At 49.8% G+C, this 65,185-nt stretch overlaps 4 protein-coding genes across 7 annotated transcripts; 2 read left to right on the top strand and 2 right to left on the bottom strand.

The window, feature by feature from the left end:
• Window positions 1-17,379: 17,379 nt before the first annotated feature.
• On the bottom strand, window positions 17,380-20,397 carry LOC103564003 (protein S100-A9). 2 transcript variants are annotated; one of them, XM_008539514.2, is made up of 3 exons: window positions 20,242-20,397; window positions 19,702-19,863; window positions 17,380-17,774 (listed from the first exon to the last, which is right to left on the bottom strand). In XM_008539514.2, exons 2-3 carry the CDS (start codon window positions 19,846-19,848, stop codon window positions 17,475-17,477), a joined length of 447 nt encoding a protein of 148 aa, XP_008537736.2. In that variant the 5' UTR covers window positions 19,849-19,863; window positions 20,242-20,397; the 3' UTR covers window positions 17,380-17,474. The 2 variants fall into 2 exon arrangements, with proteins under 2 accessions (XP_008537736.2, XP_008537735.2); XM_008539513.2 differs by having other exon boundaries at window positions 19,702-19,859; window positions 20,242-20,365.
• Window positions 20,398-37,494: 17,097 nt separating this feature from the next.
• On the top strand, window positions 37,495-38,648 carry LOC103543958 (protein S100-A8-like). The gene is made up of 3 exons (XM_008510808.2): window positions 37,495-37,638; window positions 38,135-38,297; window positions 38,448-38,648. The coding sequence occupies exons 2-3, from the start codon at window positions 38,157-38,159 to the stop codon at window positions 38,574-38,576; spliced, it is 270 nt and encodes an 89-aa protein (XP_008509030.2). The 5' UTR covers window positions 37,495-37,638; window positions 38,135-38,156; the 3' UTR covers window positions 38,577-38,648.
• A 12,075-nt stretch (window positions 38,649-50,723) lies between these two features.
• LOC139081450 (protein S100-A9-like) lies at window positions 50,724-53,807 on the bottom strand. Of its 3 annotated transcripts, none has more exons than XM_070607218.1 (3): window positions 53,634-53,807; window positions 53,095-53,256; window positions 50,724-51,162 (listed from the first exon to the last, which is right to left on the bottom strand). In XM_070607218.1, exons 2-3 carry the CDS (start codon window positions 53,239-53,241, stop codon window positions 50,821-50,823), a joined length of 489 nt encoding a protein of 162 aa, XP_070463319.1. In that variant the 5' UTR covers window positions 53,242-53,256; window positions 53,634-53,807; the 3' UTR covers window positions 50,724-50,820. The 3 variants fall into 3 exon arrangements, with proteins under 3 accessions (XP_070463319.1, XP_070463318.1, XP_070463320.1); XM_070607217.1 differs by having other exon boundaries at window positions 53,095-53,252; window positions 53,634-53,754; XM_070607219.1 differs by having other exon boundaries at window positions 53,095-53,329; window positions 53,634-53,655.
• An 8,409-nt stretch (window positions 53,808-62,216) lies between these two features.
• On the top strand, window positions 62,217-63,623 carry LOC139081449 (protein S100-A8-like). The gene is made up of 3 exons (XM_070607216.1): window positions 62,217-62,616; window positions 63,110-63,272; window positions 63,423-63,623. Exons 2-3 carry the CDS (start codon window positions 63,132-63,134, stop codon window positions 63,549-63,551), a joined length of 270 nt encoding a protein of 89 aa, XP_070463317.1. The 5' UTR covers window positions 62,217-62,616; window positions 63,110-63,131; the 3' UTR covers window positions 63,552-63,623.
• The last annotated feature ends 1,562 nt before the right edge of the window (window positions 63,624-65,185 follow it).

The raw sequence follows: 65,185 nt of genomic DNA, 5'->3' as shown, positions 1-65,185 counted from the left end.
TTGTCTGATGTAAGTATGGCAACACCTGCTTTCTCTTGGTTGCCATTTGCTTGGAGTTATTATCTTCCATCCCTTCCCTCTGAGACTATTTTTTGTCTTTAGAGCTGAGATGTGTTTCATGGAGGCAGCATATTGCTGGGTCTTGTTTTCTAATCCATCCAGCTACTCTGTATCTTTTGATTGGACAATTTAATCCACTTACATTTAGAGTGATTACTGATGTATGAAGACTTAAAACTGCTATTTTAGCTCTTGTTTTCCACTTGTTCTATATTTCCTTTGTTTCTCTTCCTCTGTATTTCTGACTGTCCATTCATTTTGGTGTTTTTTTTTTTTTGGTGGAGATTTTCTCACTTTTCACTTTTTTTATGAATTGTGGCTCTGCTCTGATTTTTTGTTTAGTGGTTACTGTGAGGTTTGTATAAAACATCTCTTAGATGAGATAATCCATTTTCTGATAGCCTCTTCTCTCCATTAGCCTAAGCAGATTCCATCCCTTTCCTCTTCCTCTTCTGAGTTATTACTGTCACAAATTATTCTGTTTTGTGTTGTGAGTTTGTGACTCAGTCGAAGTGTTTACAGTTACTTTTGATGTTTTCCTTCCTTTATCTTTTAAGTTATAAATAAGTTTTTGCTACCCTGTTCTGAAAGATAGCTGTAGTTTTCTGATTCTTTCTATTTATCTCCTTACTCAAAGCTTTGTAGACCTTTGCCTTTTTGTTTCAGGTGTGAGGGCATCCCTAATCATTTCTTGTAGGGGACATCTCGTGGTGATGAACTCCCTCAGCTTTTGTTTACCTGGGAAAGCTTTTATTTCTCCATCATATCTGAAGGATAGTTTCACTGGATAGAGTATTCTTGGCTGAAAGTTTTTGTCTTTCAGTATTCTGAACATATCATTCCATTCTCTTTAGCCTGTAAGGTTTTTGGCCAAGAAATCCACTAAAAGCCTGATCGATGTTCCTTTGTAGGCTGTTTTACTCTGCCTTGCCACCCTTAATATTTATTTTTTCTTTGTCATTGACTTTTGCCAGTTTTAATATTAAATGCATTGGAGAAGGCCTTTTAGCATTGATATAATTAGAAGTTATATTGGCTTCATATGTTTGTAAGTCCAGTACCTTCCCCAGGTTTGGGAAGTTCTCAGCTATTATTTCTTTGAACAAACTCTCTGCTCCTTTCTCATACTCTTCTCTCTATGGAATACTTATAATCATTATGTTGTTTTTCCTAATTGAGCTAGATATTTCTCAAAGAATTCCTTCATTTTTTCTCCCTCCTCCTCCACCTAAAGCGCGTCTATATTTCTATCATCTAAATTACTAATTCTTTCCTCCACAACACCTGCTGTATTTTTTAAGGATTCTAGATTATTTTTTATGTCATTAGTTGTGTCCCTCAGCTCCAGAATTTCTGCTTGGTATTTTTTTATAGTTTCAGTCTCTTTGGTGAAGTATTTATTCTTCTCATTTTTATTCCTGAGCTCATCTGACTGTCTTTCTGAGTTTTCTTGTAACTTGTTGAGTTTCTTTATGACAGCTATTTTGAATTCTCTGTCATTTCGATTGTAAGTTTCTGTGACTTCCAGGTTGGTTTCTGGAGATTTCTCATTTTCCTTCTGCTCTGAATTGTTTCCGTAGTTTCTCATGGCGTTTGATGAACTAATCTTTTGCTGGCATGTTTATGGTAGTATCAGGTCACAGTTTCCACCTACTACCTCTGGAGGGAAGCAGGAGCTCTGTTTCTGGCCCCAACCCATCTGCTGGAAGTTGTGCAGATAAGGTGGGTGTTCCCACCAGCTGGGAAAGCATTCTCATGTGGCATCAGGGCAGCCACTGTGCTTAGGCAATTCCCACTTGTTGGGCTGCAGCACTACTATGGGCACTCATTCCAGCCAGGAAAGTATTCGCATGCACATGTATATCAGCTGCCACATCTTCTTATGGTTGCACCATCTGTTGTGCTTGGTGGGCAGGGCTTCTTCATGGGGTCCAAGTCCAGGCCACTCATTGGGAGTGCATCAGCAGGGTGGGCTCTCCCTCTGGCTAGGTAAGCTTTCGTGCATGGGCCCAGGCCTGCCACAGCCACTTCCCACATTTGCATCAAGGCACACCCCTGCTTTCAGGGCCACAAAGATACTATGGGCACTTGCACCAGCCAGGAAAGTGTTCATGTGCATGCATATATCAGCCACCGCCTCTTCTTGCAGTTTTGCCAGCTGCTGTGCTTGGTGGGTAGGGCTTCTTCACAAGGTCTGAGCCTAGGCCACTTGTTGGGACCCCAGTGACATGGTGGGCTCCCCCACCATGCAGGAAATCATTCACAAGTGAGTCCATGGTTGCCACAGCCCCTTCCCACAGTTGCAACAGGCGTGTTCCCACTTTGGGGGCTGCAGCAGTACTATGGGGACTTGCTTCAGCTGTGGAAGTGTTCAAGCATGTGCACAGGGCTGCCAGGGAAGGATAGAGTAGTGGAACCCATCTCCACAACTCAGTGTCTTAAGGAAAAACCTTTGGAATAATACTTTATTTCTCATTTCCCACCTTCAGATGTATCCATAGCCTGACTGCCCATCACCACCATCATGATGACCACCCTAACACAGCCCAAAAAGATGCCCTTTACTTCATCTTAATACTAAAAATCTCCACCCTAGGAGGAGCCTAGGCCTTATAAGCATAACATGGGATGAATACCAGAGCATGTTTTCAGACTGTGCCTGCACCAGCTAATATCCATCTCTACATGTAATGACAAAACTTCCCTTTTAAATATTCATTCCCCATCAAAAATAAAAGGTACCTGCTTCCCTTTGTTTGGAGAGCTACAACTTTGGAAGTCATTCCGCATGATCTCCTACTTGGTGCAAATAAACTCTACTTTGTGTGACAACTACTTCTGGTGGAGAATCTAATTTTAACTCGCCAAGAAGTGAACACACTTTGATTCAGTAACGAATCTGGTGAACACGAAGGGACTTCTGTCCCTCTGAGGTTCCAGTCCTCTGGCCACCAGATTCCCAATGGATAGGATGATAGGCTGCAGCAGCTGTCCTGGGCTAGCCCTTTCACACTATGGAGAGTTGAGGATTGGACCTCAGGAGGAGGGCTCTCTTCCTAGCACTTGTGCTGCTCAGCATCATTACCCAGCAGCCACACTGAGCTCTTTTGCTCCAAGGTTCCCCTGACAGAAGTAAGCAGTACCAACCCCACAACATGGCTATGAGTTATTTCTTTGGGTTGTCTCACAAAGTATGTTTAAGCCTGGCTTCTGTAAACAGGAAAAAGTATTGCATGACCCAGGAAATGGGAGCAATTCATCTGTTAACTTGTCAGGTCTGAGCTGATAAGCTATGTGTTCGAGTCCTCTTTTGTGTTTGTGTTGTGTCTGTGACAAGATGAGGGGTCCCCATAGGTGGGGTTGAATTCTCTCTGAAGTCACTGAGTCTTTTCCCTGCCTTCTTTATCAGCCTTCCCCAGGCAGAATCCCATATCCTCCAGTTTTATTTTCCCTTTCTCTCTGTTGAAAAATTTCTCTCCAGCCAAGTTTCTCCCAATTGACAGTAGTGGTGAGGGTGGCAGGGGGGTTGGCCAGAGGGTGGTTGGGCAGCCAAGTGAGAGGGCTCTGTGCTCAGCCCTGCCCAGACCATCCCAGCCCAGCTTAGTCCCAGTGACATTGACACTGGGCTAGAGCCAGACAAACTGTTGCACTATGCCAGTACACACAGGTTTCTAAACAAGATCAGGAATCATGTACTACCTCTTTAAGAGAAAATAATTCCAGATTGGAAGGCGTCAGCTGTGCCAGCAACCATCTTAGTGAAGCAAAACCAAACCTACTCTCCTCTCCTCTCTCTCTGAGCTCCCCTACTTCAACTCCCCCAAAATTCCTGATCTAAATTAAACAGTAAAAATAAGCAAACTTTTGAGAGATTTAAAATTGTAATGATCGTTCTGGGAAACCTCTGTTTCAGATAAGTCTACCTAAAGAGTCACTCTTAAAAGAGTGGATTCAAACCCTCTCTCAATGAAATGCATTCTTTGATTAATATACAGAAGCTTCTAAAAAGTAAAATGACTTTAAAAACAGCTATAAAAAAGGATCCTTACAGCAAAAAGAATCTTTAGTAAAAATCTTAGGCATCTGAACAGGTCCATATCCAACATTCTTTTCAGTTTTGTACCTAAAACATGGCTAATATTCTAAAAATCTCTGTTTGTGTCTGTCTATACGTCTATGTATGTGTGTCTGGATAACATCATTTCTAAAGAGAGCTCTATTTAATTGGCTTGAAATAAGCACTTGTGTAAATTATTCCTATATGTGATAGAAACTAGCCCATATGTCTTTCAACGTAACATGATATAAAGTACTCTTTGGTAAATAAAAACTTGTTTAAGTTTGTTGGTTTGATTAAAGTTAACATGTCCTTATAGTTATCACCATTGGATATGATGGAAACATGTAGCATTATTAGTCAAACAAACTCATGTTATCTCTGTTACAAAATTTGTTTTAAAAAAAGTCAAAAGCATTTGAGAAACTTTTTAACAATACTTATGTGCTATGATGTATGTGCTTAAAAGAACTTAAGATAATGACTGACTGCTCTAGTGTCACATGAAGTTTTCATGAGTAATCTAAACAGGATTGTTGAAAACAAATTGTCCAGATATAAGTGAGATAAGATTTTACGGATAAACTTTTAGCAATGATTATATTTTATAGTGTGTGTATTTAAAGTAACTTCCAAAATCCCTTTGGTAATTTGAAACTTTAAAGTTTTGCTTGATTAAATTAAATGATAAAGGGGCTGGCCCAGTGGTACAGTGGTTAAGTTCATGACAGAAATTCTGTGTTTTGTCAAAATAGTTTCCTATGTACTAAAAGGCTAAAATCTAACTCTGTATGTGCCGTTGCTGTCATCTTGTTGTCACTTTGGTTAAATGGATAACTAAGCATTGTTTCATAGTGACACAAGGTAAACAAACACTTGATCTTGTTTGACCAAGTGTTTTAAAACCTTTCAATATTTTTATTAGCTTCCCCAAAATTCATATCCTAAATAAAGCCTTTCTTTTAACTTGAAAATTTTTCTGAGAATTTGCCAAGGGCCTCTGAAACTTCTCAAAAAATTCATTCTCTCTTCCTATATAAAGGGAGATAGTAAACTACTTAGGCTTGTCTTGTATATTATAGTAAACTAATTAGGCTTATCTTGTATATTAAACTACATGGGAAACATTGTCAAATAAATGATGATAAACTCTCTAAGGTTATATTGCATGGGTAAGTGTTATTAATATAAGTGGTTTTTTTGAATTATATAACATTTCTAAACTTCTGATCTGTCCTAGTTCTCAGCCATAATTTTGTTATTATCTTAAAGTGTTGTATGTCACAGAAATAGCCAAGTTTCTTTGCCAATTGTCCTTGTTGAGTCTTCTGTCATTTGCAGATAGTTGTTGTTTTACTCTGATGTTTTTGCAGATGTCTTTCATCTTCAAAAAGATTCATGAAAAGGACTCTAACATTTGCTCTAGAATCCAGATTTCTGATAAATTTTCAGACTATAAAACTGAGCTGGGTAAAAAATCACAGAACTTTATTGGAGAAACTGATGGCTTCATAAAGCTGCTAACAAACGATCAACCATTGGTTACATAATACTGGATGAAGTGATGAGGATAATTATCATTTTTATGATTTTTCTTTTGAGATATTGCTGAGTTATGATGTTTTGTTTATCCAGATTTAAGGAAACCTCTTTCTTCTTTCTCTTAAGCCAACTTAGAGAAATTTGCAAACAGAATTGAAACGTTTATTTCTCTCTATCAGACCCCTCCAGAATTTGGAAACTCTTGATGAGTGAGTGTCCTTATTTTCATCGCAATATAGTTATTTGCATAAATCAATAAGAATCTGGTCTCCTTATACCAGAACGCAAAAGCATTGGTCATATTACCAAGGCTTTAATTGGAATGCTATATTTGAGAGAAACATACAGACTAGGATATGACCAGACAGGTAAGAAACAAAGATTGTATTTTATAAAATAAATCCACTTGGATCTATTGGCCGGGTACCTTGCTTACAGAGTTCCCAGCAACCTTACCAGGTGAATAAAGAAGGTCACTTCCCAAGCAGGTGCAAAAACGTCAGGATATTTTGAAAACCTCAAAAAGAGAGGTTCACTCAAATCAATAGATATTACAGGTGGAGTCTGATGACAAGTCCTTGGCTTGGCCTGGCCTCAAGAGGCCTTTAAAATTCAATCTGAAATTCCTTACGAAAAGTTCCAGCAAAACAGATTTGAAAGAGCCTATACGATCAATTGATATTCTTGCTGTACTTATATAAGTAATTAGGACAAGTTTATTAAAACTAGACATTTTGCAAACCAGTGAGTCTTAATTTGGCTATCTTTGGTTAAAATGAGGATGATTTTAGAGAAAAAATGATGTTTCAATAAAAACTGTAATGTACGTTTCTGGATAATAAATTCTAGTTCTATTAATTGTCTTTGAGGTTTTTGTTTTCTGTCTGTAAACTGGACTAGATCCTGAACACTTCTAGCTTCCTCAAATGTCTGGTCTAAAGCTCCAAACTAATATTTTCCCTTTTTTTCCATCCTTTTCACTTGAAATCATTGAGAAGTGAAACCACCCCACTTCCCAGTTCCCTCTGGGAAATCAGTGTCTGCCCAAATATGAAAAATAATTTAAAAGGCTATACCTAGTCTTACCTAATTTATGCCCCTGTTGAGACCTATAGCAATGATCTTCTTGTTATTACTATTTGTAACCTGAATATTTAATTGCCTGGTGTAGTTTGTGATAAAGTACATGAAAGCAATTAAGTACAAATAGTGGTTACACATGTATACAACAGCTTGGGGAAATGCCTGGTGACCCACAAACATAGCTTAGATTAGCTGGGGAAAAATTCTGCTCCTCTCTTGGTCCTTATGATGACAAGACCCGTACCCAGCAGGAAGTAATTACGGAAGATGGATCTTCAACCCATGACCCTCAAGAATGAGGAGAAGGATAGAAAACTACAGGAGGGATTTTGTCACCATTGTATGCCCTAAGCAGCTTGAAGGAAGTTTAAAGGTTCTTAACACTTCCTCAAGGTTCTTTATGAGAGCTATGTTAGGAAGAGACACCAGCATCAACTGGTCTGAACCAGATCAAGCCCCACTGCAAGGGTAGTGCTTGCACAGACAGCCCAGAGATGGACAAAAGATGTGGTTTACTGCATCTTAATAATAAAATCTCTGCCCTACAAGGAACCTAGGCCTTATTAGCATAACATACAATGTACAAGAGAGCATGTTTTCAGACTGAACCTGTGCCAGCTAATACCCCCCTCTACATGTGATGATAAAACTTCCCTTTTAAATATTCATTCCCCCACCCAAAATAAAAGTCACCTGCTTCCCTTTGTTTGCAGAGCCATGGCTTTGGAAATGATTTCATGTGGTCTCCTATGGGCTGCAAATAAACTCTACATTGTATGACAACTACTTCTGCTGGAGAGTCTGATTTTAACACACCAGGAAGTGAACCCACTTTGGTTTAGTAATACTGGAGGAATAAACACTTCTTCATGAAATTTAGGGTAGAACTTTGACAGGGGGAGAATGGTGCAGAATTTCCACTCCATGGGTATGGGATAGTAAAGAATGCCTTTCTTAGGTTCTCTCAAGGCAGGGGCAAGGGGGCCACAAGAAGGAACTGGGAGGAACAGGGGAGACAGTAGGAGGGAGGAGAGTGCTAGCTCTGTGCAACACAGGTAAGGGGAGGGAAGACTTCTCTGGCCAGACCTCCTCCCAACTCTGGTCTAGGCCAGGCTCTTTGGAAAACATTCCCCTAGGAACATGCGGCTCTTCTTCCTTGCTCTTCTCTCCAGTTGTGAGTCTGTAGCCACTGATGTGATGTGTGTGCAATGTCTGTCTCCTCCAGTGGACTAGGGGGTTTGAGAGCAGGTGCTGTGTCACTAGCATCAGCACTGTTCCTGACACACAGTAGGTCTTTCATAAATATCTCTTACCTTAATGAATGTTTGGAAATCAGTATGGCTGTTGGTTTCAGTCCCTATAAATGGCCTCAGGGGGAAAGAGAAGGGAGCGTGGCCTCTAAGGGAAGTAATAATCTTCCTAAGGAACAGGCATTGGATCAGTGTGCCCAGGTGAGAACTGTATTCATTCTAATTCAGCAGAAGTTATTGCGGGCCTCCATGCCCTCCAACCCCTGCCTGGTGCTGAGTCAGGTCTGGGATAGATGAGGTGCCCCTTTGGGGTCAAACTCCAATTAGACAGGATGTCAGCAACTCATATGTTAAGGACTGAATGTTTGTGTTCTCTCCTCATTCATATGTTGAAGCCATAGCCCCTAATGTGATGGTTTGGAGATGAAGCCTTGGGAGATGATTATGTTTAGACTAGATCATGAGAGTGGAACCCTTGTGATGGGATTAGTGCCCTTACAAGATGAAGAAGAAGAGAAAGATTTCTCTCTCTCCATGAACACACATTGAGAGAAGGACATGTGAGCACACAGCAAGAAGGTGCCATCCACAAGTCAGGAAGACCACCCTCACCAGAACCCTGACCATGCTGGCGCCCTGATCTCACACTTCTAGCCTCTAGAACATTGAGAAATAGATGTCTGTTGTTTAAGTCACTCAATGTACAGCATTTTGTTACATCAGCCAGAGCCGACTGAGACACCATGGAAGCAGCAGCAAGGGCACAGCCTTGGGCTGGCAGACCCTCCAATGGCTGCTCCCCCTGGCTCCTGTTCAGCTGGAAGAACAGGCTAGAAGGGCACACTTGTGACAAAATTTAAGAAAGATTAAGTAACTTGCTAAAGCCCCGGTATGACAGAAATGAGGAAAACTGAGAAGGGGAGCTTTATTTTGGGGGAGGGACTGGGTTTGTGTTTTGCTTTATTGAATGCAAAGTCCTATGGAGATGATGTGTGGGAGGTTGGGATTCAGAACTGAGGCCAGGAAGTGACAAATCCTGACCACAAAGGCCTGGGGTTGGAGGTCTGCTGGATCACCCACCTGAGGAAACTACTGCATGTGTGAGATGTGGATCTGAAGCAAAGCCGAGGCAGGAGGGAAGTATGGAAAGTATGGGAGGAAGAGGAGCCTGTGGAGACCCCTCTCCTTGGGGTGAGGCCAGGTGGAAAGGCTGAAGATGTGGTGAAGTGGGATTGGCAGAAGATGAACGAATTTAGGATGCAGAGAAGGTGGTCTTGGAATTGCCTAAGCCTGGAACGCTTCCATCACCAAATGAGAATGGGGGAGCACTCAGGGAAAGCTCTCACTCACTGAGAGACCTTGGGCAATCACTTTGCCTCACTGGACCTCTGTCTTCTTCCTTTTTGAAGAATTCAGAGGAATTCAAGAAATTCAGTTTGAAGCATTTAGACTGGGAAAACACCCAGGTGTCATCAGTGTTAACATTCTGAGAAACTTCCATGGGATAGAGGAAAACATAGAGTAAGATCTAGAAAGGTAGTCAGCAGGGTACTCTTGGGCTACTAAAGGGTCCTGGCCAAGAGTATGAGGAGGAAGTTATATTTCTGGGTTCAGATCCTAGTTTTACCACCTCGTAATTGTGAGACCTTGAAAAAGCTAGTTAAATCTCCAAGCCTCAGTTTTCCCATCAATAAAATGGGGACAAGAGTAGCACCTCTCTCCCAGAGTTAATGTGAGGATGAAGTCATCTGACAGCACTTGGAAAGCAGTTAGAACAGCATCTGATGTTGAGCAAGCACTCAACAGATGTTGGCATTAAGAGATACACACTACTTTATGTAGGAGGCAATAGTGAGAGTGGGTCAGCTCTCTCTCTGCTTCAGCCACAACAGGGGAAGGGAGTTTTAGGGAAAAGCAAAGACAGCTTACTTTTAGGGCTAAGTTGGATAGTTAAAGCTGACCACTGTTACACAAGTAACTCAGGGCCATGAGCCTCTGTCGTCCTGTAAACGCCTTTAAACTGGACCCAGCTGTTTTCTGCAAACTTGGTCCTTGCTTCATGCCTCACAGATATCTGTGACCCTGCTGATAGGTGTATAGTATTCCAGATGGTGAAAACCAACAACCAACCAAGAAGAACAAGACCCAGAGTATTTGGGAAAACATTCACCAGGCATGATTTTGTTCAAAAAAGCCAACATAACCACAAATTGAATTTAAATGATATTTAGAAAGATTGTAAGGACCCCCAAACGTGGTCAAAATACATTGGTAGAAGCACCTGAGGATCATGAGAGAGGCCTCAACCTGGAATCCAGTGCGCTTGGCTAGACTCCCAGCTCACCTGCCTCACGGCTCAGAGTTGGAGCGAGTGCCCTCCCTGCTCTGCCCTCTCTCTCTCCATCGGTAAAGGGCATGTTTGGGCTACGTCAGCTTTCATCCCTCCATGAAAATACAAACCCTTGGCCCTTGACCACGGCAGAACCACGAAACAAGGAGATGGACATGAGGACTGTAAGAAACACGGGACCTCAGAACCTGGACCTGTCCTCTCCAGCATCTCCATCAGCCTCTTGCCCTGGTCTCCAGAATGTGCTCCATTTTCCCCATGAAATTCCAGACTTCTCGGGTGCCGCACCTACTGTCCCATTGCTCTCTTTGTCTGAAGTGCCCTCTCTTCCCTCATTCACAAACATTTCAGAAGTGTCTACTCTGCTATAGGCACCAGGCTGCTGGGCCCACCTTTAGCTCTAGGACTCCTGCTTGTCCACCAAGGCCCAACCCACAGGTCACATCCTCCAGGGATCTCACCCACCCACCATATTGCCACCTCCCATCCAGAGATTTCAATGTAAGGACTCTGGGGCTCACCTGCCTGTCACACTCTCAGGCTCCTGCGAAGACATTGGTCTGACAGAGCCCTCCGGGCAAGGGCATTATTCTGTGATAAGGGAAACCTATGCCACTCTTGGGTGCTGTGTGTGCAACCACTTGCCCTTCAGGAAGACATTTTAGGCAGGCTTCTGGCAAATCAAGACAACTTGCGTATTGGGGCTTTGGAAGTCTGGAGAAGTATGTGAATTCAACTGGATGGCTACCAGAAGCCCCTGGGGCAAGAATGGCTAGGACTGGCCATTGTAACTTGGCCAAGATAAGAAGCCTTCAAAGTTGAAGGAAAGCAACTGGACTGTGACGATCTGCAGGACGAGGCCCTGGCTTCCTCTCCTTCTCTGATTTCTCTCATTACATACAACAGCGCTGGGCGTACAGAAGCTCAACCCCGACCCCTTCAAAACTCAGTGCGGTGATAATCTGAGGATTTTCCTCAACCCTCTTTCCCTCCACCCTGCCTCCACCCTAGCCACGAAGAAGGAAAAAAGCACCCATCCTGCCCCACGCACCCAGGCTTCCCATGCATGTCACCCACCTTTGCCCACAACATAGAATAGAAAACATCTGTTTGGGGTCTGTTTCCCCCATTAGACTGGGGGCTCCTTGAAGGAAGGGGACCTCATGTTTGACACAAAGATCAGGCTCCATAAATCCTTCAACAGCATCTTATTTGGTCCCCAAGCCTCTGCTCCAGATCCCCCAAATCCTCCACACAGCAGCAGAATGATCCTCGCCAAACAGAAGTCATACCATTCTCACTTACCTGGCTAAAACCCCCCAGAGGTTTCCCAAAGAACTTGTCCTTCAAGCCTCATTTCCACTGATATCTCCCGGGGAGGCCCCACCTCACCCAACAGTCCCTTTATCATGTCTTCTCTTTCATTTTCTTAATGGAAGTCGTCACCATCTGAAATTATCTGTCTTGATTTCATGGCTTCATTACTGCCCGACATTGCCCTAGAGGTAAGCTCCCAGAGAGCAGGGAGTTGCTGTGTCTCGCTGGTCCAGCACCTGGGACAGTGCCCTGCGTGCACTTGGTCCTCCAGGAATATTTGCCGACTGAATGAGCACCTGCCCAATGTTGGTTTAATTGAACCGAGTTACTGTTTTCTCACTGAGGAAGTGAATAGCTGATATAAAATGCAAGTGAGATGCTTGTGGGGTCGGGGGAGGACGAGGCGGGCAGCAGATGAGCTCTCACAGAGGGTTTGGGAGGCCCTGCTGTGGAGCAGACCCCTCTCCTCAGACCTCGGCAATATTTGAAGGCAGTTGTCATGACCTCCGTCCTCACTTTTCCAGACTCAACACCCTCGGTCCTTCTACTATTTTCCCCTTGGAATGTTCTCCTTCCGTTGTGAACAGGTGCCTCGGAAGCTGAGCCAATTCTGATTTGGAAGAGTCATCCCTGGTCAGATGTGACCGGAGTTTCTTCTCAAAGGCATTTACCTCCCTGGAAGGAGCCCAGCTACTTGGGACGGCCCCTCACCACCGAGACCAGGAGGGCGGAAGGCAGCAAGTGAGGGAAAGGCTCAGAGAGAGAATGCAGGAAGGGCAGGAGAGACGGGGACAGATCCTCAAGGAAAGGGAGAGAGCAGGGAGTGGAGAGGGAGGGAATACACTGCAACTGGGCTGGGCTGCCCCACGCCACGTGCCAGAGTCCTGCTACCCGACTGAGCCTGCTGCTGGGCCACTGTCCTCCTCGTCTCACCTCAGCTTGGCAACAACCCCTCCTCACTGTACAGTCAGTTCTGGGCACATGGGCAAAAATGGGAGACCTCGCAGTAGAAAGGGACATCCTGGGGGTGCTCACAGAGAGAGGCCCCCGGCCCTCCTGGGTGCTCACTTTCCCCGTCTCTCCTGTTGTGGGATCTCTGAAGATGGGGGTTGGGTCCACATGGCCCAGGGGCTGACCCGAGACTTGGGGGAGAGGGGTTGGTCCAGGCCTGTTGTTTCAGGTTAAGCAACCAGTTGTTTCAGTCCTGTTGTCAGTCAGTTTCAGTCACTTTGGTAACTGGAAAGTCATAATCCACAACACAGAGCTTTCTGAAATATATTTTCAACAACTGCAGGGAGGGGAGGCAGGGCGTCGAGGGAGGATTCTGGAGTCTACTTCAGAGCAGGGCTTGTGTCAAGATTGCTTCACTGGACTGGTGAACCCTGAGGCCTTTCTCAGGGAAACAGCACAAACTCTCTCTCTCCTGTGGGGTTGCAGGACACGCCTGCCAGTTGAGATGGGCCTGGGGCACCTTGGGATCTGGCTGCATTCGGCTTCTCTGAGAAGCGCCACCCCGGTCTCACTGGGCCTGTGGTGGCAGCCCGCTGCAGGGCCTAGTGCCCGTGATCTCAGTCCCACCCCAAAGCCGTTCCACAAACCACTGATGCAGAGACTTTCCTAAAATACAAGTGTGACTCTGTCATTGTGCCCCCTAAGAGCTCCAGTGCTTCTGCCCCCGTTCTCCTGCGGAAAGCGTAGGCTCTTGGCCAGGGGTCTGCCCTGCTCCCCTCTGTATCTCCCGCCTCCCCCTCAAACAGCCCCTGGGCTGCTCATCCTGCTCCAGCCCCACATCTGCCCCCCTCCAGGCCTTTACACACGCGCCCTCCTCTTTCTGAGGCACCAGCAGGTTGATGCTGTGGCACCAGCACCACCAGCCTTGATGTGGCTCAAATATTCGCCCCTTGGGGAGGCAGCCCAGCTCCAGGACGGCCTTCCCCCGTCACAGTCCCACCAAACGTGACCCCTCTCTGGCCTTTCACTTTCCACGTTGGAGTCATCTGGGGAGCTGTGCTATCTACCCTGCAGGCCTGGGACTCCTTAATGACAGGGTGGGGCCCGACTTCTCCTGAGCACCCCTCACAGCACTCTGTGACGCCCCACATACAGTAAGTCCACAAGTAATGTCTGTTGAGTGAGTGGATGAGTGGACAAACAAGTGAATGACTAGAGAATTCCTCTCTCCCCCCAGTTCTGGAAGCATCTCGCAACACCCAGGCCCCAGAGCACAGTCAGAGCTTCATGAGGTGTCTGGGCAGAGCCTGGCAGCTCTGGCTGCCGCTGTTCCTCCTCACCCCTCCCACAAAGGCATCCAGAGGTTCAGCTCCACTGCCAAGCAGGGCAACGCCCCTTAGAGGAACTGGGAGGCCAGCATGCACCACAGGCTCTCTGTCCCTTAGTCACCAGGATGCCGGGGAATCCCCCAAAGGTCTTCTTCCCAAAAGGACTCAAGAACCGTAGGGGTGCTCAGCCATTCTCACCTGGAGTGAGAATCCGAACTGGACACCGACACTCTCCTTCCTCATCCCAGGGTGGAGCCGGCTCCCCTCTACTCAACAGAACCGGAGTTTTGGAATCAAAGGGGCTAATGGGATGGCAGTGGTTAAGTCAACTTGACCAGCTCTCTCGAACTATGTTTAAAGGGATCCCAGAGGCCCTGTGAGAGTGGCTTCTGGCCAGACCTTCCCCTGGGCTCTAGAACCACCTCCTACTCTGGGACTGAGCCAGCAGAGAGAGGAGGCAGATGGAGAGCTTGGCATCTCAGAAGCTCTGTGCCTGTCGTCCTGCTGCTCAGCTGCTCCACCCTCTCCCAGCCTCGAGGTGGCCAGGCTGAGGGCATCCTCCTAATGCCCAAACTGCCCCACCTCACACTCTCACCACACAGCCTCCAGCTCCGTAGGCTCCTAGGACCACCCGACTTCACTCGCTCATCCAGAAAGCTCACTGAGAGCATGTTCCATGCTGGCACCTGGGGATATGGGGCAGGTCAGCCACAGTCCCTGCCTTCAGGGCCATCGTCAGACTTGCAGATAAGGGCTTATAATTCCGCACTGGAAGTGCAATGGTAGGAGTGTCAGAGAGTTCTAAGGGCCTGGAGGAGGAGGATGACGTGTATACTTGAGGTGGTCGGGGCAGACATCATGGAGGCAGTGACAATGGCTCTGGGCCTTGGTGGGTCCTAGGGAACTTACTGGAGACCCCAGGGTGGGGACAGCATTCCTGGTGCAAAGGTGCAGAGGCTGGGGACAGCCTGGATGTGATTGGGAAATGTTCTAAGAATGGGTGGGGGGCCACGTGAAGGGAAGGGGAGATGCATTCTGTGTCCAAGGATGTGGGAGGAAACCAGGGTTAATGCTCGGCAGACACAAGGAGACAGACTGTGGCCCATGTAACAAAACACTTCCTAAGCATCAGGGCCAAGGAGGAAGCTCCCTTTCCTGCAGGAGTTCAGGCAGGGCCGGGCCAGACACTTCTCAGGGGTGCTGGGGAGAATCACTCAGTCATAGGGGTGGGGCAGGCTAGGTTAAATCAAGGATATTCAAATCTTTTTCAAGACAAACCTTTTCTTCCAAGGGAAGCTCCTCTGTGCAACCATGAAGGCCATGTGACTGAGTAAAGCCTGGGGGCTCTGGATTCCCAGCACCTCGCAGCCCCTCCTCCAGTTTGAGGTTCCGTGATGGTGCCCAGAAGCCTTCCATCTGCTGGTTTGAGCCCACCCTCTGCCTCCCTCCTTCTCCACACCTGCTCCTGACAAGAGAGCACAGCGATGAGGGAGCTTCAGATCACCTGCACCGGCAATGCTGCTGAGAACCTGCCATTACCAGCCCCTCCCCTAGGTGCTGGGAACAAAGCAAAGACAGATGCCACTTTGCCCTCATGGAGTTCCTGGTCTAGTGGGGAGGCAGAGTCATGAACATTTAGGGCACATTGTGATAAGTAGGCTGTCAGATGCGCTCGGGGGGGGGGGCCTTCCCTCCCCCACCCTGCTGGAAGCATCTAGTCCTGGTGAGGCCATGGGTAGGACCCAGGCTCCCCGCTCCCTGGTTCGTTCTCTTTCCCCTGTACCAAGCTGCATTCAGAAGGGGTGACCACCCCGGGACATGAGGCTTGGGCACAGGGCTGTCAGAGTGAGTCTCCCCAACTGCTACGTCCCCAAGTCAGACAGGGAAGGGCCCCGGGGGCTCAAAGTTTGCTCCCCAAGCTCCCCGCTTAGTGGTCCCTGGAAACACCCTCATGCCCTCGAGTCAGGGCCCTCAAATCTCTGCACCCCCAGCGGAGGCCCTGGGCCCTCAGAACAGGGACCCCCTCGGTCCACAGCAGGCAGCCTGGGGCCCCGAATGCAGCCAGGCGGCGTGGGAGAGCTGAAACGTGCCAGCTGCTCCTTCCTTCACGCTCAGCACCGGAGAAGGAGCTGGAGATCCAGCCCCAGGAGAAGGTGGATTCACCCCCTTTTCTCTCTGTGCCATCTTGACCAGCTCTACCACTGTTGGCTCTGGACTGGCCCCTTCTCCACTCCATGCCTGCTTGCCTCATTTGGAACATAGGGGCTCGATGACTGGCAGTCTTTTCCAGCCCTCCCAAACCCTCATCTGTCTGAGCTGTCCCTCCGCTGGAAGGACAGGGCAGGGCAGACAGCCCTGATGAGGCTCTGGTTTTGGAAGGCCCACCCCAGCCTGGTGAGATCCTGCGAACAGGACTTTATGGTGATGCTCTCAGGCCTGAGGGCAGGGATGGAGGGCAGACAGTCACCTGAGTGTCTCTGAACTGAGCAGCTGGGTCTGGAGGCGGCTTGAGGTGGAAGCAGCAGCAGCCTCTGTGAAGGAAGCTGGGCGCCAGGCCTGGCTACAGGTTTTGCAGCGAGGAGCAAAGTCCCTGCTGGCCTCGGCTCTCAGCACTGACCGGGGACTGGAGGACCTTTGGCGTCTCAGAGAAGTCAGCTTGCTCTCAAGGCTCAGAATCAGAACCTTCAGTCCGGGAAGGCTCTCTGGACCCGGAGTCCAGCCTCCTCACGGTGGTGGCGGAGCCTTTTAGCTGAGAGCAGGATTACAGCTCCTTCCTCTAAGGGGCAGGCAGGTGCTCTTCTCACTCACCCATCCTGCTGGGCTGTGGCCTGGGGCCCGACTCCCTGACTTTCATCCACATGCGCACATACCCCAGCATCCATGGGGAGCGTGCCGGGTCTGTTAAGATGCACCCAACTGCTCCCCTGGATTCAGAACTCACCTTGGGGTGTATACCTCCAGTGTGTCCTTGTTCCCACTGCCTCAAATCCAGCATTGCTGCTCAGACACAGGCCCGACTAGGGGCACTTCTGGAAGACTTCCAGATGAATAGGATCTATCAGGAGGAGAGGGTTGTATGAACCTCATGGGTGAAACCAGGATCAGGGCTGGGCTGGGGGGCACTGGCATGTCAAAGGCAAGGGATACTCTCATTTTGATTTCAAGGGTGACAAGGGCCAAATTGACATGCTGGCCAGAGTGTCCTGAGGTGGGGTGGAGTAACTGGGACCTGAGCAGGGGGGCCTGAAGTCAGAACTGAGGAAACAGTCGGGGAGGTGATCCCCAGGGGCTCAGGACAGCCCCACATTGTCACTGCTCCTCATTTGTTATTACCGAAGGAAGGGCTTGAGCCCCAGTAACAGGGCTGGGCTGTCTAACGCCCAGACCTCTGCAGGGCCGGGTTGGGAAGGGGATGGTGGGAGAAGAACACAGAACACTGGCTTGGAGAAAGACTTTATTTCATCCTGCAGCTAAGGTGTGTGGCACACACCACTGTGGCCCTAGCTGGGCAGCGGCAGGGTGGCCTGGCCTCCAGATTAGTGGCTGTGGCCGGGGCCTCTGTGGCTGTGGCCACGGCCTCCATGGCTGTGGCCGTGGCCCTCGTGGCTGTGGCCGTGGTCCTCGTGGCTGCCTTCATGTTGGGAGCCACCTTCCCCGAGGCCTGCTCCATGGCGATGGCCTGGTAGGTCCGGGGCATTCTCGTGCATCTTCTGGTGGGAGGCGAGCGTCAGCCTGACCACCAGCATGATGAACTCCTCGAAGCTGAGCTGCTTGTCCTCATTGGTGTCCAGGTCCTCCAGGATATGATTTATGGCTCCTTCATCCTTCTGCTCATTCTGTGAGAGGAGGACACAGGATGGTCAGGGCAGGATGTGGCCAGGGCTGGGGACAGGGAACACAAACGATAACCCAATGGCAAAGGCACAGGGACACCTGGCTCCTGGGCCTCAATTCCAAAGTTAAAACTAACCACGGCTGAGCACCCACAGTGTAGCAGACACTGAGCGTGTGCTGGACACTTTCCCGCTCGTTCCGCAGACAACTCAGGAGCTGTGATTCTCTGTTTACAGAAGAGGAACTGAGGTCAAGCGCCTTGCCCGAGGTCACAAATCAGTAAGGATAGAAACGTCCCCTCATTTGGTCCTCATAACGACGTTAACAGAGACTTGGCATCTTCCTTGAGGAAGACATGAGGAAACTGTCTTGGAAGGGTCATCAGCTTTTGCAGATTGACGAGGCTTGGGGGCAGAAGGTGGAAATGCACACTCTGATCCCACTTCGAGCCTGGTCTGGTCCCATTTCCTGCACTCCTGTCCACTTGGCTCCCTCCTGGTCCCTGCCCCTCCCTGCCCCCTGGGGGTCACTAATTAGTGACACTCATTTCAACCTGCACAGTGGGGAGCACCTGAGGAAAACAAGATGGTTCCGAACTTGCGTGGGGACAGAGAGCAGTGTGGGTGCTGCGTTGACCCCAAAGGTTGATAAAGTACACAAGGTGGCGCGAGGAGGGTTGAGGTGTGGCAGAAGGGAGCTCCAGTTGGTTCCAAGTCTGCCACCTACTGGCAGGTACCCCTCAGCTAGGGCCCCTCCCCAGAACTTGGGGTGCCAGCTCAATGCGCAGCCCTTCCCCTCCTCCCGCGCTTCAACACGCTCTGCTTTCCTGCACTTTAGCCATGGCTGCAAGGAAGAGCATCACTCCTGAGCCGCCCATGGGCCAGGCCCCAGCTTCCCCTCCGGGCCTGTCACTCTGCTTCTGGCAGAGGATGTCGGGGGATGGGGCGGGTGAAGGGGTCACAGGGCAGAAAGCCATGCCCACACAACCTCTTGGCTGTACCCTCTCTTGTCTGCCCTGAGCCAGTGTCCTGCTCTCTGAGCTCCCCCTCATAGGAGCTGTCAGCATCCCCAAGACCTCCTACTGCTGCATTCTCCACCTTTCCAAGGTGGGGAGGGGCTCCAGGGAAAGCTGGCCTTCTCCAGGATCCGAACTGAGCCTGGGACCCAATGTCCCATCCTTCTTAGTCCAGGCCTCAGTTTCCCCAAAGTCCCCACATTTGTAAAGAAAACTATAAGATCCAGTGGAACTAATCCTCCTTTGTCGTACAACTGCCTAATCGTTTTCAGACCAGGGAAATAAACCGGTACTGAGTTCTTTGTACATGCAGTGCTGGGCTGGGTCCTTCCCCCAGTGTGTGATTCCCATGAGACCCTTGGGATGAGAAAGCCCGCTCAGGTCTTCTCCTCAGGTCCCAGCTGAGGCTTCGCATCTCCTCGGCTTCTGCCAAGGGTCGTCCTCAGCTGCTTCCCTCCTCAGCATTCCCGTCTCAGCTCAAATGTCGCCTCCTCAGCGGGGCCCTTCCTGTCCACCAAAGGAGTCACCTTTCCCCATCCAGCCCCAATCACCCACAGCACCCTCACTTATTTTCTTTCAGGCACATGTGGGCACCGGGTTTATCTGTGCTCTGCGTTGGTCACAATCTCTGCTGTGTGTCTCTCCCATCAGGACAGTGGGTCTCTGTTCACCACTACATGACCCTGCCCGGGACAGCACCTGACACACAGCACGCGTTCAGTCAGTCAGTCTTTCCTGACCCTCTCGGGCCGTCTAACTTCCAGCACTTCCAGTGACAGGGCCCCCGCTGCCTCTGGAGGAGGGGTGGAAGGAGCTGGAATTTTCTCTTTGATAGTTGCAGATGCACCCCATCCTCCATGCTCAGCCCAGACTCTCACCAGGCCGGGTCAGACCTGCCAGGAGTCCAGCCCTACCTGGAGGAAGTTCGCTAGCTCTTTTTGAACCAGCTGTTTGAATTCCTTCTGGTTCAGGGTGTCCGGGTGCCCCAGCCGCACAGAGTACTGGTGGAAGACATTGATGATGGTCTCTAGGTCGCGCTCCATCTGGGACAGTTCCGCCATTTTTCTGCACTCTGTCTGAGGATGGACAAGCAAGGGTTCAGCTTCTTAGAAGAAAAGACTGTCAAGCTTCCTGGACACCTCCTACAGGCTGCTCCAGGAAATGAAGAGGGAAACACAGAAACAAAGAAAACGTGGACCGCAACTGAGTTGGGAGACGACCCTGTCCACACATGGAGAAATGGTGTTTAGAATATCTGGAGAATGCCAAGAAGCAGAGCATTTGAGGACAGAACGATCCAGAAGAACAGGACCTAAGAAAACATGAAGGAGGCTTTAGAGTGTGCAGGTCAATCAAGGAGGGCTTCCTGGTGGACGGTTTGAAAGGAAGATGGGGGAGGAGTAAGGAAAGTAGGCAGGCCGGCTCCTGCCCAAGGTCGCTGGCAGCTCACTTACCCAAGCCGAGGAGCCACACAGAGGGTTGGACTGTGTGGTGCGGGCCCTGCATTTATAGGCCACTCCGGGCCGGGACACACAGTCCTCTCGCGGGAAGATTGCTTCACAGGTGAGCAGGGTGGTAACCTTGAGCTGGGCTGTCACTGCCAGAAAGGGGCCGGGGTGGGGCAGGTAATGTTCACATAGCTCCTTTTGCCTTTCTGTGAAATTCTTGGCCCTCGCCTGGAGCTGGTTTGGGAGGAAGCTGGTTGGTTAGTTCACCTCCCCTCCACCTGAACCCTGCCCTCCCTGGGCAAGCCAGCCAGCCGCCTCTCCTCTGGCACCCGCTCTGCCTGCCCCCTTTGAGGCTGTGCCTTCCCACCTGTGCTAGCCCGGGGCTGGTGGCGGGCTGTGCACACCTGGGGTGCCCAACCCACTCTGCCTCCCCCATGTGGGCAGCCCAATGAGGATGGCTGCGCCTCTGAGCCTGCCTGACTCTGTGATAAGTGCTCTTTAGAGAACAAGGGGTTGGTGTGGGTTCCTAGACTCACAGGGGTAGGTCAGAGTTAGAAGGGCCCTCGGAGTTGGTCCAGCACCTTGTATCGCAGGTGCAGAAACTGACGCCCAGAGAGGGACCTGAGCAAGGTTGGTGACCTAGCCAGACTTGCGCCCAAGTTAGCAAGGAGGAGGGTGACCTTGCTTCAAAAGATGGGAGATGCTGAGTCTACAGGGATTCCGTCCCTGGAGATGCGGAGAGAGTCTCCGATCGCCTCTAACCTCTGAGCCCGGGTGAGGACAGAGGGGAGTCGGGGCTCTTTCCTCTGACAGACACTTCCGGGACCCTCATCTCTGCTGGCCAGGCAGTGGGGGAAGCAGCCATGAGCAGGACAGACACAGGCCCCCCTCGCTGAGCTCACAGATGGGGGGAAACAGAGTCTGAACAGGCTCCCTGGTGAGGCGGGAACAGAGGTAGGAGGGTCAGGAAGCAGAGACTTTGCTTCCTATGGTTTGAACTAACAAGTTCCCAGCTTATCCCGGTGAGGGCGAGTGGAGTGTCCACTTAAAGAAGCTCTTTATGCCTTTGGGAGGAGGGAGGCTAAGGGGAGGGAGGCATCTCTAAGTTGTTCTGGGCCGCGAAGCTATCACTCGATCGATTCCCAAAAAGGATCCCAGGGTTTTCAGAAAGGGAGACACCATTCGCTCTGCGCCTTCCCCTGCTTTCCCCTCCCAACCCCCAAACCCGGCAGTAGAAGGAGTTATCGTGTTGGACGCAGATGACCACTATCAAAGCTCCAGGTGCGAAGAGGTTATCAAAGCCTCTGACATAAAATCTTCCTGAGTCTTGCCTGGTGACCTCCATTCAACACCACAGACTCCCCTCAGCATGCCTTGTGTTAGCCCAGTTACCACAGCAATGCAAACTGAGAGGAGCAGAGCCTCAGGGCCACACGGGGGCACCACCGAGGCCTGGACATGGCCCCGGGCAACCCTGCAGTGCACCCCTGCAGCAGTGGGCTAGGTTCCTCCCTGAAAGCACACAACCAGGCTTCAGCAGCCATGCCTTATGCCATGAGAAGGAACTGCTCTAGGGGACAACTGAGTCAGACCCCAGTTCCCTGCCCCTTGGTATGTGGAAGCAGAACAGGTCCCAGCAATGGAGGAACAAAGCTCCTGGGGTGTTTGAATAATTCAGGTTGGGGAGGCTGCAAGAGGAGAGACTGGACAGGTAGGGGCATGAGCAATTGATGGGGAAAACAAGACACGTGTAATGGTGGTTTTATTCTGAGCACATGAATTATGTTGCAACTACATTTTGGACGCCCCTCCCGCTTACTCAGCACCATGGACTGCATTGCTTCCCCAGATTTCAATAACTGATGTTGACACAAGGCTGTGATCCTACTAGGAAACTGGCTGTGGTGGTGACTGTCCAAGGTCACTGTGTCCTTTTTTATTTTTCAGGTGAAATTAACTCTATTTTGTTTTCAGCTTATTGGAATATAATTGATATACAAAACACTGCACATATTTATTGTGTGCCATTTGATGAGTTGGGACATACGCGAACACCTGTGATCCCGTCCCCACAGTCGAGGTTATAAACACACCCCTCACCCCCAAAGTCTCCGGAGAGCTCTGGTTTGTGTGTCTGTGTTGGGCGGTAGGAACACTCAACATTAGACCCACCCTCTTCACGCGGGTTTAGGGGCGCGCTCCTGTACTGGGAGCCAGAGGCACCATGTCGACCAGCAGACCCCTAGGCCTTCTGCCTCTGGTGCTGTACCTGTACCTTTCTACCCGCTGAACAGGAGTGGCACCGCCTGCTCTGAGGGTCCCCTCAAAGGGGATGAGACAGCATCGGAGGAAGCCTGCGGGATGCTCAGTTTTGTTTGCTTTCTCTCCCTCCCTTTACTACGGCATTCCATATACATTTGAGAATAGAGAAGACTCTGCGGAGCACGTAAGTGCATTACAAGACAAGATAGAACAACAGACACCTGTGAATCTGCAGGATGCTTTTAGTCCCCTGGACAGATACCAGGTGATTTTGATTGCCAAAATATTCTGGCAAGCACAGAAGGAAAATAAAACATTTTCTGTTTGCTAAAATGTCTAATTCTTGAGAGCACCCAGGCAAACAGGAAGAGGGGTCAGGCATGCTTCCAAAATGACTTGTCAGCATCTCTCACGCAGACTCTGAGTTTCTTCAGATGCTGAAGCTCTTCCTGGACAAGAAGGGGCTGCCTCACTGCCTGGGCCTGGAGTGTGCTGGGAATGAGGACACTCAGTGGCTCAGAACCAACCCCCTGGGGAGACAGTGTGGCCAGTGAGGTACCAGGAGAGGTGTGGATGACAGGATTTGACAGGGACAGCCTCAGGGGAGCAGGCATTCCAGGCAGGACTGGGAACCTGGCTGAAAATTGTAAGAGTGGCAGGCATCAGAGAAAGCACAGCTGAAGGAGGCCCTGAGATGCCCGGCAGGACTGCAAGGGCTAAGGGGAGAGAAAGCCTCCAACCGTGGTGGAGAAGCAGAGGCCGTGCAATGTGAGCTTGGAGCTCTGAACAGTTATGGTGCCGGTAGGATTCCCTAGAACCCTGGGAAGATGACCGATGATGACAGATTCTGTGCTCCAGAAAGCTCCTGGAGAAGGCATTAGAGCCCAACAGGGCACCAGGCAGGCCGAATCATGGCAGAGACCCCTGAACAAAGGGCTCGGTGCTGAGGGCTTCCAGCTCTACTAGAGTCACCGAGGCTGATTCCAGAAGGGACAAGAAAGCTCTGGTCCATATCAAGAGGGAAGAGAGAGAGGGATGCAGCTTATTGGAGAAGGCAGCTAAGGGCCCTGTACAGCCCAAGGCACCAACCGGGACTTTGAGTTCCACTCAGAATGTCAGTCCAGTGGGAATTTCTAGAGCTCAGGTCTAGGAAGTGGCTGTTTCTAAGAGCCCTGAAAAAACAAAAATGGCCATTCTTTCACTTTGCCGATGGGAAAGACGACCATTTTCTGGTGACTTGACCCCATTCTGTGAATCTGCCATCAGCATTCCAGAGACTAAGGCTAATGCCCACAGGAGTTGAGAGCATGGAGCTCCCTGACCCACAAGGATTCAGCTTAGTTAATACAAGGGCCTCCGCCTGCTCTAGCTGCAGAGACACTAGGGGAAGGTGGTGAAAACTCAGGGAGGGGAGAGGCGGTGAGACACCTCCTCCATGGGCATCCAAACGGAAGTCAGTGGAGCTCTCTGCTCCCCTAGCCTGCATCCCGCCACAGAGAACGAGAGGGAGAGGGTTTCCTCCATAGAGAACAAGGGCCGCCCCTTCCCAGCCTCCGGGACCCCAGAACTGGAGAAGCCCATGACCCTGCAGATGAGAAGGCGTGGGTGAGGACTTGGTCTGGGGATCAGCCTACACTGTGTCCAAACCAAATCACCACACCACTGGCCTAAAGCTGAAAACAGGAGCTGTTCACCCCCAGGGCAGCCGGGACCGTCGGAAACACCACTCGACTGAGTGGGAGCCCCGCCAGAGGCCGGGCCCTGGCTCTGAAGTGGCAGCTGTTGGGGTTGGTGTATCAATGTAAGCAATTACTGGCCTGAAGGAGATGGCAGGAAATCCACTCCCCATCCAGGTTCCCTGTATGCCTGGGAATACGGGGTGCCCCCGAGGATCCACCCCCTCAGTGAGCTGTTTTCCAGGAAGGCAGACATTTCCTTGCTCTTGCGGAACTGACTTTGTTAAGAGCTGACTATCCTATTAAAAGGACTGCTAATACTTTAAATGGGTGAATTGTGTGCTCTGTGAACTAGATCTCAATAAAGCTATTGGGGGTTTTTTTCCTTTTTTTTTTAAAGGACTCCGTAGACGTTTGGGCTTAGTAGAGGCCCTCCACCGGCAGATGTAAACAGAGGCAGGACCAGCTGGGAATGACTTTGTTGGTGAGAGAACTGCAGCAAGATTCTCAGAGTAGATGAGGCATTCTGAAGCAGTTCTGTTTTGCTCAGTTGGGCAGTGCTATTGAGATGCTTGCCCTCTGACCCCAAGAGTGCAGTCAGCGGTGGCGTTGGCCAATTTGGCGGAAAGAAATCTCCTAGAGAGATGAGGTAAGAGATATGTGTTGGCCCACACAGACCCATGTGCAGGAAACATTTCCTGAACTCAGATTACCGTGAGGGGAAGGGGAGACCACACCAGGGACAAAGGAGACAGAAGGACAGTAAGAACTGTTGATGGAAACTCTTCAAAACCCAGCCATCCTGTGGGCTTTGGGTAAGAATGCCTGAGCATCAGGATAGGAACTGAAAAGAGCAGAACCATTTCCCAGCACAGAGCATCACTGAGCAAGGGCTTTATAGAGGACACCCCAGCAGCTTGATGGACAGGCATCCTCTACAGAATTGTGCAGATGGCCTGCAACATCAATCCTATAGGAAAAGGAGCAACCACAACAGGCAGTTGCCGTCTGTCCCCGGGTCATGAGAGCAGAATCCTTCCTGCCGGCCTGAGGGAGCCCTTGGCTCAGAAGGGGATACCAGCCATCCTCCTAATAGGAGATGTGGGAGCATGAGCAACTAACTGGGGAAATAAAAAACACACGACTATAGGTGATTAATCAAACCATACCTCTTGCATTTGAAGGTTCCGTGTAATACTCCCATCAGTCTCACAGAACAATTGGCTCCCCAAGAGTTGAAGCCAGCTGCTTTTCACACGAGCTATCACGGTCTCACAAGTTGGTTGATAGGGCTTCATGTCATGTTGACTATCAAATATTAGTGCTGGGATGGGATTAGCTTGAAGGATTCCTACAGGATATCTTGAAGCCCTCGGAAAGCACAAAGTGGTGGGCAGAATATTCTGGAGGAAAAAGAAGGCAAATAAAATGGCTTTTGCATTTGTTGAAAGGTGACTTCTCTGTGACATCCAGAACAGATAACAGAAGAGGGAAGTGCATCAGAAATGATTTTGGAGGTCTCTAACTCAAACTGTGAATTTCTAAATCTCTGAACCTTGTCCTAGAGGAGGGGACTCAGAGTAGCTGATGTCTCCAGAGTCCTAAGTTACAGTACCATCTATCCTGCTCCAAGCCTGGTGTTCCAGAGGCAGGTTATGGAAACGGCAATTGAGTCTATGGAGATAACTGAGTTACCAACAATTAAATGCATTTTCCAGTAAAGATTCATTGATAGATTGATAGATTCATGGGAAGAACTAAGTCCAACTTGGCCAGGGCACATTCCTAAAATATCTGCAAAAGTAGCAGTTATTCAGAAAGAGAAATGAAGGAGGCAATGAAAGGCAGACACAGGAGTGCCACGCTGGGTATTCTCTTACTTCACGCGTCCAATGTCTCCAGAGCTCCCATTACTGCTCATTTATTTTTCCTGTCTTATAACACTGGCTGGGGCCTCCAACATAAATGTTAAATAGAATTAGCAATGGGACAGTTGGGGCTCAGGGCAGGCTGCCCCAACATGTGCCTCAGTGGCATATTGATTCTTTGGAATTAAAGTTACTTGAGAAACAGCCAGTGCAGAAAGGGCGCTCTGACCTCCTCCGTCCCCCTGAAAGCAGTCGTAAGTCTCCCACGTGAAAACACGCCCTCCCTGCACCCGGAGGGAGAGAGACACTCTGAGCTCCAGAGATGGGGAATTCAGGGCCAAGGAGGCTGTGATGACAAGCTCTGCTTAGATTCCTCGCTAATTAAGCACCCAAGCCTGAGTTCTTTGTCTTCTCCATTCTTCACAAAGGTATTGTTTGTCTGAAACAAGTATAAAAGCTTTGTCTGAAAAGTATAAAAGCTGCTTGCCTTGGTCACTCCTTAGATTTATGGACACTTTACACACACAAATTGAATTTGTGTTATTATCTCCTGTTAGTCTGTCTTGTGTGGATTTAATTATTAGACCAGCCAAAAGAACTCAAGAGGAGTAGGGGGGAAATTGCCCCCTCTGTGTCAGGGGCATCCTATCATCTTCTTGTCGCTAAAAAGAAATGTCCAAGGTTTCTCTGTTAAATATGATACTTAGGATTAGGTCTTAGTAGATACACTTTATCCTGGAGGAAAGAAAAATCCAGAGCATCCCATTTTGATTAGATATTTTGCTCTAGAAAGCACTGGGGGAAAATGGGCCACAGTAAAACAGGGTACTGAGCAAGCTGCCCTGGGTGGAGCCTTTGCTGGGCTGGGTCCATGAAGAGCCTCTGCATGTGCTTTGGCTGCAGGATAGCTCCATGCTTTCTGCTGCTGAATAGGCCGACTCGGGAGAGAGAGGAGGAGGCTCCAGTCCACTGAAAGAGGAGTGGGTCCAGATCATTTCAAAGAGTTGCTAAAGGCCTGTGCCCTGACCTTAGCAGCCAGCTCAGACCGCGATTGTGCAAATCACAGAATTGTTCGCTTAAGAATTTCTACAGTCCCTAAGACTGGAAGGAAGTCTCCCCACTGAGGAAGGGAGGGGAAATTGTTACTGAGACAACACCTAAGACCTTGGGGAATTCAGAATGCCAACCTTCCTGTTCTATGATCATTGACTGGAGGATTGCTCACACCAGGAAAAAAACCCACAGTAATGGGGGCGTGCCTGGTGAAGTCCCGGACAGAGGAGAGGACCCTAGAGGGAAGTGCCTGCTGACACCTGCTGTGCCTTCCTCCTCACCCGTGGATGGCAGAGACCCTGCGGGCGGTGAGGACGAAGAGGCCAGAAGGGCTGCAGAGGAAGCCAGGACCTCGGCGCACAGGACAGAAGCCGGCTGGAAGAGAGCACTTTGCATTGGAACCAGAGTTTCTTTCCTGGAGACAGTGGGGCATCTAATCCCAGCACTGCCACTTGCCACATGAGTAAACTTGGTCAAGGTTCTTAACCTCTCTGAACCTCCTCATACGCAACGGAAATAGTGATTACCTGTCTCAGTGGGTTGTTATGAGAAATAAATGAGACAAGCTATCCTGAAGTCTCGTGCCAACCAAAAAGCAAAATGATCAACAAACAGTGGGCCCATGTCAAAATTCTTGTTTTAATTTGTTAATGAAAGAATCAACAAGAAGATTTTTAAAAACTGGTTTCAAGAATATGTGAGCATATAGAAAGATAATCAGGAAAGGAATGCCAAAGTAAAAAGTTAGATATAAGAGTCTTTTGACTTTCAACAGATTGATAAAAACCGTAATACTTAGGGCTTTAGTATCTCTATAGACTGTGAAATCATATTACCCTATCAAGCAGATAGAAACTGCCTACTTCTTTATCCCTCGTCACTTGTTAATCAAATATACTGTGTCGACCATATTCCATATCCCAAAACTGTCAGGTGATGGAAGATTAACAAGGAGCAAGGACTTGCTTCTGTTCAGAGAGATCCTAGCATGAGATGAAAGATTTAAGCCATCGCTATTTTGTGTTTTTCCAGGTTTGCGATGCTTTTTCCCTTCACACTGACACCCAGCAGGAGCCCAATAAGTGTTTGTACCTTTCCCTCCCTTCTTCAGCCCATCTGAATTTAGGCTGAATTCCCAAGTCAGGAGGTCAGAAGATAGGCTGGTGTCTGGACCCAAGTAGAATGGTTCTGGCTCCCAGCTGGAGGGATGTACCGGGAAGTCTTTTCCACTGGCATGAGCTCTTTTGTTCAGCTGCTAGACACCAATGTCCCAGTTCCAGATCCTCACCAGGCCATTTAAGACTTTTGTCACAACCATGAGGAACCTGGCTCAAGTCAGGAGCCTAGGATGGAGAATGCAATCATCCCAGAGGGTCCGTGCTGTGTTGATGCAGTGGCTCAGTCCCTCATACATGCAGAGAAGCCCCAAGCCAACCTCCATCTGTAGGGGCACAGTGCACCCCCAGCTTCACAGAGCAGGAGAGTTGGGAAGGGATGTGCGCAGCAAGAGAGAAATTGATTTACGCCTTAAGCAACACGCGTCCTCACAGGGTCCAACTGTTTGTGCCGCCTAAATAGCTAAGATAAATATAGCCAATGGTTAACATAGGTTAGCATAAGGGAAGCCATCTTATAGAGGGGAACCATGTTAGGACTATCAATGACCCTGATCCACAAACACCCCCTTTGCCTTGTTAGCAATGCTTTCGTTTGCATGTAGCTTAGAGAAGTCCACACCTGCTTGGGAGAAATATGCATGGTCTGCTCTTTTCATAGCCTTGGCTTACACATAGACCTCCCTATTCCAAGAGGGCAATAACTTTGTTCTTTCAGCTTTTCCAGGGATGTAATGACCTTCAGGGAAAAGCCCTCTCCTGGTATCAGTCACCAGTGACCAAAAAAAGGGATGCTCTGTAGTCTCAAGGACTACAAAGCCAGAAGGTCAACATTCTGAGACCCCTTCCCTTCAGCCCATTTGTCCTATATAACTGCTTCAAAATTTTGGGGTTTTAAGATGGTTCTTATGACACCAGTCTTCCATCTTCCCTCTTACTAACAAGCTCTAATTAAAGACTCTTTCTCTCCTACCACCTTGCCTCTTGACTGCTGGCTTATCTTGTGGCTAGTAGAAGACCCCCTCTGGCAGTTACAAATTTGGCTCTGTGGGGGCTATAAGTCCTGCTCACAGCTAGTCAACCTAGGACAGGCAGCCTGATGGGTAAGTCCCTAGCAGCTGCCAAGGCCCCTTTTGTCTCAGGGATTTGCCTTTCCTGCTTTCCCATACTGATGCCGGCTGCCTCCTTAGGCTGACTGTGGTGAAGAGAGAGACTGCTACATCTGGCGAGTTTCAGGCTCAATCAGGAATAGGGTAAGTGGCCTCGGAGACGTCTGAGAACTCCCTTCCCCTCCACCTGGGGTCCTGCCATTTATGGGAGGGCCATCTGGGCGCACTATCAGAGAGGGAATAGTTGTGGGACTGTACCTGAAATCTAGGAACTAGCGCACTGGTGTCTGGTTTATCTGGTGCGTGTTTGTGTTTCTGTGTCTGTATGTATGTGTGGGATGACTCAACTTTGTGTAATAACAATAAGAGGTTCACCATCGGTTCCCAAAAGAAGCCCCTTGGGGAAAATTTTGAATAATTGGTCTGATTATAGCTATGAGCCAATGACTAAGAAGATGATGATTTTTTATTACAACACTGCCTGGACACAATATTCCCCAGGGTCAGGTGAGAACTGGCCGATTCATGACTCACTGAATTGTTATGCCGTCTTTACAGCTGGAATTGTTCTGTAAGCGAGCTGATAAAGATGTTGGGATCCCATGTGTCCAGGCCTTTATGCTGTTACATCAGGAGAAGAAAAGGGAGGGAAAAGATTTCCTTATGGTACAAAGAACAAAGGAGAAAAGAGACCAGTGTTTTGGGGAATCAAGAGGATGAGGAAGATATGTCAATCATGCAAACCCTCAACCCTCCCCCAGCAGCATGAGCACAAACAGCTGCCACTGCCCCTCCTGCTCCTCAGCCCCCCGAAGCTCCTTTAGCCATGGGAGCTGAGGCCCCAACATCTTACGAGGGAAATCCTGAAAAGGACACAAGGCCAGTTGGCTGGGTTTCACCGCGCCCCCTGCCCCCCAAGACTAAACAAGGAACACAATTTGGCCAGGGGGCTACCCCCGGAGCTAGCTAATTTCCCTTAAGGCAATATCCCATCGGAGTTAATGGTGAAGGATAACCTGCCGGTTTCATATGGATGCATAACCCCTTCTCCACCTCTCATCTGTTCAACTGGAAAAATAACAAACTACCCTACCAGGAGGACCCCAAGAAGATGACTGACTTGTTCTCTTCCATTTTTGCCACCTATCCATCCTAGGCAGACATTCATGTTCTGATAAATGTGCTGTTAACCGGGGATGAAAGGAGATTGGTATTAGAGAAAGCTAGAGAAGAAGCCACTAGGCTCCATGTGGAAGACCCCAATAACACCTTTGAAAATAATATGGCTGTCCCATTAGTAGAACCAGATTGGAACCCCAACAAAGCTAGGGGCAGCGGCTGGGACACTGTAGGTGGTGTATTCTGGTAGGCCTCAAAAATGGGGTTCCCAAAGAAAAGAGTCTAAATAAGATTCAGGGCCTCCAACAGAAGCCTGATGAGAACCCCTCTGAATTTCCGGAACGAGGTTACCAGGCCTACAGGCATTACACCGACACCAATCCAGAGGCCCCTGAAGACCTCAGCATGGTCAACATGACTTTCACAGGGCAAAGAGCCCCAGACATCAGGAGAAAACTGCAAAAATTGAATGGGGTTTTAGGAATGAACCCTTCTCAGCTTGTAGATATTGCTTTCAAGGTCTATAACAGCCAAGAACGCCGACTCAAACAAGAGAATGCCAGATGAAGTGCCACCCTCCTGGATGCTGCCTTAAGCAGAAAGAATATGAACTAGGGGAAGAAAAATCTGGGACAACAGGACAATAGGGCCCCCTCAGGAGAAACCAATCTGCCCATTGTAAGGAGGAAGGACAGTGGAAAAGAGTGTCCTAAGAGAAACAAAACCTACTCACCAGGTGAGAAAACTAAGGGAAAGCCCCCTTGATGGTGGAAAAGAATCTTTGTTCTGATGGAGATTGAAGAGGTCCTGGGGATCCTTTGAACCTAAAACAACCTATTCATGTTTCTCCCCCAGGAGCCCCAGGTAAAATTGTCAGTGGTGGACAAACTGATTGATTTTCTAGTAGACACTGACACCAACTATTCTGTTTTAAATACAAAACTGACCCAAAAATCAACCAGGTCAACTCTAGTAACTGGGGTTTCTGGTGAAGTCCAAGATCAGTCATTTTTACGGCCATTAGAATGCCAAGTGGGAGACCAAATTCTAAAACATAGTTTCCTGTACATGCCAGAACGCCCCATCCCACTTTTGGGCCCAGATCTTCTTTGCAAACTAAACACAGAAGTAACCTTCGCTCCATGACACCTAGACATACAAGTCCCTCCTGAACAATCTGTAAGATTGAAACAAACCGTAAGATTACAGTTGGCCTTACTGGGAATCTCAGAGTCGGAGCCAAAACTGTTACCACCTGAAATCTACAAGAAGGTAGGCCCAATGTATGGGCAGACAGGACCTCGGGTAAAGCAAAGATTGCCCAGCCAATACAGATACCATTAAAGGAAAGGACAGTCAAGCCTAACTTAAAACAGTGTCTGCTCAAACAAGAAGCCCAACGAGGCATACAACGCATTTTTAAGAAATTCCTGGAGGCAGGGCTGACTAGGCCTTGTCAGTCTCATACAACACATCTGTTCCCCAGGTGAAAAAGCCTAACTCCAATGAGTACCGCTTTGTCGAAGACCCAGGTGCCATAAGTGAAGTGGTTCAGGACTCACACCCTGTGGTACCTAGCCCCTATAATGTATTGACAAACACACTGGGAGAATATGGTGGGTTTTCAGTTTTAAACTTAAAGGATGCATTCTTCTGTGTACCATTGACTGAGGAAGCCCAACAGCTGTTTGCTTTTGAATGACGTGATCCAAACACTAAGACAACACAATAATATTCTTGGACTGTCCTCCCCCAGGGGCTTTAAAAATTCCCCCACCGGGGGCTGGCCCAGTGGCACAGCGGTTAAGTTCGCACGTTCCACTTCTCAGCGGCCCGGGGTTTGCCGGTTCAGATCCCAGGTGCAGAAATGGCACCGCTTGGCAAAAAGCCATGCTGTGGTAGGCATCCTATGTATAAAGTAGAGGAAGATGGGCATTGATGTTAGCTCAGGGCCAGTCTTCCTCAGCAAAAAAGAGGAGGATTGGCAGTAGTTAGCTCAGGGCTAATCTTCCTCAAAAAAAGAAAATCCCCCACTTTATTCAGGGAAACCCTGGCTAAAGATTTAAGTCATTTAAAACTAAAGGACCGAAGACTGTTACAATATGTGGATGACCTCCTAGTAGCGAGCCCCTCTTATGAGCTATGTTTAACCAATGCCATCAAAATTCTAAATCACCTGGCCAAATGCAGATACAAAGTTTCTCAAAAGAAAGCTCAAATCAGCAAACAAGTCATTTATCTGACATTCATTATTTCTAAGGTACAAAGGGAATTATTGCCTGACTAAAAAGCAATCACCTGCCTGGGCCCTCCCAAAACCCGCCAACAATTGCAAGGGTTTCTGGGAACAGCCGGCTTCTGTCGGGTATGGGTCCCTAATTATGCACTTAGCATAAAACCTCTATATGAGGCCTTAAAAGGCTTAGACTCAGAACCCCTGGAGTAGACGAAAGAATGTCAAGTGGCATTTGACACCATCAAAACTAAAACGGCAACAGCCCCAGCTTTAGGTCTGCCAGACCTAGAAAAGCCTTACAATCTTTACGGGCATGAGAGGCTGGGCATAAGCCTAGGGGTGCTAACCCAATAGCTAGGGACTCTTCCGAGACCTGTGGCCTATTTCTCCAAACAATTCGATCCAATGGTGAAAGGCTGGCCTCCCTGTCTCAGAGCCATGGCTGCTACTTGTGACATCCTACAAGAGGCTGAGAAATTCACTCTAGGCAAACCCACCACTGTCTATATACTCCACCATGTCCTCCCCTTACTGGAACAGAAGGGAGGATTCCGGCTCACCTCAGGCAGAATGAACAGGCAGCAGGCCATCCTGCTAGATAACCCAAATGTCAGGTTGCAAGTCTCTTCAACCTAGAATCCAGCCACCTTGCTCCCCGATGAAACTTCACAAGCAACAGACCATAACTGTTTGCAAGTTATAGAAATGGCTTATTCCAGCCAACCAGACCTGAAAGAGGAACCATTTGAGGACCCTGAACTGGAACTGTTCACAGACGGCAGCAGCTTCATGGATCAAGGTAAGAGATGCACCAGATATTCAGGTGTGACCTTACATGAGAATTTAGAAGCCAAAGCCCTGCCTCCCGAAACCTCAGCTCAGAAGACAGAAATCACAGCCCTAACCTGAGGCTTACACCTGCCTCAGGGAAAAAGGTGAATATTTATACCCATTATGGGAGAGACAATACTTTATATTGGGTTCAAAAATATATGGCGGATCTAATTTTAAAAAGGCTGTGCAACAAGTAATTAAAAGTTGCGTGAGTTGTGCAAAAAATAATCCCCAAACTGCTCCAGGGCCTCCACAGTTAGGGGAATGGCCAACAGAAGAGTGGCAGATGGACTTCGCCTAAATGCCCTATGCTGCTGGAAATCACCGATATCTCCTGGTATTGGTGGATACCTTTTCTGGGTGGGTAGAGACTTTCTCCCCACCCAATTGGAGAGGGCTGCTGAAAGTTGTCAGGGTTCTATTAAAGGAAGTCATTCTGGGATTTGGCCTGCCTAATATGTTACAGGGTGACAATGGACTTGCTTTCACTTCTCAATTCACTCAGCAGGTTTCCAAGGCATTAAATATTAAATGGACACTATATTCAGCTTGGAGACCCCAACCCACCGAAAAAATGGAAAAGGTGAATCATACCCTAAAAAAGAACCTTGCTAAACTTTGTCAAGGAACTCACCTCACCTGGGACAAAGCATTGCCTATTGCTCTGCTGTCGATGAGAGTGGCTCCCTGAAGTGGGCTTAAACTGAGCCCTTTTGAAATTTTATATGGCCGTCCTTCTCAGGTTTCTTCTTTTCCAGGCGAATCACCAGGGGTTCTAAAGGACGTCGCATTAGCAGCTCATGTCCAATCTTTCAGTGCTATAGTGACTTGTATTCGTGAGTTTGCCTCTAACAGGTCAGCTTACCCGTCTGCTGTGCCCCTCCATCTTTTCCGTCCTGGTGACAGAGTACCGCTGAAGACTTGGAGGGAACAAGGACCTGAAAATCAACCAGCTGCCAGATGGACGGGCCCTTTTGACATACTGCTGACCGCACACTCATCTGTCAAACCCACTGGAATAAAACCATGGTAACGTCCCTCCCAGATAACGGTGGCTCCAACTTCACAGGGATTTACGCCTTGCAATAAAAGGGATACTTGGCAAGCCAAGCCCCTTAAAGAGTTAAAATACGTATTCAAGAACAATCCTTAGCTGTTTATATTTGTTTTCTCTTCTTGATATTACCGTAGCCTGGAAAAACAATGCCCCAGTCCAGATCACTCAGGCTATTGCCTCCTCTGCTAATGTCACTAACTGTTGGATTTGCCATCCCAGCCCTCTTCCATTTTTGAAAATGGGGATCTGTTGCTCTGCCCCATATATCATTTTTCCCAGGTTCATTCAGGTTGGACCAAAAGGCCCATAACAAAAAGAGTTGTATACCGGGTTAGAATAACCCAGTTCTTAGCTGAAAGACAGGGCACTCTTACCTGCCTTAAAGAGAAAACGGCACAAATATGTTATGCCTTCTCCAGAAACCAATACGTTGCGCATGTGTACAACTTCCCCAATTGAAATCCCCACATATGGATTTAGGCAGTAAGAATTAAGAAATTCCTTACAGTTATTTTCAAACAAGAGCTCTCACCCATGGACTCAAGTATCAGACACTAAGGCTTCCCAGATAGTTCAACTAAAAAGGACGCTCAATGTAACACCTGGCAACAATGTTACCCTACACTGTGCCTTATCGTCTACCTCCCCAATGGGCTCCATTACCTGGTTGAGAGAAATTGAAGTGAGCTGAGAACTGTTCTTTCTTTTTAATGGGCACCATTTCCCTCAGATCACACTGTTGCAGAACCACGAAAAGAAATAATTTAGACTTTTACATTGTATTAACAATGACACCTCCCTGGATGCTGGATTTTATTTCTGTGCAAGTTTCAAAAAGGCAACCCAGATATTCTGATTAAATCTGGCATAGGTACACAACTCCTCATAAACACCAAACCATCCTTGTCTGTAATCCAAATCACTCCTGGAGAACCCACAGACTCAGATTTTCCAGGTCACAATTGAGTGGAAAAGCCTGCACTGGCGATCAGCATAGACATTGACCATGTGTATTGTCCCCCTGAAGGATATATATTCATATGCAGTCATAGCAGAATACACTGGGCACACAACTGTCTGTGGAGTCCAGCAGACTCAGGACAATGCCTGTTGGACACCCTTGCAATACCTCTTTACTTATGTTCTAATGAAGAAGCTAAACAAAGGACAAACTCCCTAAACCTGCTCACTAGAGTCAGCCCAGGTTTGCCCGGTGGAATTCCTGATGGGGATGCTTACTTCTTTGGGTCTAGTCTGTTAGCTTGGTGGGCAATTGCAGCCCACCAATGTGTCCTTCGGACCTTAGCTCGTACTCTTGAAATTACAGCTAATGAAACCACTAACTCTCTCACTAATTTACAAGCCTCTCTTGACTCTTGAGCCAAAGTCGTCTTGGATGACAGGACAGCTCTGGATGACGTCCTTGCAGAACAAGGTGGCGTGTATACAGTTGCTAACACCACCGGCCACGCTTGTATCAATACTTCTTCCCAAGTAGAAGCCAGTGTTAATAAAATAAGAGAACAAGCCACCTGGATACAAATGACCTAAAACCAGAGGACCCCTTTCCTGTCAGGAACAGGTGATTGGTTTACTAACCTTTTCTCCTGGATACCGGCAGGAATTCAATCCATTCTTGTGGGTACCATAAAAGGTGGCCTAAAATCGATGTTGAAAGGTTTGCTAATATATTTAGCCATTAAAATTGAAATAAAATGTATATCCATCTTAACCACCAAGGCTTCCAGGTCAATAGCACAGCAGTTCACCCTTAGGCACCCCGGGCTCGTTTTAAAAAGAGAGCAAATCTCGTCCATGCCGTGGTCCCCTCAGGGCACCCAACTTCAGCAGGAAGAGCCAGACTGGACACAACAGCGTATTCCCTACACCAGCATATGATAATGCTGAGGGATACAACTGACGCGGAAAACTTAGCGCCACCTAAATAGCTAAGATAAGTACAGCCAATGGTTAACATAGGTTAGCATAAGGGAAGCCATCTTATAGAGGGGAACCATGTTAGGACTATCAATGACCCTGATCCACAAACACCCCCTTTGCATTGTTAGCAAAGCTTTCGTTTGCATGTAGCTTAGAGAAGTCCACACCTGCTTGGGAGAAATATGCACGGTCTGCTCTTTTCGTAACCTTGGCTTACACATAGACCTCCCTATTCCAAGAGGGCAATAACTTTGTTCTTTCAGCTTTTCCAGGGATGTAACAACCTTCAAGGAAAAGCCCTCTGCTGGCATCTGTCACCAATGACCAAAAAAATGGATGCTCTGTAGTCTCAAGGACTACAAAGCCAGAAGGTCAACATTCTGAGATCCCCTCCCTTCAGCCCATTTGTCCTATATAACTGCTTCAGAATTTTGGAGTTTTAAGATGGTTCTTGGACACCAGTCTTCCATCTTCCTCCTTGCTAACAAGCTGTAATTAAAGACCCTTTCTCTCCTACCACCTTGCCTCTTAACTGTTGGCGTGTCTTGAGACAAATAGACGACCCCCTTTGGCCATTACACAACCACACAAAAACAACAACAATAACAGACATACTCTCCTTTTCTTTACAAAAACCCAGCAGCTAGAACAAGTGTTCCTAATCTTTTAGGGGTCTTGGTGTATAAAGGCGTACACTCAAAATGTTGCATTCAACTTCAATTCCATTTCAGAGATGCACAGACAGGACACAGTGAATGGGATTAGAATCATCATCAGGAGGGAGGACTCAGGAGTGGGCATCCTGCTTGGCCAGGCCAGGGGATGCCAGCGGCCCATAAAAGGAGTCCTCACCATGGCCTCCTCGTAGATTCTCCTGCAGAGCACTGCTGCCTGGAAAACGCCTTCTGTCTTCCACTCACCACGCTAACCTCCGCCCCATCAGAAATTTTCCTTCTGCGCAGTGATTGCCCCATTCACCTGGTTGGGAAACCAGAGGCGTAGCCACTCTGGAAGTGAGCAGCTGCTCTGGCTGGCCTGAGGCCCCGGGCAGCTGGCCAAGCCCAGCTGCTATAAAAGGGAGCCGAGCACTCAGCTCTGCATATCTTCTGTCAACTCTCTCTCAGGGAGACCAGGTGAGTGCGATCGTCCCTGTCTGCCCCACACTTTGGCCTTCCTTTAGGGAGGGCCAGGGAGTGGAGCAGCCTTTTCTGAGAGGGGGAGAGAAAGCTCAGGGAGGTCTGGACCAAAATCCAGAGCTCCTGGAGGAGGAGAGTGAGACAGGGACAAAGAAAAAGCCGAATCCTCTAGCATTTTCAGGTGAGGGCATATTCATTTCCCAAGTTAGGCCCTTTTTGGGCAGAGGGAGAGGGCATAGGGAGAGTTAGCAGGCACTTTGAGAGTGTGTGTGTGTGTGTGTGTGACCCTAACCCCTCCCAACCGTGTATCCATGTGGTCCCTCCCGTTCCCATCATGGCCGTAGCCATCGCTGGTTTTAGTTATTAGGTGGTGCAGGCCAGGACAAAGCCATGACTTGGGATATGAACCTTCTGAGTATGCCCCTAGTCTTCAGTCTGCTGTGGGCAGAGCCACCATCCCCACCCTGGGATCCCCATGAGCTTTCTCTTCCAGGTGGGGCAAATCCTTGGGCACCATGCTGACAGACCTGGAGAAAGCCATGGACTCCCTCATTGATGTCTACCACAAGTACTCCCTGGTTAAAGGGAATTATCACGCTGTCTATAAGGACGACTTGAAGAAATTGTTAGAGACAGAGTGTCCCCAGTACACGAAGGTGAGGAGGGGATGGTGTGGTTGGGGTTCTCTGCCAGGCTCTGAGGAGGCCCTGAGTCACTGCTCCCCTGTGCTGCTCTGTGGAGACAGCCAGGCCTCAGCTCTGCCTGAGATCTTCAGACACTGGCCTCTTTCTCCTCAATCTTGACAGGAAAAGAATGCAGACGCCTGGTTCAAAGAGTTGGACTTCACTGCGGATGGTGCCATTAACTTCGAGGAGTTCCTCATCCTGGTGATCAAGGTGGCCCTGGCAGCCCATGAAGCAAGCCACCAGGAGTAGCAGAGCTATGGCCCGTGGGGCTGGCCCTTGCACTTGTCCCTGCACAACAATAAAGTAGCTGATGCCTCAGGACTCTCTTGGTCTCCTGCTTTTCTCTGGCGGAATGACGTTCCTGGCGGGTGGAGGGAGAACTGGAAAACCCAAAGGAAGAAAAATAGGCCTGTGTCGTCTCCCACTCCCCATCTCTGGGAACCTTCAGTGCCCACCACTGTATGTTTCCTCCCCGTGTTCTCCCCAAACTATTCCCGAGTCTCTTCCAGCCCCACGGTCCTGAGTCATTGGTTCCAGGACTTAAGAATTCTGAAAAGTCCAAGACACTATAGCTGATGATTTTCCAACTTGTCCCAAATGGATGATATGGGAACAGGGTCACATAGGGAATTTCATAGTGTTCTTTAAAATAAACTTTAATTTCCAGCTAAATGTCTTAGATGCCACTCTTGGGAAATTAGAGAGATAACTACGTAGGAGGTTCTGTGTGTGTGAGAGAGAGAGAAACACAGAGAGAGAGAGACTGATTGTGTGTGTGGTGTGACTATAGGTGGATGTTGAGAGTCCTACATTAACTACACTGATAGCCCCCTGGCCCCACAATGTAATTTCTCCTTAGAGATTTTGGAAGTTTTCTTTCCTTCTCCACTCTCAACCTCCTAACTTCATTAAATAAAGGAATGGGCAGATCAGCAAGGACATTAATAAAACTCAACTCAAAGAATAGGGTATTCAAATGCTGCCCAGTGGGCTAAATGCTCTGATGATTAGTGAATCATCTAAAATAGCCTCCCGTTCCTTACTCTGGATTGTCCAAGGGCCTGGTAAAATGGGGAGGCCAGAAGAAAACTGGCGCCTCTCACCAGAACCCAACCCTCAAACTGAGGGTCCATTGTCAACCAGTGAAAACAAAAACCAATTTAAGAGGGAAACCATTAGCTGGGATCTAAGAATTGCAATTAGGGCAACACAGATTCAGACAGAAACCCAAATAGTGTCCCACTTGGGACTAAAAGTCAGAGGCTTTTAAGGCAAAGAAGGAAGGTTGTGTTACAAAGAATTTTAATTAAATGTGGAGGCAGAGACCTAGTTTTGGCTAAACATTGAATGACTATTGACTCCATCTTGAGCAAGGCCACAGTCCTCAGTCTTTGTGATCAGGATGTTCGTTCTCCTGCTGACACGTAAAACAATTGTCATTTTGCTCCAGTCCAAATATTTGACCCAGTCCAAGGTTCAGGACAGCAAAGCAGTTTCTCTGGAAAGGCTCCTCTATAGTCACTTTTGACAGCACGCTGGGCCTTGGGATTTTCTGTCACCCTCACCATCACAGTGGTGTTGGTGATGGAGAAGGGGGTAGGGAGCTCTCACCAGAATCTGTCAACCAGGGTTCTTTACTTGTCTGCCATGTATCTCTGAAATGAAACTGGAGTTGTAGGCAGCTGTCTAGCTGCTCACTCCTGCCAACCGCTGATCCTCTTCTGCCCCGCCTCCCTTTTTACTTTCATCCTGAGTCCACACTATATGCTCACAGCCGATGGCTCTGCCGAAAGGGCACTCCTGCATTTATTCATTCAGCAAATGTCCGTCCAATGCCCACCGAGCCAGGCCCTGGCTCCGTCCTAGGACTGCAGAGCCGAGTCAAGCAGCGTCCCTGCCTGGAGGAGCCACAGCAGAGCAGAGGATTCACCCCGCAAAGTCAACAACTCTGGGCTGAGCAGAGGTTACACACCATCGGCCTTCATCACACTTCGCTCGGCACACACAAGGCTTCATTGTCAATGTTTTGATTTTCCTTTAAAATTACTTGACAAATTTATAAGTGGGACTTTTCACCTAAAAATTTAGATTTCCTGGACCTTCACGAGGTCCGGCAGCTCCTGGTCCACTTTCACGCGCTCCCGCCTTCTCTTGAGGCTGACTGCCGGCTGTCCTTTCAAGTTAGGACCACTCCCACTCCCCACAGCCTCCACCACTCCCTAGTGTCCCCAACCCAAGGCCCACGTGAGTTGCCACAAGCCACCCTCCTGGTGCTGCTCTTGTTCTCGGGCCCAGCCAGCTTCACCAGTTTCCTCCAGGCGCCTTAATCCTGCACGCTTGCCTCTGAGTTCCTTGGTCCACAGTGAAACGCGCTTCGATAGAGGCAGCAGAGGGCGCTGTGGGAGCACCCAGGAGAGGCGCCCCAGGCATCTGCCAGGACTGCCTAAAACCACAGAGATCTCCTAACAGCCTGAGGAGGGGGCACTCAGGATCAGCTGCTTGCCTTTGTCCGCACTTCCTCCATTAATTAGCTCAAATGATGGAGGGCTGACCCCTCAGGGAATGCACCTGAAGTTTCCTTTCAGGTATTGCTGGGCTGTGCCTGCACTGCTCATTCATTCACAGATGATTCCCTCTTTCATTCCAGCATGGCTTCAGCAAGCATTTCTTCAATACCTGCTGTGTGTTGGCACTGTGCAGGTCTCGTCCTCAGCTCCCCAGAGTTTACGTGGGATTTGAAATTCGGGTTATAAGATTGTGTCTCCCCCATGTATTGCGACTCTCTCACCAAGCTCCCCCAGCATCTGGCATGAGTGTCTGGCACATGGAAGCTGCTCACCGAGACTTGTGTAAACGAATGAGAAGATAACTAAAAATAATACCTCTTATTTACTGAGTTCTTCCAGCTTTACACGTCCAGTCTCGATTCTCAAGGTAGGTCCTGTTATTGCCCAATTTTACTAATAAGGAAAGTGAGGCACAGAGAGGTGAAGTAAACTGAAAACTCTACTCAGCTCTAGAAGTGGTCCAAACTCCTCATTTTAAACAGAAGAATACTAAAGCCCAGAGAGGGGAAGGCTTTCTCCAGACCACAGAGGAATTCTCACCACCACATTCTGTGAGCACAGGGGACTCTGGTCCTTCAGAGCTGGAGGAAGAGAACTTGGAACCGTCACTCTGGTGTCGACGAAAATAATCCATAACCAATCTATAAATGAAAATTTGGGAGAGTTTATTCTGAGCTAAAATTTGAAGACCATGGTCCGGGGCCTTTCTTCCTGAAGGAAGAAAGGGCACCAAAGAAGTGGGGTGCACAGAGTGGTTATATACCCCCAGAGAGGATATTTCACCTAGGATTGAAATGTCCCTTTTGCAATAGTCACGAGACTGCTCTGTCGGCACAGCGATTGATGGAAACAGCAGGTAGGTCTGCTGTCTGGGTGAACACAGCAGGGTGGCAGTCTGTTGTCTCAAGCTGGGTGGTCACAGGTGAGCTGGGTGGTCAAAGGTGAGCACAGCAATCAGTTCCTAGCCAAGGAAAGATGCTTATCCTTAAGGAAATGCCAATGTGGGGGGAAGTTGCACCTTTATCTTAAGGCCATTCGTTCTTGCCATAGGAAATGTTTTAAAGTAGATATGCAATGCGTGCTCAACAGCCACAGTCAGGCCCTTTTGGAAAAAAAACAAAGTCAGGCCGAATTAGGTTTATACCAAATGGCTTCCTCATATACTCCAATATATCCTGTTGCTTGCCATTTCAATTTGTCACTGGGTATCAGATGGAACAACAGTCACCACTGATGGGGGAGGGCAAAATCAAGTTGCACGGGCCTTGACTGCTCTCTAGAAGGAGAAAAGCTCCAAAGGCATCAGCGGGATGTGAGGACATAGGCTGTCTGTCCTGGGGATGGGAAAGGAGTGCTGGTTTGACCGGGTGCAAATAAGCCTCTGTTCTGCTTTGTTTTGTTTTGTGTTTGAATAGCCATGTGAAGAAACTGCTATGGCTCCTTCCCAGTGACTAAAAACACAGTCAGGACAGTTGCCTCTATTTAGGCACCAGCAGAATTGCCTCCCTCTTTGATGAATAGCACCCTTGAGGAGAAGAACCTACCCTTTGTGTCCCCTCACTCTTAACTGAGGACCTTGGTTACAGTGAGAAACCCAGTCGGGGACAGGGGCTCCGGTGTGTCAGGCTAAGGGTGAGAACTTTGAGTCCCTCAGCCCTGCAGAGGTTGGAATAACCATCTGCCTGCCACGGGCTTAGAGACAAGGGACCCACCAATGACGTGGGATTCTGCAGTGAGGACTCCTCTCTGTGGATGGCACACAGTAAATGTGGAGTCCCTGGCTTCAGTCTACCTCCTCTTTCCAGGCTTCTCCCGATCCTTCTTCCCTTCCCTCTCCTCCCTCTATTTTATTTTCCACCTGAATCAAATACATCATATATAATATATATAATGTGTAATGATATGTATAATGTGATTACATACAATCATATACTATATATTATGTGATTACATGTAATCACAGTCAGTGGCTCCAAGCAAAACCACAGGGCAATGGTGAACAGACCTGATGTTCATTCATTTGTTCATTCACTCATTCATGCTTTTATTTATTTAGCATTTATTCACTCAGCATAAACTGTGGACCAGGCAACATGCTAAGCACTGAGGGTAGAACCATGAATAAGGCCCTGGCCTCAAGGAGATCATAATCTGGAGGAGATGCAGAGACATCAACTATCATAAAGCAGGTGCTAGGCAGTCTGGCTTAATAGAAGGAGGTGCACAGTGTTAAGGGAAGCTGGAGGCGTCTTCTGCCAAGGATGCAGGTCCAGGGGTCGGGTAGGTGGACGGGAAAGGAAATCCTGATGACAGAGGCCTGGGATGGAGGTCTGCTGGACCACCGATCCAAGGAAACTACTGATCTATGAGATGTGGATCTGAGGCAAAGCCAAGTCAGGAGGGAAGTATGGAAAGTACCGGAGGAAGAGGAGCCTGTGGAGACCCCTCTCCAGGGCATGGGGATGGTTGCAAAGGCTGAAGATGGGCTGAAGTGAAATAGGCAGAAGACAAATAAATTCAGGACCCAGAGAAAGTGGTCCTGGAATGGCCCAAGCCTAGAAGGCTTCCATCAGCAGATGAGAACGGGGGAGCACTCAGGGAAAGCCCTCACTTGCTAAGTGATCTTGGGCAAATCACTTTGCCTCTCTGGACCTCTGTTTTCTTCCTTTTTGAAGAATCCAAAGGAATTCACAAAATTCACTTAGAAGAGTTTAGAGTAGGTGGACACCCAGGTGTCATCAGTGTTAACGTTCTGAGATCCTTCCATGGGATGGAGGAGAACATGGAATAAGTTGTAGAAGGGTTGGTAGAAGGGTATTCTTGGGCACCTAAAGGGTCCTGGCCAAGAGTATGAGGAGGAAGTTATATTTCTTTGTTCAGATCCTAGTTTTACCACTTCCTAATTGTGAGACCTTGACAAGTTACTTAAAATCTCCAAGCCTCAGTTTTCCCATCGATAAAATGGGGACAAGAGTAGCACCTCTCTCCCAGAGTTGATGTGAGGATGAGGTCATCTGACAGCACTTGGAAAGCAGTTAGTACAGCACCTGATGCTGAGTAAGCACTCAACAGACATTAGCACTAAGAGGTAGACACTACTTTATGTAGGAGACAATAGTGAGAGTGGGTCAGCTCTCTCTCTACCACAGCCACAACCGGGGAAGGGAGTTTTAGGTAAAAGCAAAGACTGAGGTTACTTTTAGGGCTAAGTTGGATAGTTAAAGCTGACCTGTGTCACACAAGTACCCAAGGGCCGGGAGCCTCTGTCATCCTGTAAATGCCTTTAAACTGGACCCAGCTGTTTTCTGCAAACTTGGTCCTTGCTTCATGCCTCACAGATATCTGTGACCCTGCTGATAGGTGTATAGTATTCCAGATGGTGAAAACCAACAACCAACCAACAAGAACAAGACCTAGAGTATTTGGGAAAACATTCACCAGCCACAATTTTGTTCAAACAGCCAACTGAACCACAAATTGAACTTAAATCATATTTAGAAAGATTGTAAGGGCCCCAAAACTTGATCAAAATACATTGGGAGAGGCACCTGAGGATCATAAGGGAGCCCTCAACCTGGAATCCAGTGCACTTGACTAGACGCCCAGCACACCAACCTCACAGCTCAGAGAGTTGGAGCAGGTGCCCTCCCTGCTCTGCCCTCCATCTCTCCATCTGTAAAGGGCGTGTTTGGGCTACGTCACCTCTAGTCCCTCCATGAAAATGCAAAGCCTTGCCCCCTGACTATGGCAGAACCACGAAACAAGGAGATGGACATGAGGACTGTAAGAAACACGGGACCTCAGAGCCTGGACCTGTCCTCTCCAGCATCTCCATCAGCCTCTTGCCCTGGTCTCCAGAATGTGCTCCATTTTCCCCATGAAATTCCAGACTTCTCAGGTGCCGCACCTACTGTCCCATTGCTCTCTTTGTCTGAAGTGCCCTCTCTTCCCTCATTCACAAACATTTCAGAAGTGTCTATTCTGCTATAGGCACCAGGCTGCTGGGCCCACCTTTAGCTCTAGGACTCCTGCTTGTCCACCAAGGCCCAACCCACAGGTCACATCCTCCAGAGATCTCACCCACCCACCATATTGCCACCTCCCATCCAGAGATTTCAATGTAAGGACTCTGGGGCTTACCTGCCTGTCACACTCTTGGGCTCCTGCAGGGCCATTGGTCTGACAGAGCCCTCTGGGCAAGGGCATTATTCTGTGATAAGGGAAACCTATGCCACTCTTGGGTGCTGTGTGTGCAACCACTTGCCCTTCAGGAAGACATTTCAGGCAGGCTGCTGGCAAACCAAGACAACTGGTGTGTTGGTGCTTTGGAAGTCTGGTGAAGGATCTGGATTCAATGGATGGCTACCAGAAGCCCCTGGGGCAAGAACGGCTAGGACTGGCCATTGTAACTTGGTCAACATACGACGCCTTCAAAGTTGAAGGAAAGCAACTGGATTGTGAAGATCTGCAGGACGAGGCCCTGGCTTCTCTGCTTCTCTGATTTCTCTCATTACCTACAACAGCGCTGGGTGTAGAGATGGTCAACCCTGACCCTTTCAAAGCTCAACACAGCATTAATCTGGGGAGTTTCTTCAACCCTCCTTCCCTCCACCCTGCCTCCACCCTAGCCACAAAGAAGGGGAAAAAGCACCCGTCCGCCCCATGCTCCCAGGGCGTCTTGTGCTTGTCACACACCTCTACCTACAAGATAGTATAGAAAATATCTATTTGGCATCAGTTGTTCCTGTTAGACTGGGGGCTCCTTGAGGGCAGGGGAGCTCATGTTTGACTTGAGGATCAGGCTCCATAAATCCTTCAACAGCATCTTATTTGGTCCCCAAGCCTCTGCTCCAGATCCCCCAACTCCTCCACACAGCAGCAGAATGATCCTCGCCAAACAGAAGTCATACTATTCTCACTTACCTGGCTAAACCCCCCAGAAGTTTCCCAAAGAACTTGTCCTTCAAGCCTCATTTCCATTGATATCTCCCGGGGAGGCCCCACCTCACCCAACAGTCCCTTTATCGTGTCTTCTCTTTCATTTTCTTTGTGGCACTTGTCACCATCTGAAATTATCTGTCTTGATTCCATGGCTTCTTTACTGCCCGACATTGCCCTAGACGTAAGCTCTCAGAGAGCAGGGAGTTGCCCTGTCTTGCTGGTCCAGCACCTGGGACAGTGCCCTGCGTGCACTTGGTCCTCCAGGAATATAAGCCGAATGAATGAGCACCTGCCCCATGTTGGTTTAATTGAACCCAGTTACTGTTTTCTCACTGAGGGAATGAACAGCTGATATAAAATGCAAGTGAGCTGCTTGTGGGGTCGGGGGAGGACCAGGTGGGAAGCAGATGAGCCCTCACAGAGGGTTTGGGAGGCCCTGCTGTGGAGCAGACCCCTCTCCTCAGACCTCGGCAATATTTGAAGGCAGTTGTCATGACCTCCGGCCTCGCTTTTCCAGACTCAACACCCTCGGTCCTTCTACTATTTTCCCCTTGGAATGTTCTCCTTCCATTGTGAACAGGTGCCTCGGAAGCTGAGCCAATTCTGATTTGGAAGAGTCATCCCTGGTCAGATGTGACCTAGTTCCCTCTCAAAGGCATTTCCGTCCCTGGAAGGAGCCCAGCTACTTGGGACGGCACCTCACCACCGAGACCAGGAGGGTGGAAGGCAGCAAGTGAGGGAAAGGCTCAGAGAGAGAATGCAGGAAGGGCAGGAGAGACGAGGGACGGATCATCAAGAAAAGGGAGAGAGCAGGGAGTGGAGAGGGAGGGAATACACTGGAACTGGGCTGGGCTGCCCCACACCACGTGCCAGAGTCCTGCTACCCGACTGAGCCTGCTGCTGGGCCACCGTCCTCCTCGTCTCACCTCAGCTTGGCAACAACCCCTCCTCACTGTACAGTCAGTTCTGGGCACATGGGCAAAAATGGGAGACCTCGCAGAGGAAAGGACATCCTGCGGGTGCTCACAGAGAGAGGCCCTGCGGCCCTCCGGGTGCTCACTCTCCCCATCTCTCCTGTGGTGGGATCTCTGAAGACGGGGGTTGGGTCCACACGGCCTTGGGGCTGACCCAAGACTTGCGGGAGAGGGGTTGGTCCAGGCCTGTTGTTTCAGGCCCAGAGGCAACAGGTTAAGCAACCAGTTGTTTCAGTCCTGCTGTCAGTCAGTTTCGGTCGCTTTGGTAACTGGAAAGTCATAATCCACAACACAGGGCTTTCCGAAATATGCTTTCAACAACTGCAGGGAGGGGAGGCAGGGCGTCGAGGGAGGATTCTGGAGTTTACTTCAGAGCAGGGCTTGTGCCAAGATTGCCTCACTGGACTGGTGAACGCTGAGGCCTTTCTCAGGGAAACAGCACAAACTCTCTCTCTCCTGTGGGGTTGCAGGACACGCCTGCCAGTTGAGATGGGCCTGGGGCACCTTGGGATCTGGCTGCATTCGGCTTCTCTGAGAAGCGCCGCCCCGGTCTCTCTCTGGCTCTCACTGGGATTGTGGTGGCAGCCTCCTGCAGGGCCTAGTGCCCGTGATCTCAGTCCCACCCTAAAGCCATCCCACAAACCACTGATGCAGAGACTTTCCTAAAATACAAGTGTGACTCTGTCATTGTGCCCCCTAAGAGCTCCAGTGCTTCTGCCCCCGTTCTCCTGCGGAAAGCGTAGGCTCTTGGCCAGGGGTCTGCCCTGCTCCCCTCTGTATCTCCCGCCTCCCCCTCAAACAGCCCCTGGGCTGCTCATCCTGCTCCAGCCCCACATCTGCCCCCCTCCAGGCCTTTACACACGCGCCCTCCTCTTTCTGAGGCACCAGCAGGTTGATGCTGTGGCACCAGCACCACCAGCCTTGATGTGGCTCAAATATTCGCCCCCTCAGGGAGGCAGCCCAGCTCCAGGACGGCCTTCCCCCGTCACAGTCCCACCAAACGTGACCCCTCTCTGGCCTTTCACTTTCCACGTTGGAGTCATCTGGGGAGCTGTGCTATCTACCCTGCAGGCCTGGGACTCCTTAATGACAGGGTGGGGCCCGACTTCTCCTGGGCACCCCTCACAGCACTCTGTGACGCCCCACATACAGTAAGTCCACAAGTAATGTCTGTTGAGTGAGTGGATGAGTGGACAAACAAGTGAATGACTAGAGAATTCCTCTCTCCCCCCAGTTCTGGAAGCATCTCGCAACACCCAGGACCCAGAGCACAGTCAGAGCTTCGTGAGGTGTCTGGGCAGAGTCTGGCAGCTCTGGCTGCCACTGTTCCTCCTCACCCCTCCCACAAAGGCATCCAGAGGTTCAGGCTCCACTGCCAAGCAGGGCAACGCCCCTTAGAGGAACTGGGAAGCCGGCATGCACCACAGGCTCTCTGTCCCTTAGTCACCAGGATGCCGGGGAATCCCCCAAAGGTCTTCTTCCCAAAAGGACTCAAGAACCATAGGGGTGCTCAGCCATTCTCACCTGGAGTGAGAATCCGAACTGGACACCGACACTCTCCTTCCTCATCCCAGGGTGGAGCCGGCTCCCCTCTACTCAACAGAACCCGAGTTTTGGAACAGAAGGGCTAATGGGATGGCAGTGGTTAAGTCAACTTGACCAGCTCTCTCGAACTATGTTTAAAGGGATCCCAGAGGGCCTGTGAGAGTGGCTTCTGGCCAGACCTTCCCCTGGGCTCTAGAACCACCTCCTACTCTGGGACTGAGCCAGCAGAGAGAGGAGGCAGATGGAGAGCTTGGCATCTCAGAAGCTCTGTGCCTGTCGTCCTGCTGCTCAGCTGCTCCACCTTCTCCCAGCCTCAAGGTGGCCAGGCTGAGGGCATCCTCCTAATGCCCAAACTGCCCCACCTCACACTCTCACCACACAGCCTCCAGCTCCATAGGCTCCTAGGACCACCCGACTTCACTCGCTCATCCAGAAAGCTCACTGAGAGCGTGTTCCACTCTGGCACCTGGGGATATGGGGCAGGTCAGCCACAATCCCTGCCTTCAGGGCCATCGTCAGACTTGCAGATAAGGGCTTATAATTCCGCACTGGAAGTGCAATGGTAGGAGTGTCAGAGAGTTCTAGGGGCCTGGAGGAGGATGAAGATGCATATACCTGAGGTGGTCAGGGCAGACATCATGGAGGCAGTGACAATGGTTCTGGGCCTTCGTGGGTCCTAAGGAACTTACTGGAGACCCCAGGGTGGGGACAGCATTCCTGGTGCGAAGGTGCAGAGGCTGGAGACAGCCTGGATGTGATTTTGGGAAATGTTCTAAGAATGGGTGGCTGGCCACGTGAAGGGAAGGGGAGACTCATACTGTGTCCAAGGATGTGGAAGGAAACCAGGGTTAATGCTCGGCAGACACAAGGAGACAGACTGTGGCCCATGTAACAAAACACTTCGTCAGTGTCGGGGCCAAGGAGGAAGCTCCCTTTCCTGCAGGAGTTCAGGAAGGGCCGGGCCAGACACGTGGCAGGGGTGCTGGGGAGAATCACTCAGTCATACGGGTGGGGCAGGCTGAGCTAAATCAACGATATTCAAATCTTTTTCAAGACAAACACTTTTCTTGGAATAGAAGCTTCTCTGTGCAACCGTGAAGGCCAGATGACTGAGTAAAGCCTGGGGGCTCTGGATTCCCAGCACCTCGCAGCCCCTCCTCCAGTTTGAGGTTCCGTGATGGTGCCCAGAAGCCTTCCATCTGCAGGTTTAAGCCCACCCTCTGCCTCCCTCCTTCTCCACACCTGCTCCTGACAAGAGAGCACGGCGATGAGGGAGCTTCAGATCACCTGCACCGGCAATGCTGCTGAGAACCTGCCATTACCCGCCACTCCCCTAGGTGCTGGGAACAAAGCAAAGACAGATGCCACTTTACCCTCATGGAGTTCTCAGTCTAGAGGGGAGGCAGAGTCACGAACATTTAGGGCACATTGTGATAAGTAGGCTGTCAGATGCAGTCGAGGGGGGGGCCTTCCCTCCCCACCCTACTGGAAGCATCTCGTCCTGGTGAGGCCACGGGAAGAACCCAGGCTCCCCCGTCTCTGGTCAGTTCTCTTTCCCCTGTACCAAGCTGCATTCAGAAGGGGTGACCACCCCGGGACATGAGGCTTGGGCACAGGGCTGTCAGAGTGAGTCTCTCCAGCGGTTGCATCCCCAAGTCAGACAGGGGAGGGCCCGGGGGCTTCTAAAGTCAGCTCCCCAAGCTCCCCACTTAGTGGTTCCCGGAAACACCCTCATGCCCTCGAGTCAGAGCCCTCAAATTGCTGCACCCGCAGCGGAGCCCTGCGCCCTCAGAACAGGGACCCCCTCGGTCCACAGTAGGCAGCCTGGGGCCCCGATCAAACCAGGTGGCGTGGGAGAGCCAAAAGGGCCGGCTGCTCCTTCCTTCACGTTCAGCACCGGAGAAGGAGCTGGAGATCCAGCCCCAGGAGAAGGTGGATTCACGCCCTTTTCTCTCTGTGCCATCGTGACCAGCTCTACCACTGTGGGCTCTCGACTGGTGCCTTCTCCACTCCAGGCCTGCTTTCCTCATTTGGAACATAAGGGCTCGATGACTGGCAGTCTTTAGCTGCCCCAAACCAAGAGGAAAGGATACTCTCATTTTGCTTTCTATGATGACAGTGGGCATTTTCACAGGCTGGCTAGGTTGTCCTGAGCTGGGGCGGGGTGACTAGGACCTGAAGTCACAGCTGAGGAAACAGTCGGGGAGGTGAGCCCAAGGGGCTCAGGACAGCCCCACATTGTCACTGCTCCTCATTTGTTATTACTGAAGTAAGGGCTTGAGCCCCAGTAAAGAGGCTGGGCCGTCTAAGTCCCAGACCTCTGCAGGGCCGGGTTGGGAAGGGGATGGTGGGAGAAGCACACAGCACACTGGCTTGGAGGAAGACTTTATTTCATCCTTCAGCTAAGGTGTATGGCACACAGCACTGTGCCCTAGTTGGGCAGGGCAGGGTGGCCTGGCCTCCAGATTAGTGGCTGTGGCCGGGGCCTCCGTGGCTGTGGCCATGGCCTCCATGGCTGTGGCCGTGGCCCTCGTGGCTGTGGCCATGGCCTCCATGGCTGTGGCCGTGGCCCTCGTGGCTGTGGCCATCGCCCTCGTGGCTGTCTTCATGTTGGGAGCCACCATCCCCGAGGCCTCCTCCATGGTGGTGGCCTGGTAGTTTCGGGGCATTCTCGTGCATCTTCTGGTGGGAGGCGAGCGTCAGCCTGATCACCAGCATGATGAACTCCTCGAAGCTGAGCTGCTTGTCCTCATTAGTGTCCAGGTCCTCCAGGATATGATTTATGGCTCCTTCATCCTTCTGCTCATTCTGTGGGAGGAGGACACAGGATGGTCAGGGCAGGATGTGGCCAGGGCTGGGGACAGGGAGCACAGCAAATGACCTAATGGCAAAGGCACAGGGACACCTGGCTCCTGGGACTCTATTCAAAAATTAAAACTGACCACGGCTGAGCACCCACAGCATAGGAGACACTGAGCGTGTGCTGGACACTTTCCTGCTCGTTCCACAGACAATTCAGGCACCGTGATCCTCTCTGTTTACAGAAGAGGAACTGAGGTCCAGCACCTTGCCTGAGGTCACAAATCAGTAAGGAGAGAAACGTCACCTCATTTGGTCCTCATAAAGATGTTAACAGAGACTTGGTATCTTCCTTGAGGAAGACATGAGGAAACTGTCTTGGAAGGGTCATCAGCTTTTGCAGATTGACGAGGCTTGGGGGCAGAAGGTGGAAATGCACATTCTGATCCCACTCAGAGCCCGCTCTGGTCCCATTCCCCGCACTCCTGTCCACTTGGCTCCCTCCTGGTCCCTGCCCCTCCCTGCCCCCTGGGGGTCACTAATTAGTGACACTCATTTCAACCTGCACAATGGGGAGCACCTGAGTAAAACAAGATGGTTCCGAACTTGTGTGTGGACGGAGAGCAATGTGGGTGCTGTGTTGCCCCCAAAGGCTGATAAGGCACACAAGGGGGCGGGAGGTGAGGTGAAGGGTCAAGGCGTGGCAGAAGGGAGTTGGTTACAAGACTGCCACCCACTGGCAGGTACCCCTCAGCTAAGGCCCCTCCCCAGAACCTGGGGTGCCAGCTCAATGCGCAGCCCTTCCTGCTCCTGCTGCGCTTCAACACGGTCTGCTTTCCTGCACTTTAGCCATGGCTGCAAGGAAGAGCATCACTCCTGAGCCTCCCATGGGCCAGGTCCCAGCTTCCCCTCCGGGCCTGTCACTCTGCTTCTGGCAGAGGATGTCGGGGGATGGGGCGGGTGAAGGGGTCACAGGGCAGAAAGCCATGCCCACACAAGCTCTTGGCTGTACCCTCTCTTGTCTGCCCTGAGCCAGCGTCCTGCTTTCTGAGCTGCCCCCTATAGGTGCTGTCAGCGTCCCCAAGACCTCCTAGTGCTGCATTCTCCACCTTTTCCAAGGTGGGGAGGGGCTCCAGGGAAAGCTGGCCTTCTCCAGGATCCGAACTGAGCCTGGGACCCAATGTCCCATCCTTCTTAGTCCAGGCCTCAGTTTCCCCAAAGTCCCCACATTTGTAAAGAAGACTATAAGATCCAGTGGAACTAATCCTCCTTTGTCGTACAACTGCCTAATCATTTTCAGACCAGGGAAAAAAACCGGTACTGAGTGCTTTGTACATGCAGTGCTGGGCTGGGTCCTTCCCCAAGCGTGTGATTCCCATGAGACCCTTGGGATGAGAAAGCCCTCTCAGGTCTTCTCCTCAGGTCCCAGCTGAGGCTTAGCATCTCCTCGCCTTCTGCCAAGGGTCGTCCTCAGCTGCTTCCCTCCTCAGTGTTCCCCTCTCAGCTCAAATGTCGCCTCCTCAGCGGGGCCCTTCCTGTCCACCAAAGGAGTCACCTTTCCCCATCCAGCCCCAATCACCCACAGCACCCTCACTTGTTTTCTTTCAGGCACATGTGGGCACCGGGTTTATCTGTGCTCTGCGTTGGTCACAATCTCTGCTGTGTGTCTCTCCCATCAGGACAGTGGGTCTCTGTTCACCACTACATGACCCTGCCCGGGACAGCACCTGACACACAGCACATGCTCAGTCAGTCAGTCTTTCCTGACCCTCTCGGGCGTCTAACTTCCAGCACTTCCAGTGACAGGGCCCCCGCTGCCTCTGGAGGAGGGGTGGAAGGAGCTGGAATTTTCTCTTTGATAGTTGCAGATGCACCCCATCCTCCATGCTCAGCCCAGACTCTCACCAGGCCGGGTCAGACCTGCCAGGAGTCCAGCCCTACCTGGAGGAAGTTCGCTAGCTCTTTTTGAACCAGCTGTTTGAATTCCTTCTGGTTCAGGGTGTCCGGGTGCCCCAGCCGCACAGAGTACTGGTGGAAGACATTGATGATGGTCTCTAGGTCGCGCTCCATCTGGGACAGTTCCGCCATTTTTCTGCACTCTGTCTGAGGATGGACAAGCAAGGGTTCAGCTTCTTAGAAGAAAAGACTGTCAAGCTTCCTGGACACCTCCAACTGGCTGCTCACAGGAATGAAGAGGGAAACACAGAAACAAAGAAAACGTGGACTGCAACTGAGTTGGGAGACGACCCTGTCCACACATGGAGAAATGGTGTTTAGAATATCTGGAGAATGCCAAGAAGCAGAGTATTTGAGGACAGAACGAACAGCAGAACAGGACCTAAGAAAACATGAAGGAGGCTTTAGAGTGTGCAGGTCAATCAAGGAGGGCTTCCTGGTGGACGGTTTGAAAGGAAGATGGGGGAGGAGTAAGGAAAGTAGGCAGGCCGGCTCCTGCCCAAGGTCGCTGGCAGCTCACTTACCCAAGCCGAGGAGCCACACAGAGGGTTGGACTGTGTGGTGCGGGCCCTGCATTTATAGGCCACTCCGGGCCGGGACACACAGTCCTCTCGCGGGAAGATTGCTTCACAGGTGAGCAGGGTGGTAACCTTGAGCTGGGCTGTCACTGCCAGAAAGGGGCCGGGGTGGGGCAGGTAATGTTCACATAGCTCCTTTTGCCTTTCTGTGAAATTCTTGGCCCTCGCCTGGAGCTGGTTTGGGAGGAAGCTGGTTGGTTAGTTCACCTCCCCTCCACCTGAACCCTGCCCTCCCTGGGCAAGCCAGCCAGCCGCCTCTCCTCTGGCACCCGCTCTGCCTGCCCCCTTTGAGGCTGTGCCTTCCCACCCGTGCTAGCCCGGGGCTGGTGGCGGGCTGCGCACACCTGGGGTGCCCAACCCACTCTGCCTCCCCCATGTGGGCAGCCCAATGAGGATGGCTGAGCCTCTGAGCCTGCCTGACTCTGTGATAAGTGCTCTTCAGAGAACAAGGGGTTGGTGTGGGTTCCTAGACTCACAGGGGTAGGTCAGAGTTAGAAGGGCCCTCGGAGTTGGTCCAGCACCTTGTATCGCAGGTGCAGAAACTGACGCCCAGAGAGGGACCTGAGCAAGGTTGGTGACCTAGCCAGACTTGCGCCCAAGTTAGCAAGGAGGAGGGTGACCTTGCTTCAAAAGATGGGAGATGCTGAGTCTACAGGGATTCCGTCCCTGGAGATGCGGAGAGAGTCTCCGATCGCCTCTAACCTCTGAGCCCGGGTGAGGACAGAGGGGAGTCGGGGCTCTTTCCTCTGACAGACACTTCCGGGACCCTCATCTCTGCTGGTCACTGGCTGGCCAGGCAGTGGGGGAAGCAGCCATGAGCAGGACAGACACAGGCCCCCCTCGCTGAGCTCACAGTTGGGGGGAGACAGAGTCTGAACAGGCTCCCTGGTGAGGCGGGAACAGAGGTAGGAGGGTCAGGAAGCAGAGACTTTGCTTCCTATGGTTTGAACTAACAAGTTCCCAGCTTATCCCGGTGAGGGCGAGTGGAGTGTCCACTTAAAGAAGCTCTTTATGCCTTTGGGAGGAGGGAGGCTAAGGGGAGGGAGGCATCTCCCTAAGTTGTTCTGGGCCTCGAAGCTATCACTCGATCGATTCCCAAAAAGGATCCCAGGGTTTTCAGAAAGGGAGACACCATTCGCTCTGCGCCTTCCCCTGCTTTCCCCTCCCAACCCCCAAACCCGGCAGTAGAAGGAGTTATCGTGTTGGACGCAGATGACCACTATCAAAGCTCCAGGTGCGAAGAGGTTATCAAAGCCTCTGACATAAAATCTTCCTGAGTCTTGCCTGGTGACCTCCATTCAACACCACAGACTCCCCTCAGCGTGCCTTGTGTTAGCCCAGTTACCACAGCAATGCGATCTGAGAGGAGCAGAGCCTCAGGGCCACACGGGGGCACCACCGAGGCCTGGACATGGCCCCGGGCCACCCTGCAGCGCACCCCTGCAGCAGTGGGCTAGGGTCCTCCCTGAAAGCACACAACCAGGCTTCAGCAGCCATGCCTTATGCCATGAGAAGGAACTGCTCTAGGGGACAACTGAGTCAGACCCCAGTTCCCTGCCCCTTGGTATGTGGAAGCAGAACAGGTCCCAGCAATGGAGGAACAAAGCTCCTGGGGTGTTTGAATAATTCAGGTTGGGGAGGCTGCAAGAGGAGAGACTGGACAGGTAGGGGCATGAGCAATTGATGGGGAAAACAAGACACGTGTAATGGTGGTTTTATTCTGAGCACATGAATTATGTTGCAACTACATTTTGGACGCCCCTCCCGCTTACTCAGCACCATGGACTGCCTTGCTTCCCCAGATTTCAATAACTGATGTTGACACAAGGCTGTGATCCTACTAGGAAACTGGCTGTGGTGGTGACTGTCCAAGGTCACTGTGTCCTTTTTTATTTTTCAGGTGAAATTAACTCTATTTTGTTTTCAGCTTATTGGAATATAATTGATATACAAAACACTGCACATATTTATTGTGTGCCATTTGATGAGTTGGGACATACGCGAACACCTGTGATCCCGTCCCCACAGTCGAGGTTATAAACACACCCCTCACCCCCAAAGTCTCCGGAGAGCTCTGGTTTGTGTGTCTGTGTTGGGCGGTAGGAACACTCAACATTAGACCCACCCTCTTCACGCGGGTTTAGGGGCGCGCTCCTGTACTGGGAGCCAGAGGCACCATGTCGACCAGCAGACCCCTAGGCCTTCTGCCTCTGGTGCTGTACCTGTACCTTTCTACCCGCTGAACAGGAGTGGCACCGCCTGCTCTGAGGGTCCCCTCAAAGGGGATGAGACAGCATCGGAGGAAGCCTGCGGGATGCTCAGTTTTGTTTGCTTTCTCTCCCTCCCTTTACTACGGCATTCCATATACATTTGAGAATAGAGAAGACTCTGCGGAGCACGTAAGTTCATTACAAGACAAGATAGAACAACAGACACCCGTGAATCTGCAGGATGCTTTTAGTCCCCTGGACAGATACCAGGTGATTTTGATTGCCAAAATATTCTGGCAAGCACAGAAGGAAAATAAAACATTTTCTGTTTGCTAAAATGTCTAATTCTTGAGAGCACCCAGGCAAACAGGAAGAGGGGTCAGGCATGCTTCCAAAATGACTTGTTAGCATCTCTCACTCAGACTCTGAGTTTCTTCAGATGCTGAAGCTCTTCCTGGACAAGAAGGGGCTGCCTCACTGCCTGGGCCTGGAGTGTGCTGGGAATGAGGACACTCAGTGGCTCAGAACCAACCCCCTGGGGAGACAGTGTGGCCAGTGAGGTACCAGGAGAGGTGTGGATGACAGGATTTGACAGTGACAGCCTCAGGGGAGCAGGCATTCCAGGCAGGACTGGGAACCTGGCTGAAAATTGTAAGAGTGGCAGGCATCAGAGAAAGCACAGCTGAAGGAGGCCCTGAGATGCCCGGCAGGACTGCAAGGGCTAAGGGGAGAGAAAGCCTCCAACCGTGGTGGAGAAGCAGAGGCCGTGCAATGTGTGCTTGGAGCTCTGAACAGTTATGGTGCCGGTAGGATTCCCTAGAACCCTGGGAAGATGACCGATGATGACAGATTCTGTGCTCCAGAAAGCTCCTGGAGAAGGCACTAGGGCCCAACAGGGCACCAGGCAGGCCGAATCATGGCAGAGACCCCTGAACAAAGGGTCGGTGCTGAGGGCTTCCAGCTCTGCTAGAGTCACCGAGGCTGATTCCAGAAGGGACAAGAAAGCTCTGGTCCATATCAAGAGGGAAGAGAGAGAGGGATGCAGCTTATTGGAGAAGGCAGCTAAGGGCCCTGTACAGCCCAAGGCACCAACCGGGACTTTGAGTTCCACTCAGAACGTCAGTCCAGTGGGAACTTCTAGAGCTCAGGTCTAGGAAGTGGCTGTTTCTAAGAGCCTTGAAAAAACAAAAATGGCCATTCTTTCACTTTGCCGATGGGAAAGACGACCATTTTCTGGTGACTTGACCCCATTCTGTGAATCTGCCATCAGCATTCCAGAGACTAAGGCTAATGCCCACAGGAGTTGAGAGCATGGAGCTCCCTGACCCACAAGGATTCAGCTTAGTTAATACAAGGGCCTCCGCCTGCTCCAGCTGCAGAGACACTAGGGGAAGGTGGTGAAAACTCAGGGAGGGGAGAGGCGGTGAGACACCTCCTCCATGGGCATCCAAACGGAAGTCAGTGGAGGTCTCTGCTCCCCTAGCCTGCATCCCGCCACAGAGAACGAGAGGGAGAGGGTTTCCTCCATAGAGAACAAGGGCCGCCCCTTCCCAGCCTCCGGGACCCCAGAACTGGAGAAGCCCATGACCCTGCAGATGAGAAGGCGTGGGTGACGACTTGGTCTGGGGATCAGCCCACACTGTGTCCAAACCAAATCACCACACCACTGGCCTAAAGCTGAAAACAGGAGCTGTTCACCCCCAGGGCAGCCGGGACCATCGGAGACACCACTCGACTGAGTGGGAGCCCCGCCAGAGCCCGGGCCCTGGCTCTGAAGTGGCAGCTGTTGGGGTTGGTGTATCAATGTAAGCAATTACTGGCCTGAAGGAGATGGCAGGAAATCCACTCCCCATCCGGGTTCCCTGTAGGGCTCCTGGGTGCCCCCGAGGATCCACCCTCTCAGTGAGCTGCCTTCCAGAAAGGCACCCCTTTCCTTGCTCTTGCAAAACAGGCTTTATTAAGAGCTGACCATCCTCTTGAAACAACTGCTAACACTTTAAATGGGTGAATTGTGTGGTATGTGAACTAGATCTCAATAAAGCTAATTTTTTTGGCTTTTTCTTTCTTTTTTTTAAAGGACTCCATAGATATTTTTGGAGTGAGGAGTGTTTATAACAGAGACCCTCTACTGGCAGATGCTTGACCAGCTGGGAATGATTTTGAGGGTGAGGGAATTGCAGCCGGTTGTTCAGAATAGACGAATCAAGAGCTATCTTGAATTGGTTGTGTTTCTCTGTTGGGCGGTGGTGTTGAGATGCCTGCCCTCTGACTCCCAGTGCACAGTTAGCTAGTGTAGATGGCCAATTTGGGGGAAAGACATCTCCCGGAGTGATGAGGTAGGAGAGACATATTGGACCACCTGGACCCATGGGCAGGAAATGTTTCCTGAAGTCAAATTACCGTGAGGGAAATGGGAGACCACGCCTATGACAGAAGAGACACAGGAACAGTAGGAGCTGCTGATGGAAACTCTCCCAAACCCAGCCTTCCTGAGGGCTTTGGGTAAGAACACCCAGAGCATCAGAACAGGAACTGAAATAGCAGAACTTGTTTCCCACCACAGAGCACTGCTGAGCCTGGGCTTTATAGAGGGCATCTCAGCAGCTTGACGGACAAACATCCTCTATGGAATTGTAAAAATGGCCTCCAACATCAGTCCCATAGCAAATAGAAGCCACCACAAGAGGCTGCTGCTGTCTATCCCCTAGTTCATGAGAGCAGAATTGATCCCAAGACCCCCACTTGCCTGAGGGAGCCTTTGGCTCAAGAAGGAGATATCAGCCATCTTCCTAATAGGAGATGTGGGAGCATGAGCAACTAACTGGGAAAATAAGAAGCACACAACTATAAGTGATTAACCAAACCATACCTATTGCATTTCCGGGTTCTGAGGAAGAATTCCATCTGTCTCACAGATCAGTTGGCTCCCCCAGAGTTGGAGCCAGCTGCTTTTTGAGACACTAGCTATAATGGTGTCACAAGTTTGGTTGATATGGCTGGATGTGATGTTGACCATCAAATGTCAGTGCTGGGATGGGCTGAGCTTGAAGGATTCCTACAGGATACCTTCAAACTCTTGGACAGCACAGAGCAGTTGGCAGAATATTCTGGAGGAAAATGAAGGCAAATAAAGTGGTTTTTGAATTTGCTGAAAAGTTATTTCTCTGTGAGACCCAGAACAGATAACAGAAGAGGAAAGTGCATCAGAAATTATTTTTGAGGTCTCTAACTCAGACTGTAAATTTCTAAATCTCTGAACCTTGTCCTAGAAGAGGGGACTCAGAGTAGCTGATGTCTCCAGAGTCCTCGCGTAAGGTACCATCTATCCTGCCCCAAGCCTGGTGTTCCAGATGCAAGCTGTGGAGAACGCAATTCAGCCTATGGAGAAAACTGAGAGTTACTAGCAAGTAAATGTGTTTTCCAATAAAGATATTAACAAACTCATGGAAAGTACTAAGTCCAACTTGGCTGGAGCACATTTCTAAAAAGTCTGCAAAAGTAGCAATTATTCAGAAAGAGAAATGAAGGAGGCAATGAAATGCAGAAACAGGAGTGCCCAGTAGGGAATTAATTTACTTCACATGTCTAATGCCTCCAGAGCTCCCATTACTCATCATTTATTTTTTCTTGTCTTATAACACTGACTAGGGCCTCCAATACAACTGTTAAATAGAAATGGTAATAAAGGTGTTGGGGCTCAGGGCAGGCTGCCCCAAGATTTTGCCACATGGCATATTGATTCTTTGGAATTAAAGTTACTTGAGAAACAGCCAGTGCAGAAAGGGCGCTCTGACCTCCTCTGCCCACCCCCCGCCCCCCCCCGCCGGAAAGCAGTAGTTAGTCTCCCACATGAAAACACGCCCTCCCTGCCCCCGGAGGAAGAGAGACACCCTGAGCACCAGAAATGGGAATTCAGGGCCAAGGAGGCTGTGATGACAAGCTCTGATTAGATTCCTCGCTAATTAAGCACCCAAGCCTGAGTTCTTTGTCTTCTCAATCCTTCTCAATTGTATTGTTCTTTGTCTAAAAAGTATAAAAGCTGCTTGCCTTGGTCACTTCTTAGATCCCATGTTTATGGAAACTTTATACACAAATTGAATTTGTGTTTTTATCTCTTGTTAACCTACCTTGTGTGGATTTAATTATTAGACCAACCAAAAGAACTCAAGAGGAGTAGGGGGGAAATTGCCCCCTCTGTGTCAGGGGCATCCTGTATTCTTCCAGTCGTTAAAGAGAAATGTCCAACATTTCTCCATTAAGTACGATATTTATGATTAGATCTTAGAAGATACACTTTATTCTGGAGGGTTCTAGAACCAAAGCAGGAAAGAAATCCAGAGCATCCCATTTTGATTAGATATTTTGCTCTAGAAAGCACTGGGGAAAATGGGCCACAGTAAAACAGGGTACTGAGCAAGCTGCCCTGGGTGGAGCCTTTGCTGGGCTGGGTCCATGAAGAGCCTCTGCATGTGCTTTGGCTGCAGGATAGCTCCATGCTTTCTGCTGCTGAATAGGCTGACTCAGGAGAGAGAGGAGGAGGCTCCAGTCCACTGAAAGAGGGATGGGTCCAGATCATTTGAAGGAGTTGTTAAAGGCCTGTGCCCTGACCTTAGCAGCCAGCTCAGACCGTGATTGAGCAAATCACAGAATTGGCCACTTAAGAATTTCTACAGCTCCTAAGACCAGAAGGAAGTCTCCCCATTGGGGAAGGGAGGGGAAATTGTTACTGAGACAACACCTAAAACCTTAGGGAAATCAGAATGCCAACCTTCCTGTTCTATGATTGTTGACTGGAGCATTGCTCACACCAGGAAAAAAACCCACAGTAATCGGGGCGTGCCTGGTGAAGTCCTGGACAGAGGAGAGGACCCTAGAGGGAAGTTCCTGCTGACACCTGCTGTGCCTTCCTCCTCACCCGTGGATGGCAGAGACCCTGCAGGCGGTGAGGACGAAGAGGCCAGAAGGGCTGCAGAGGAAGCCAGGGCCTTGGCACACAGGACAGAAGCTGGCTGGAAGAGAGCACTTTGCATCGGAACCAGAGTTTCTTTCCTGGAGACAGTGGGGCATCTAATCCCAGCTCTGCCACTTGCCACATGAGTAAACTTGGTCCAGCTTCTTAACTTCTCTGAACCTCCTCATATGCAACCGAAATAGTGATTACCTATCTCAGCGGGTTGTTACGAGAAATAAATAAAACAAGCTATCCCAAAGTCTCGTGCCAAAAAGCAAAATGATCAACAATCAGTGGGCCCATGTCAAAATTCCTGTTTTCATTTATTAATGAAAGAATCAGCAAGAAGTTTTTTGAAAAATGGTTTGAAGAATATTTGAGAATATGGAAAGATAATCAGGAAAGGAATGCCAAAGTAAAATTCTTAAGTTAGAGATAAGACTATTTTAACTTTCGACAGGGCAATAAAAACCATAACAGGTAGGGGTTTAACATCTCTACAGGCTATGAAATCATATTACCCCATCAAGCAGATATAAACTGCTTCTTTGTCCATTGTGATTTGTTAATCAAATACACTGTGCTGCCCATATTCCATATTCCAAAACTGTCAGGTGATGGAAGGTTAACAAGGAGCAAGGACTTGCTTCTATTCAGAGAGTCTAGTGTGAGATGAAAGATTTAAGCCATCAGCATTTTACGTTTTTCCAGGTTGGAGATGGTTTTTTCCTTCCAGCCGGAGCCCAATAAGTGTTTGTAGCTATCTCTCCCCTTGTCAGCCCCGTTGAATTTAGGCTGAACTCCCAGGTTAGGAGGCCAGAAGATAGGCTGGTACTTAAGGAGAATGGTTCTGGATCCCAAGTGGAGGCAAGTATGAGGAAGTCTTTTCCAATGGCATAAGCTCTTTTGTTCAGCTGCTAGACACCAAATGCCCAGTTCCAGACCCCACCACACCATTTAGGACTTTTGTCACGAGCATGAGGAACTTGGATCTAGTCAGGAGCCTAGGGTGGAGAATGCAATCATCCCAGAGAGGGCTGGAAGCCCCTGCTGTGTTGATGCAGCGGCTTGTGCCTCACACATGCAGAGGGGCCTCAGGCCAGCCTCCATGTCCAGGGTCACAGTGCACCCCCACCTTCACACAAAGGAGAGTTGGGAAGAGATGTGGACAGCAAGAGAGAAACTGATTTAGTCCTTAAGCAGCACACGTCCCCACAGAGTTCAACCACACACAAAACAACAAGAACAGACATACTCCCCCTTTCCTTACAAAAATACGGCAACTAGAAGTCTTCCTAACTTTTTAGGGGTCTTAGTGTGTAAACAAATACATTCAAAATGATGCATTCAACTTCAATTCCATTTCAGAGATGCACAGACAGGACACAGTGAATGGGATTAGAATCATCATCAGGAGGGAGGACTCAGGAGTGGGCATCCTGCTTGGCCAGGCCAGGGGATGCCAGCGGCCCACAAAAGGAGTCCTCTCCATGGCCTCCTTGTAGATTCTCCTGCAGAGCACTGCTGCCTGGAAAACGCCTTCTGTCTTCCACTCACCACGCTAACCTCCGCCCCATCAGAAATTTTCCTTCTGCGCAGTGATTGCCCCATTCACCTGGTTGGGAAACCAGAGGCGTAGCCACTCTGGAAGTGAGCAGCTGCTCTGACTGGCCTGAGGCCCCGGGCAGCTGGCCAAGCCCAGCTGCTATAAAGGGAGCCGACACTCAGCTCTGCATATCCTCTGTCAACTCTGTTTCAGGGAGACCAGGTGAGTGCGATCGTCCCTGTCTGCCCCACACTTTGGCCTTCCTTTAGGGAGGGCCAGGGAGTGGAGCAGCCTTTTCTGAGAGGGGGAGAGAAAGCTCAGGGAGGTCTGGACCAAAATCCAGAGCTCCTGGAGGAGGAGAGTGAGATAGGGACAGAGAAAAAGCTGAATACCCTAGCATTTTCGGATGAGGGCATATTCATTTCCCAAGCTAGGCCCTTCTTGGGCAGAGGGACAGGGCATAGGGAGAGTTAGCAGGCACTTTGAGAGTGTGTGTGTGTGTGTGACCCTAAGCCCTCCCAACCATGTATCCATGTGGTCCCTCCCATTCCCATCATAGCCGTAGCCATCACTGGGTTTTAGTTGTTAGGTGGTACAGGCCAGGACAAAGCCATGACTTGGGATATGAACCTTCTGAGTATGCCCCTAGTCTTCAGTCTGCTGTGGGCAGAGGCACCATCCCCACCCTGGGATCCCCATGTACTCCCTCTTACAGGCAGGGCAAATCCTTGGGCACCATGCTGACAGACCTGGAGAAAGCCATGGACTCCCTCATTGACGTCTACCACAAGTACTCCCTGGTTAAAGGGAATTACCACGCCGTCTATAGGGACGACTTGAAGAAATTGTTAGAGACAGAGTGTCCCCAGTACACGAAGGTGAGGAGGGGATGGTGTGGTTGGGGTTCTCTGCCAGGCTCTGAGGAGGCCCTGAGTCACTGCTCCCCTGTGCTGCTCTGTGGAGACAGCCAGGCCTCAGCTCTCCCTGAGATCTTCAGACACTGGCCTCTTTCTCCTCAATCTTGACAGGAAAAGAATGCAGACGCCTGGTTCAAAGAGTTGGACTTCACTGCGGATGGTGCCATTAACTTCGAGGAGTTCCTCATCCTGGTGACCAAGGTGGCCCTGGTAGCCCATAAAGCAAGCCACCAGGAGTAGCAGCGCTATGGCCCATGGGGCTGGCCCTTGCACTTGTCCCTGCACAACAATAAAGTAGCTGATGCCTCAGGACTCTCTTGGTCTCCTGCTTTTCTCTGGCGGAATGATGTTCCTGGCAGGTGGAGGGAGAATTGGAAAACCCTGGAAAGAAAAACAGGCCTCTGTCGTCTCCCACTCCCCATCTCTGGGAACCTTCAGTGCCCACCACTGTATGTTTCCTCCCCGTGTTCTCCCCAAACTATTCCTGAGTCTCTTCCAGCCCCATGGTCCTGAGTCATTGGTTCCAGGACTTAAAAATTCTGAAAAGTCCAAGACACTATAGCTGATGATTTTCCAACTTGTCCCAAATGGGTTATATGGGAACAGGGTCATGTAGGGAAATTCATAGTGTTCTGTGAAATCAACTTTAATTTCCAGCTAAATGTCTTAGATGCCACTCTTGGGAAATTAGGGAGATAACTACGTAGAAGGTTCTGTGTGTGTGTGAGAGAGAGAAACACAGAGAGATAGACTGATTGTGTGTGTGGTGTGACTATAGGTGGATGTTGAGAGTCCTACATTAACTACACTGATAGCCCCCTCACCCCACACCTGTAATTTCTCCTTAGAGATTTTGGAAGTTTTCTTTCCCTCTCCACTCTCAACCTCCTAACTTCATTAAATAAAGGAATGGGCAGATCAGCCAATAAATCGATAAAACTCAGCTCAAAGAATAGGGTATTCAAATGCTGCCCAGCAGGTTAAATGCTCTGGTGATTAGTGAATCATCTAAAATAGCCTCCCGTTCCTTACTCTGGATTGTCCAAGGGCCTGGTAAAATGGGGAGGCCAGAAGAAAACTGGCGCCTCTCACCAGAACCCAACCCTCAAACTGAGGGTCCATTGTCAACCAGTGAAAACAAAAACCAATTTAAGAGGGAAACCATTAGCTGGGATCTAAGAATTGCAATTAGGGCAACACAGATTCAGACAGAAACCCAAATAGTGTCCCACTTGGGACTAAAAGTCAGAGGCTTTTAAGGCAAAGGAGGAAGGTTGTCTTACAAAGAATTTTAATTAAATGTGGAGGCAGAGACCCAGTTTTGGCTAAACATTGATTGACTATTGACTCCATCTTGAGCAAGGCCACAGTGCTCAGTCTTTGTGATCAGGATGTCTGTTCTCCTGCTGACACGTAAAACAATTGCCATTTTGCTCCAGTCCAAATATTTGACCCAGTCCAAGGTTCAGGACAGCAAAGCAGTTTCTCTGGAGAGGTAATTCCTCTTCTTTTTTTTTTTTCAATATTTAAGGATATTTTATTTTATTTATTTTTTAATTTTTTTTTAAGATTGGCACCTGAGCTAACAACTGTTGCCAATCTTTTTTTTTTTCTGCTTTTTCTCCTCTAATCCCCCCAATACATAGTTGTATATTTTAGTTGTAGGTCCTTCTAGTTGTGGCATGTGGGATGCTGCCTCAACGTCGCCTGACAAGCAGTGCCATGCCCGCGCCCAGGATTTGAACCAGTGAAACCCTGGGCTGCCGAAGCAGAGCACACGAACTTAACCACTTGGCCACAGGGCCAGCCCTTGGAGCGGCAATTCTGACTCCATTTTAAAACGGCTCCACTATACTCAATTGTGACATTTTACC

This window comes from Equus przewalskii, unplaced genomic scaffold, assembly GCF_037783145.1.
Source record: "Equus przewalskii isolate Varuska unplaced genomic scaffold, EquPr2 ChrUn-10, whole genome shotgun sequence".
Classification (NCBI taxonomy): Eukaryota; Metazoa; Chordata; class Mammalia; order Perissodactyla; family Equidae; genus Equus; species Equus przewalskii.
Note: the sequence above shows the minus strand (reverse complement) of the source record. Positions and strands in the feature narration are given on the sequence as shown.

Bases quoted from the DNA above. Each gene is read 5' to 3' on its own strand.
- LOC139081450 (XM_070607217.1), bottom strand. From the start codon at position 53,685: ATGCAGGGCCCGCACCACACAGTCCAACCCTCTGTGTGGCTCCTCGGC. The intron at 53,253-53,633 runs GTAAGTGAGCTG...ATCCTCAGACAG, and splicing joins TGTGTGGCTCCTCGGCTTGG to AGTGCAGAAAAATGGCGGAA. The intron at 51,163-53,094 runs GTAGGGCTGGAC...CTCCTCCCACAG, and splicing joins AGCTAGCGAACTTCCTCCAG to AATGAGCAGAAGGATGAAGG.
- LOC139081449 (XM_070607216.1), top strand. From the start codon at position 63,132: ATGCTGACAGACCTGGAGAAAGCCATGGACTCCCTCATTGACGTCTAC. The intron at 63,273-63,422 runs GTGAGGAGGGGA...CAATCTTGACAG, and splicing joins AGTGTCCCCAGTACACGAAG to GAAAAGAATGCAGACGCCTG.
- LOC103543958 (XM_008510808.2), top strand. From the start codon at position 38,157: ATGCTGACAGACCTGGAGAAAGCCATGGACTCCCTCATTGATGTCTAC. The intron at 38,298-38,447 runs GTGAGGAGGGGA...CAATCTTGACAG, and splicing joins AGTGTCCCCAGTACACGAAG to GAAAAGAATGCAGACGCCTG.
- LOC103564003 (XM_008539513.2), bottom strand. From the start codon at position 20,293: ATGCAGGGCCCGCACCACACAGTCCAACCCTCTGTGTGGCTCCTCGGC. The intron at 19,860-20,241 runs GTAAGTGAGCTG...ATCCTCAGACAG, and splicing joins TGTGTGGCTCCTCGGCTTGG to AGTGCAGAAAAATGGCGGAA. The intron at 17,775-19,701 runs GTAGGGCTGGAC...CTCCTCTCACAG, and splicing joins AGCTAGCGAACTTCCTCCAG to AATGAGCAGAAGGATGAAGG.